General features: G+C 50.9%; 2 protein-coding genes across 3 annotated transcripts; both read right to left on the bottom strand.

Moving 5' to 3' along the window:
• Positions 1 to 37,425: 37,425 nt before the first annotated feature.
• On the bottom strand, positions 37,426 to 48,269 carry LOC116954243 (trypsin-like). 2 transcript variants are annotated; one of them, XM_076052123.1, is made up of 7 exons: positions 47,714 to 48,269; positions 47,337 to 47,429; positions 46,579 to 46,635; positions 44,136 to 44,298; positions 42,737 to 42,993; positions 41,353 to 41,492; positions 37,426 to 39,655 (listed from the first exon to the last, which is right to left on the bottom strand). In XM_076052123.1, exons 1-7 carry the CDS (start codon positions 47,724 to 47,726, stop codon positions 39,362 to 39,364), a joined length of 1,017 nt encoding a protein of 338 aa, XP_075908238.1. In that variant the 5' UTR covers positions 47,727 to 48,269; the 3' UTR covers positions 37,426 to 39,361. The 2 variants fall into 2 exon arrangements, with proteins under 2 accessions (XP_075908238.1, XP_032830711.2); XM_032974820.2 differs by lacking the exon at positions 47,337 to 47,429 and having other exon boundaries at positions 47,714 to 48,264.
• Positions 48,270 to 55,523: 7,254 nt separating this feature from the next.
• LOC116954252 (trypsin-like) lies at positions 55,524 to 68,454 on the bottom strand. Its single transcript, XM_076052122.1, has 6 exons — positions 68,265 to 68,454; positions 67,333 to 67,389; positions 60,823 to 60,985; positions 60,362 to 60,624; positions 58,514 to 58,653; positions 55,524 to 57,666 (listed from the first exon to the last, which is right to left on the bottom strand). Exons 1-6 carry the CDS (start codon positions 68,275 to 68,277, stop codon positions 57,430 to 57,432), a joined length of 873 nt encoding a protein of 290 aa, XP_075908237.1. The 5' UTR covers positions 68,278 to 68,454; the 3' UTR covers positions 55,524 to 57,429.
• Positions 68,455 to 72,089: the final 3,635 nt, after the last annotated feature.

Genomic DNA, 72,089 nt, shown 5'->3' with positions numbered 1-72,089 from the left:
CATTCACTCACACTCACACACTCACTCACACACTCACCCGCAACTCTCACTCATACACTCACACATTCACTCACTCACTCACACATTCACACATTCACTCACACATTCACTCACACACTCACACACTGACTCACACTCACTCACACACTCACTCACACTCACTCATACATTCACTCACACATTCACTCACACTCACTCACACACTCACTCACACATTCACTCACACTCACTAACACACTCACACACTCACTCACACACTCACACTCACTCACACACTCACTCATACATTCACTCACACATTCACTCACACATACACACTCACTCACACATTCACTCACACTCACACACACACTCACTCACACATTCACTCACACTCACCCACTCACTCAGACTCACTCACACACTCACTCACACATTCACTCACACACTCACTTACACACTCACTCACACATTCACTCACACACTCACTTACACACTCACTCACACATTCACTCACACATTCACTCACTCACACATTCACTCACACTCACTCACACACTCACTCACACACCCACACATTCACTCACACTCACTCACACATGCACACTCACTCACACATTCACTCACACTTACACACTCACACATTCATTTACACATTCACTCACACATTCACTCACACTCACACACACACTCACACACACTCACTCATACATTCACTCACACTCACACATTCACTCACACATTCACTCACACTCACTCACACATTCACTCACACACTCACACATTCACTCACACATTCACTCACACTTACTCACACATTCACTCACACTCACTCACACTCACTCACACATTCACTCACACACTCACTCACACATTCACTCACACTCACTCACACATTCACTCACACTCACTCACACACTCACTCACACTCACTCACACACTCACACATTCACTCACACTCACTCACACACTCACTCACACACACTCACTCACACACTCACTCACACATTCACTCACACATTCACTCACACACACTCACTCACACATACACACTCACTCACACATTCACTCACACATTCACTCACACTCACACATTCACTCACACTCACACACTCACTCACACACACACTCACACACTCACTCACACACTCACTCACACATTCACTCACACACACTCACTCACACATACACACTCACTCACACATTCACTCACACATTCACTCACACATTCACTCACACATTCACTCACACTCACACACTCACTCACACACTCACACACTCACTCACACACTCACTCACACATTCACTCACACACACTCACTCACACATACATACACACTCACTCACACATTCACTCACACATTCACTCACACATTCACTCACACTCACACACTCACTCACACACTCACTCACACACACACTCACTCACACACTCACTCACACATTCACTCACACATTCACTCACACACACTCACTCACACATACACACTCACTCACACATTCACTCACACTCACTCACACACTCACTCACACACACTCACTCACACACTCACTCACTCACCCGCAACCCTCACCCATTCTCTCACACACATCCCACTCGCGTGTAAGGAGTGAGAATTACACGAGGGCACACGTGCACCCAGTCTCCCCATGGGGAGGGAGGGGGTGGGGGCGTAGGGTGAAGGGGGGGGGAGAGTGCGGAGGGGGGTGGGGAGGGGGGATGTGGAGGGTGATGCAGATGAGTGAAGGGGGGGGTGTGGAGGGGGGTGCGGAGTGGGGGCGTGGAGGGGGGCGTGGAGGGGGTGGGGTGCAGTAGAGTGAGGGGGGGGGCGTCCTGTATAAAACTAAAAAAGCTCAACCAAAAAAATAAACATTACAGTGCAGTAATACCCTGAGTTACGTCTCCCCCTTTAACGTCGTTTCGCAAGTACGTCGCGACTGTATTATATCAACACCGCTACCGCTACCTTGACCTGCGTCGCCTCAACCCCCACACGCTCACGACGCTGACTGTAGCGTCGTCCGTTCCTCTCTCGCTGTCTGTCGCCTCTCAGCCTTCACCACCACCACCACCCACTACTACCACCACCACCCACCACTACCACCACCACCCACCACTACTACCACCACCACCTACCACTCACCACTACCACCACTACTACCACCACCCACCACTACTACCACCACCACCCACCACCACCCACCACTACTACCACCACCACCCACCACTACTACCACTACCACCACCACCAACCATTACTACCACCACCACCACTACTACCACCACCACTACCACCACTACTACCACCACCCACCACTACTACCACCTACCACTACCACCCACCACTACTACCACCATCACTACCACCACTACCACCACTACCACCACCACCCACCACTACTACCACCACCACCCACCACTACTACTACCACCACCACCCACCACTACTACCACCACCACCACTACTAGCACCACCACCCACCACTACTACCACCACCACCACCACCACCCACCACTACCACCCACCCACCACTACTACCACCACCACCCACCACCACCTACCACTACTACCACCACCACCCACCACTACTACCACCACCACCCACCACTATCACCCACCCACCACTACTACCACAACCACCCACCACTACTACCACCACCACCCACCACTACTACCACCACCACCCACCACTACTACCACCACCACCCACCACTACCACCCACCCACCACTAGTACCACCACCCACCACTACTACCACCACCCACCACTACCACCACCACCCACCACTACTACCACCACCCACCACGACTACCACCACCACCCGCCCACCACTACTACCACCACCCACCCACAACCACCACCCACTACTATCACCACCACCCACCACTACCATTACTACCACCACCACCCACCACTACTACCACCACCACCCACCACTACTACCCACCACCATTACCACCACTACTACCACCACCCACCACTGCTACCACCACCACCTACCACTACTACCACCACCACTCACCACTACCACCCACCACTACAACCACCGCCACCCACCCACTTCTGCCACCACCACCCACCACTACTACCACCACCCACCACTACTACCACCCACCCACTATTACTACCATCACCACCCACCACCCACCACTACCACCCACCACTACAACCACCGTCACCCACCCACTACTACCACCACCCACCACTACAACCACCACCACCTACCACTACTACCACCACCACCTACCACTACTACCACCACCACCCACCACCACTCACCACTACTACCACCGCCACCCACCCACTACTGCTACCACCACCCACCACTACTACCACCACCACCCACCACTACTACCACCCACCCACTATTACTACCATCACCACCCACCACTACAACCACCGCCACCCACCACTACTACCACCACCACCCACCACTACTACCACCATCACCACCCACCACTACTACCACCACCACTACCACCACCACCACCACCCACCCACTACTACCACCACCCACCCACCACCACCACCCACTACTACCACCACCTGTTAAATCGCTTCGAGGATTGACGTCGTTTCGATATTCGTCGTCGTAGCACCTTTCAGGAACGCATCCCCGACGTACACCGGGGTATTACTGTATAATACAAAAGAGCTAAAACAACAATATACAATGGTCGACGTTTCGTGACATTGCCCTTCCCCATAATACACGACTGGTCGACAGACGTGACGCAGCAGTGCGTGGACATGAGCTCGCACGCAGTCTTACACACATACAGTTCTATTGAGATGGTGGTTTGGATAAGGCCTAGACATGTTTTCTTTTCCATTCCACCGTGTGCTGTTAAATCGCCGTGAATATGAAGAGGCAGACTGAGATGGTGAGTCAATAAATGTATTAATGACCCTGGTGTGGTCATCAATGGCTTCATCATCATCATCAGAGGATCGTCAACAGGCCGATGGGAAAATCTGCATCCGTGAATGGAAAATGAAAGCCTCAAGCCACACCAGTGCGATTGTGGTCATGAAATCCGCTCTACGGGCCGTACAGGAAACCCACGGAGACGCATAGAGATACACAGCGACAAGTGGAGATACACAGAGACGCAAAGAGATGCATATAGACCCATAGAATTAGAATATTTATACTAGAGGAATCCGATGAGCTATAAAGCTCTTTTTGCACAGATGTCCATAGATATACATCGAGACCCATAGAGACACATAGAGAACCGTAGCGATGCAGTATACAGAGACACATAGAAATACAGAGACGCCCAGAGGCGAACAGAGGTATACACAGAGACCAAAATAAATCCCAAGATAATTTTTCAGACAATTTGTGATGCTAATTTTATTGTTTAATTTTTATTATTTTATTATTTCCCTTCTCCGTGACTTTACCGAAAAAATCAAGAATATAAATCCCTGCAGTCACGAAAACTTTAAATCGAAATATTAAATTCGTGATGAGTTATTATTATTGTTGCTATGCACGTGGGGAGGAGGAGGAGGAAACCGGAGCACCAAGGAAAAAACTCCAAGACTTGCGCGAGGGGGCAACGCTCTATCCCCCGTACAGGTGGAAACAGACGACGATTAGTCCGCACACTGCTCGACTGCTCTTCTCCTGGCGTGCCAGGCTACGTACCACCTCATCGACGCCCACCCACGCGTAGGAAGGGAATTTTTACAATCCCATCTGTGCGGTTATCCACCAACCCTCGCTGCTGCTGCTGCTGCTGTTGCTTCCACACACTGCTGGGTCACGGGCCACGCCACTCTTGTAGCAGCAGCAGCGATGTCTACAACAACAAGGGCCAAGCTATGGGCGCCACAGTGGTGAAATGTTAACTACCTCGCCTGGTATGCAGGAGGTCGTGGGTCCGATCCCGATCCTGACGCCTGCTGCTGTATATTTGGAGTTTGCGTGTCTCTTTCTTATCACGGTGGTGAGATGTTAACTACCTCGCCTGGAATGCATGAGGTCGTGGGTCCGATCCCGACCCTGACGCCTGCTGCTGTATATTTGGAGTTTGCGTGTTTCTCTCTAATCACGGTGGTGAGATGTTAACTACCTCGCCTGGTATGCAGGAGGTCGTGGGTCCGATCCCGACCCTGACGCCTGCTGCTGCTGTATATTTGGAGTTTGCGTGTCTCTCTTTCTCTTTGCCCGTGGTCGCGTGGATTTTTCTCCGTGTCCTGCAGTTTTTTTTCACCCTCTACGTTGAGAATCAACTTCAAGCGCTTAGTGTGCCGTATTTGGCTGCTATAAATGTCCACGTGATGATGATGATGATGACGACGACGACGAAGCCGCTTCGCTGAGCTGTCATTTGTGACAGCCTGGCCGCTTCTGAAACAGAGATACGTTTCGCTTAAACAAACAACAACACATTTAATGGGGACACTACCAACGGACGAGCGATCCCCACCGTGGAGATCCGTAATGAGGAATCCCTCCCCCTCGTTCCATTTCAATCCCGAATGAGTGCAAATGACAACAGGAAATGGGTATGTTAATTTCATGCAAATGAGGCGTCGCGTCATTAGCTCGTCCCCCCCCCACTTCACTCTCATTCCCTCCCCCCCGTCCTCCCCCTGCTGCTCCCCCTCTACATGGCTCTTCGCTCCAAGGTTCCCCGTTCTCCCTCCCCCCGTCTCCCCCTTTCCCCCTCCCTCTCCACTGGATCATCTAACCCAGGCCCCCATCTTTCCCTCCCCCATCTCCCCCTTCCCCCCCCCCCCCATGAATCCTCCATCCCAGGTCCCCCACCCCCCTTTCCCCTCCCCATGGATCCCTCCCACCCAGGTCCCCCACTCTCCCTCCCTCCTCTCCTCCTCCCCCTTTCTCTCCCCCTCCCCTGCGCCACGGGGGCCCACACCAGAGCCCCCCCCCCCCCCCCCCCAGTTCCTGATACCCCCTTTATCCTTGCAGGCTTGGGGTTCCCCGATCCCCTGGCTCCGTTGTTCGAGGGGGTGGAGGACCCCTGCTCGGATTTCGCGGGGCGATGACTGTGCCGGTGGTGGTGATGAGTGCAGGGAACAGGTTTACAGTGAGCACGTGACCACAGAACAAAGGCAAAGGTTCCTCCCCCCCCCCCCAGGTAGCCCGCACGGGATCCTGGGGCAAGTGCTGTTAACGAGTAGCGCCTACGAGGTGGCGGTGTGGCCAATCACCCAAGCCCGGCCGCCTTTGTCTTCCCCGGTGCTGATGTTTGCGCATCTCTTTACGTTTAAGGCCGAGCCGACCTAAGGGGGGGGGGGGGGGGGAGGTGTCCAGGGCCATTTCAATCGTTGGGATCAATACAGGCCATTGTCTCTCTCGCGCGAGATGCAGGGAGAGAGGAGAGAAAGGATGGAGGCGTGAGAGGGGAGACGGGGGCAGGGTTCAGATGAGCAGGCACAAGTGTGAATGGGTGGGGGGGGGCTGAAGGTCGCCCATTGACCCGCGGCGACCCGATAAAAACAAAAGTCCCCCCTATAGCCTTAACAGACGGTTGGGGCAAGTGCAAGAGTGAGCGAGCAGTAGCGCCTGCGAAGGCCGGAACGACACGCGGGGGGGGGGGGGACGGCGAGTTGGCTCGCACTCACGCCCGGCCGCCTTTGTCTCCCCGGTGAAGGCGCTTCCACATCGCTGGGGGCGCTCGTTTGACGTCGAGTCGCGACCCAGCGGAGGGCCAGGTTCTGTCCGGTTACTCGCCGCTGGTTCTTGGTCCGTGAGCGGGAGTCGAACTCGTGCCGCCCGGTTCGAACACGCAATTCGCATGCGTGTACTCACACGCGTATCCACATGTTCGCACACACGTACACGTGCACGGACATACAGGCACAATCACGTGTATATTATATGAAGACAAATATCCCCCATGCAGCCTTCAGCAGACGGTTGGGGCAAGTGCTGTTAGCGAGCACCTATTAAGGACGGCGCGGTAAGACTCACACGCACAGAGAAACTCAAACACTCTCACGCATAACAAAGGCAAAGCTCCCCCCCACACCAGATAGTCTCACGGACGGTTGGGGCAAGTGCTGAACACCTGGACGCTGACAAAGGAAATGGAACAAAAGCTGAGAAGTGCTCAAAGAGAGGTGTGGCGAGAGAGAGAGAGAAAAAAAATACATAGAAAACAGGGGGAACATAAACATAGAGATGGGAGAGAGGGGGTAGAGAGAGAGGGGGTTAGAGAGAATGGGTAGAGAGAGAGAGAGGGAAGGGGTAAGAAGGAAGAGAGCAGAGCGTGACATTTCGTGAAATATTTCATTTAAACAGGGGGCGGGGGGGGGGGGCACATAAAACAAAGCATTGAAAAAAAAGCAAAGGAAACGAAATGATGAACGAAGCAAAGTGCCGACTGCACCGAGCATCTTCTTGTTTCCTCTGATCGTACAAAAGAGAGAGAGAGTGAATGAACCGGGAGACATAAAGAGGAGCACACGGGCATCAGAGGAGCACACGCCGTCAGGTGAGACACTGAACACCTGGCGATTTAAGGACCTGTGGACACGGCACGTCATGACTTAGAAGGGTTGATGGGCACGTTCTTATTATTATTATTGTTTCACTCTCCACATATACTATATTTATTTTTTATTTGACCCGGTCAGGCCCCACTGAGCTATGTAGGTCGTTTTTTTTTTTCAGAAGCGACCTGGCGATCAGAAATGACAGCTCGAGCGAAGTGGATCATCATCATGATCGTGTGGAAATGTGTAGCAGTCAAATACTCCTCAACGCGTGGATGTTGCTTCTAAATGTGGAGTGGGGTGGGGGAACCGGAGGATCCGGATAAAAATCCACGTGACCACGAAGAAAGAGAGAGAGAGACACGCACATTCCGAATATACAGCAGCAGGCGTCAGGGTCGGGATCGAACCCACGCCCTCCTGTATACTAGGCGAGGTAGTTAACATCTCCTAGCCACCGTGATGATGATGAGAGAGAGACACGCAAACTCCAAATATACAGCAGACGTCAGTGTCGGGATCGAAACCCGCGACCTCCTGCATACCGGGCGGGGTAGTTAACATCTCACCACGGGGAGAGAGAGAGACACGCAAACTTCAAATACAGCAGACGTCAGTGTCGGGATCGAACCCGCGACCTCCTGCATACCGGGCGGGGTAGTTACTAAACCTATCCTAGCCACCGTGGCCCCATAAGAAAGTAAATAAAAGTTGTTTCGTTACGAATCCCATCGGCCACACGCGTGACCTTGTGGGGGGAACGCGTTAACAACAACATCAGCAGCAGCAGCAATGGTTCAGCACAGGCAACAATCTGGGACCGGTCTCCGACTCGCGGATGCCTCAGTCAGCATTGTCAGCCTCGCTTTGAATCAATGCTGGCGAACTGCCGCCGGATGTCATTGGCAAGGACCCTCTCGTGAATGTATGGCTCCTGGTTGTAAGATGCAGGGAAGTCAAATTTTAAAAAATGTGTTGGAAAGAAACCCCAAAAGAGCGAACGGTAGTTAACTTTTCACCACCGAGAGAGAGAGATACCTGCACACTCCAAATATACAGCAGCAGGCGTCAGGGTCGGTATCGAACCCACGACCTCCTGTATACCAAGCGAGGTAGTAAACATATCACAGAGTTGATGGCTTTAGAGATTGGTACCAGGAAGAATGCGGCCAAGAGGAGAGTGTAAATACATGACGACACGCGCAGTGGACACGGGGCTATCTTGCCCACATGGATCGCGATGAGTTGGCAGATATTGGCCCTGTTCTTCTGAGGGCACGGGTTCCCTTCCAATGCCCCCTCCCACCATGCGCCCGCTGTCAACGCCGAGTGGCTTCCTCCGCATTTTGAAAACACCTCGCTCCCCCCCCCATTGGCCGACGTCTCAGGCGGGTCCCCTCGTTTTTGATTAGCGCTCCGCGACGAACAGCCAATCAAAGACAGCGAAGGTCCCCACCGGTGTGAGGATGCAATACAAGGTTGCTGGGGGGCGAGGTGCTGTTTGCGGGCGCCTATTAGGGGCCGTCGATAAATGACGTCACGCACCTGGGGGGGGGGGGGGGGTCAGACATTTGTGACGATGTGTGACGAGGAGGGGGGGGGGTGAGAAATGTGACGTCACGTAAAAATGCGCAACTTTAAATAAATATAGACAACACGCTCTACTTAATCAAATAGACTTTTTAATACATGTTTTATCCTACAACATCAGAGTTAACATTAAATACGCACTACAGTGACAATAGTTTAAAGCGATTTGAAGCATGTTTTATTTGGGGGGGGGGGGAGGGGGCAGAGCTTTGTGACGTCATATTTGAGGTGGGGTCTGACTTTTTGTGACGTCGTGTGACGAAGGGGGAGGGTCAAAAATCGTCCAAAATCGCGTGAAGTGTCATTTATGGACGGCCCCTTAAACGTCGGCAGGGGGTGGGTTGCGAGCACCGAACCGGGTACACATTTTTGAGGCTGAGTCTACCTAGGCGAGGACCCATGAGCAGGTCACTTGCCACCGATTTTGTTAGCCCGTGGCTGCGAATTGAACGCAAAGTCGTCCAGTGCGCTAACCACTGCGCCACCTATCCGCCCACACACTCAACAGCCACGCATTCATCCATACACGCAGGGGAAGTATTAATAACTCCCACGCACTCCCCCATACATTCACACACACGTGTGTACACAACAACAACCGCCATTCGCCACTAAGTGGCGGTGACGTCACCACGACGCTTGTGCCAGGCCATGTGCACCTTGAGGCCACGTGAAGTGTCGAACGCTCGCTGGCAGGAGGTCACGGGGCAGACCCAAGTGCCACGGGTCGACTGACTAAGATGACTGAGATGACTGGCTGATGCACCACCTGTGCCCCCTACTGTGCCAACCTGTTGTGCTTTAGCCACCCGGCGCTCTGCTCGTTGTTGTGAGCGTCGCTCCTCCGCCTTCCGTTGTTGTTGGAGGGCGACTGCCTCCAACTGCCCAGTAGCATCCTTCACGAGCCTCCTCCACAGAGGCCGATCTTGACACCGCTGGTACCAGTCATCGGCAGGTCCACTCAGCTCCACGTCCTCCTGTACCACATCACTCCATCTCTTCTCTAGCTCGTGCCGCGCCCGTTTAGCCCCCTCGATCCGGCCGAACAAAAGCTGTTTCGGCATGTGGGCTACATGACCCAGCCAACGCAGCCTTGCCTGCCGGAGGAGCTCACCGATGGGACCTTGCCCAGATCTTTCAAGGATTTGTGAGCTCCTCACACAATCCAGCCTGGTTAAACCCAGGATGGATCGTAGGCAGACTAGCCTTAATGTTTCTAACCGGCGAAGATGTTCCATTAGGGGGGTCCACGTTTCGCAAGCGTAGAGAAGGGAGGGAATGACGTGGCTGAGAAGATCTGAAGCTTCGTGCGGAGCGACAGACCAGGTAGCTTCCACACAGCGTTACGCAAACAATGAAAAGATATTGCCGCTCGACTGATTCGGAGTGAGACCTCTGCTGTTAAACTGGAGCCGGTCATAAGCACACTGCCCAAGTATGGGAAACTCTCCACTCTCTCCACAACTGCCCCATCACCGAATGGGAGTTGTGGGGGTGGAGTGTCCCATGGTACAAAATACCCAGGCAGGTGCTTAGTTTTGGTGGGGCTGATGGTAAGGCCCCATCTCTTAGTGGCACGCTCCAGTCTCAGCAGCAGTGTCTCCAACCCCTCCTCTGAATGAGCAGCTATTACCAAATCATCGGCATACATAACGTGGTTGAGCAATAGGGAGCCATCCCTTGACCGCACCCGGGCATCGATCAGCCTCCCATTATATCTGTACCAAATGGAGATTCCCCCGGTACATCTATGGAAGGCTTCACAAACTACGTGGTCAAAATAGATGTTAAATAATGTGGGAGCCAGAGGACATCCCTGTCGCACCCCAAGGTGTACAGGGAATGGCTCTGACTCCCGGCCACGTAGTTTTACCCGGGCCCGCTCACCATCATGAAGGTCCTTAGTGATCGTGAGTAGAGGGTCAGGGACTCCAAAAGCACGAAGAACAACCCAGAGCCCAGGCCTACTGATGGTATCATAGGGCTTGACAAGGCCTTACTGGAATTTCCTACACCTCTGCTGTAGCAGACGGACAGAAAATATGGCATCTGTGCAGGACCGCCCTTTCCTGAAACCGCATTGGGGCTCCGCAAGCCTCTCCTCAGCGTGCCCGGCAAGGCGATGTTGAATAATCCTTGCAGGACCTTTTCCGGCACACTGAGGAGTGAGATGCCCCTGTAGTTGTTACAGTCTCTGCGGTCTCCCTTTTTAAAGAGAGGGACCACCAGGGCATCCTTCCAATCCTGCGGAACCCGTCCAGTGGTCCAGACTGTTGTTATGATGTCATATAGGGCAGTCTGTGCACAAACGCCACCTTCCCTCAGCATTTCACTTGGGAGATCATCTCTGCCCGGTGCCTTTCCTGGTCTCAGACTCTGGATCGCCTTCAGTACTTCCTCAACAGATGGCCCCTCAGCCAGCGCCTCACAGGTGGTGATTTCCTTCAATATTTGAGGCACCGCCGCCTCAGAAGGGCCATCCCCACTTTGTGCCACGATGTTTTCCTGACTGAGGGATCTTCCCTCCCGCAGGACCTCACAGAAATGCTCAGCAAATCTGGAAACCTGTTCCTGGGGATCGGAGATTGGATCACCGTTTTTTCCCCTAATGATGGTAATAGGTGTGGCGCTGCAGGTTACTTTTTTGATGGAGTTAAATAGAGATTTGTGATCGCGGGCCACTGAGGCAGACTCCATCTCCTCAGCAACTCACGACCACCACCCATCCTTGCAGCGCCTCACGGCTCTCTGAACCTCCGAGCGAAGGCTGCAGTAAGCCTCCTCATTCTCTGACGTGGGATTCTGTAGCCGATGACAGTGGGCCTGTCACTTTTTTTCAACTATCCTGAACACCTCCTCTGTCAGCCAGGGTCTCTGGGGAGGTCTGAACTGCGTACCCAAAGCGGCCATTGCAGCTGTATGAGTCACAGTCCTAAACCTCGCCCATTTACCCTCGACATCAGGAGGAGTGGGGGATGATGCCAACCCCAGCCACAAGCGATGATGAAATTCTCGCTTCCAACTTTCATCAGATAACTGAGACCAGGCCACTTTAGGTTGGAATGGGGTCCTGGGTGTACACCCACCACCGGAGTGGAAGAATGGTAGGCGCATCTTACAGATGACTAGTCGATGGTCAGAGGGCAGATCAGCTCCACGGTAGGTCCTGGTGTCAAGGACATGGGCTCGCATCCGCTGGTCCGTCACTATGTAGTCCAGCAGATGTTCTTGCTTGGACCCGGCATGCATCCATGATGTTGTGTGGATGCGCCGATGCCGGAACAGCGTGTTGGTAATTACAAGCCCATGGGCTGCACAAAAATCTAGCAGCCTCCTACCGTTATTATTGAGCTTATATGGCCCATGCCCTCTAATTACTCCAGACCAGGTGCCAGCATCGTGACCAACTCGGGCATTGAAGTCACCCAACAAGATGACTCTATCCCGAGGGTCCACTTTAGCCAGCACCTGTGACAGGAGGTCATAAAAGGCATCTGACTCATCGGCTTTGCCTGTATCTCTCCACGGATGTTCGTCTTTGGTGGGGGCATAAGTAACCACGACTACCACTCCTTGCCTCCGGTTGATGGGAAGGCGAGCCCAAAGTAGCCTGGGGCTTACAGCTTCCCACACCTCACCGCCACTCTCCCACGCCCCCTTCATTCTTTTGTTCAAAAGAAGAGCCACACCCTGTTGTTTGGCAGTCTGCTGCCCCGAGTAGAGGATTGTCCAACCCTCATGGTGGCAGGAGCCAGAACCGGTCCACCGGACCTCCTGAATGCCACAGAGATCCAGGCGGTACCGGTCCAGCTCCCGACAGAGGAGTGGCAGCCTCTCCTCCGCAGTGAGCATTTGAACATTCCACGTGACCACACGAAGTAGCTTTTCGTTGTTTCTGGAGGAGCCCCGAGGGTAGAGATTCAATCTCCTGGCTCTGCCAATTGGGGTTTGGCCAGGAGACGTCATAGACATCTGTCCCCCCGGGGCCTCCGGCACAAGCTTATTAGTTAAATTTTGTATTCGTGGTTTCGTGGTAAAAATGTTGAAGGTGGAGGGGTTACCAGCCCCTCGCACCCGTCCAGAGCCCCCGTTTAGCCACTGTGGTGGTCACAGACGCCATGAGAGGAGGGGCCAATCGGAATTGGCCCTCCCCCCACAGCACTGTCCACGACAGAGTTGTCCGTCCGGCACCGCGAGGAGATAGGGGGTTGTTTTCCAGGACCGTGTGTACACACACACACACTTATATACACACATGTACATACACACACACACGTACACACACACTCGTGTGTACATACACACACACTGGTGTGTACACACACACACACTGGTGTGCACACACACACACTGGTGTGTACACACACACACTGGTGTGTACACACACGCGCGGACACGTAACTGCCTTATATGGTCTCATTCACCCAGCCACACGGGCGCACAGGCAGACTCACATACCCACCCACCCGCACACTCATGCCTACACACGACATACACACACAAAGATCCCCCGTGTAGCCTTGACAGACTGTTGGGGCAAGTGCTGTTAGCGAGCACCAATGAAGGGCGGCACAGCACACGAGGGGGTGGTGGCCAACACCACGCCCAGTCGCCTTTGTCTCCCCAGTGGCGATGTTTTTACGCACCGCACCAGGTACTCATGTTGAGGCTGAGTCGACCTAGGGGAGGCCCAGAACTGGTTCAGAGAATCGTCACTGGTGTTCGCCGTGAACCCGGGTCGCCAGATTCGTATTGCAGCGCGCTACCCGCTACACCACCGCTCCCCACACACTCATACACACACACACACTCATACCTACACACACTCATACCTACACACAGCCTACACACACTCATACCTACACACACTCATACCTACACACACTCCATACCTACACACACTCATACCTACACACACACACAGCCTACACACACTCATTCCTACACACACTCATACCTACACACACCCCATACCTACACACACTCATACCTACACACACAGCCTACACACACACATACCTACACACACTCATACCTACACACACAGCCTACACACACACATACCTACACACACTCATACCTACACACACTCATACCTACACACACACATACCTACACACACTCATACCTACACACACAGCCTACACACACACATACCTACACACACTCATACCTACACACACTCATACCTACACACACAGCCGACGCACGCCAACATACACGCGGCCACTCTAACTCCCACAAGCACTCATTCACCATCGCGATAGTAACACACCCACGCCGGCTAACTCGACACCTCCAAAGACAAAGATCCCCCGCATAGCGAGCAGCACCTACGAAGGCCGGCACGGCACACGAGGGGGTGGGGTAGGCCAGCACCCACGCCCGGCCGCCTTTGTCTCCCCCCCCCAGTGGCGATGTTTACACAGCGCAACTGGGTTAAGCATTTCAGGCTGAGTCGACCTAGGGGAGGCCCGCGACCGGCTTAAATAATTGTCGATGGTGTTGGTGGCCGTGAGTGGGAATCGCTCTCCCTCTCACACTCACTCTCTCTCTTTGTTGTTTCGATCAGAGGAAACAAGAAGATGCTCGGTGTAGTCGGAACTTTGCTTCGTTCATCATTTCGTTTTTTTGTTTTTTTGCCAATGCTTTGCACACTCTCTCCATCTTACTCTCTCTCTCTCTCACACTCACTCTCACATACACACTCTCTCCCTCTCACACACTCTCTTTTTCGCTCTCCCTCTCACACACACTCTCGCTCTCCCTCTCTCACACTCTCACACACATACACACACTCTCTCTCACCCTCTTACACTCACTCTCTCTCACATACACACACTCTCTCCATCTTACTATCTCTCCCTCTCACACTCACTCTCACATACACACTCTCTCCCTCTCACACACTCTCTCTCTCCCTCGCACACACTCTCTCTTTCGCTCTCCCTCTCACACACACTCTCGCTCTCCCTCTCTCACACTCTCACACACATACACACACTCTCTCTCACATACACAAACTCTCTCTCTCCCTCTTACACTCACTCTCTCTCACATACACACACTCTCTCTCGCTCTCCATCTCACACTCTCTCGCTCTCCCTCTCTCACACACACACACTCTCTCACACTCTCACTCTCTCACACTCTCTCTCTCACACTCTCTCTCACACTCTCACACTCTCTCTCTCCCTCTATCGCACACAGATGCAATGCAAAGTCAAAGACACCCGTATACTCTCTCACATAATGCCGGGGCAAAGTGCCGTTCGTGAGCACCTGTTCGGACGAGTGTGTTACGGCCAGACCCCACGCCCTTGGCAAGCCCGTTGGCTTCTCCAGTGAGGATGTTCAGAGAAGGCTCTCCTGGTTCCGTACTCATTTTAGGTTGAGTCCACTTTATAGCCTTAACAGACTGTTGGGGCAAGTGCTGTTAGCGAGCACCTGTGAAGGCCGGAACGGCACACGAGGGGGTGGCTGGCCAGCACCGCGCCCAGCCGCCTTTGTCTTCCCAGTGGCGATGTTTACGCACCGCACCAGGTACTTATTTGAGGCTGAGTCGACCTAGGGGAGGCCAAGGACCGGTTTTGGCCGTGTTGGCCGTGAGCGGGAATTGAACCCGGGTCGCCGGGTTCGTAGCTAAGCGCCCAAACCGCTACACTACCGCTCCCCACACACACACTCACATTAACACACACACACACACACCCTACACACTTCAAATACACACAGACACTTAAGCACACAGACAGACGGAACCTATACACACCGCAAACCCTACACTCCTGCGGTAGCCATGGCGGGATTTAAAGAGAGCCAGCAGGGCAGGGAGGGAGGAGACGGAGGAGGAGAGGAGAGAGAGGGGGAGATGGAGGAGAGGAGATGAGGGAGGAGACCGGGAGGAGAGAGGAGGAGAGAGAGGGGAGGAGGGAGGGGGGCACATAAAGCAAAGCATTGAAAAAAACCGAAATGATGAACGAAGCAAAGTGCCGACTACCCCGAGCATCCTCTTGTTTCCTCTGACCGTAAAAAAAGAGAGAGAGGAGACGAGGGGGGGGGGATGGAGGAGATGGGGCAGAGGAGAAGGGATTGAGTTTGGGGAGGACGGAGGGAGGTAGGGAGGGAAGGAGGGAGACGGGAGGGAGTTGGACCCAAGGCGACTCTAATCCGGTATAAAAACCCAGCAGCTGCTCGACCAGACAGCGGCTCCAGACTAAACACAACGCCCATCACCCATCACTCCATTACCCATCGCTCCATCACCCATCACTACATCACCCATCACTCCATTACCCATCACTACATCAACCAACACCCATCTCACCGTCACCCATCACTACATCACCCATCACTACATCACCCATCACACCATCACCCATCACTCCATTACCCATCACCGATCGCTACATCACACCATCACCCATCACTACATCACCCATCACTACATCACCCATCACTACATCACCCATCACACCATCACCATCGCACCGTTTCACAATAATCACACCGTCGCCCCATCGGCACATCGCACGCAACTCCACGCTGACACCGAACCGCACGGATGGGTTCGACTCGGGGTCACAGGTGGACGCCCGCCACCGCAGTGGAGGAATTTTCCAGTCGCATCGCCTTACAGCTGACATTCCCGACGGTTCTTTGGGCAAATCAGCTCCACCGTGGCGATCCCTGGTGTCACGGACATGGGCCCCTTATCCGCTGTTCCGTCGCTACGTCGGAGTCCGACACGGATATAATCTTTGCTCGGATCCGGCGTGCGTCCACGATGCTTGTGCGAATGCGCCGATGCCGTGACGGCGCGTTGGTGATGACAAGCGCATGGGCTGCAAAGAAGACGCCTGGAAGCCTCCTGCCGTTGATGTTGTTGCTGTTATTGCTGCACGTGCGTTGAACTTCTTTCGCACCATAACGTAGCTAACCATGCTCATTGTAGGTGCGGGGCGGGGGGGGAAGGACAACAAACTAACACACACAAAGCAGCTATAAAGAAATACATTTTCGACCTAGACGATGATTTAAAAGTGCATCGCACCCAGTCGCTTCCTAATATCGGAAGAGAAGAGCGTTCCAGACGGGTGCAGAAGCGCATCTGAAAGGGCGATGATCCGGTGACCACCGTCTGTGTTCGATGATGACCGGAGTTCGTCCGATGAGTTGAGCTGATATGGCCCATCCCTTCCTATCACTCCTATACCCCGAGTAGCAGAGCTACGACCAGTGCCGGATGAAGCTGGTGCGGGGACTGTAGTATTTGTTAAAAAGGGGCCCTAAAAAAGAAAAAACACGTAAATATTAAAACACACTAATTTGTTACTTGCACAGTAAAGTAATTGTTTTTTTCATTTGCTATACAGCCTGATAATGCGAACAAATCGCTAACCTTAAACACCCAGTTGTTGGTAAAAGTTGAAGGCGGTATAATACTATAGTAATAGAGCAAGTGCAGAAGAATCATTGATGCCGGAATTGATAGCTTGAAAGTATTTAGCGCGGGGCCCTTGAAAGTGTGGGGCCCGTAGCTACTACACGTGTAGTAGCTACGGGCCCCATACTACTACACGTGTAGTAGCTACTACACGTGTAGTAGCTACTTGTTGGGTGGGGAGGAGAGGGTGGGGAGGGGCTGGGTGGGGGGTGGGAGGGGTGGGGCTGGGTGGGGAGGGGCTGGTCACCCCGTGGTGCCCTTATAAAACTCAACGTTTAACCTACTCACACCGGCTTGCGCCCGCCCTCACAGTCAGGCATATTTGTGGAATACACCACGTGGTGCCGCCGTTGACCCTGGCCCTTGACCGAGCAACCCAACGTTCCTACCAGCTCCCTCCGCAGGAGAATGTGTTCTTGTACATGGCAAGATGTTCGGAAGCTCGATGCCAATGTCGAGGTCTCCTCGCCAGGGCGAGAGGGCTTCAGCAGAGAGTGTGACTGTAGTTCTGCTGTAGATGCACGCGCAGACACAAAGACGAAGATCCCCCGTATAGCCCAAACAGACTGTTGGGGCAAGTGCTGTTAGCGAGTAGCATTGAGGAAGGCCGACACGGCACACGAGAGGGTGGGTGGCCAGGACCACGCCCGGCCGCCTTTGTCTCCCCAGGTGACGATGCTGGCACACCGCACCAGGTACTCATTGGTGGCCGTGACCGGGTAATCCAACTCGTGACTCGCCGGGTTCGTAGTGCAGCATGCTAACCGATACAGCCCCGCCGCTCTACACACGAACACACACAGACACAGAGACACACAGACACAGAGGCACAGAAACACACACAGAGACACAGAAACACACACACACAGACACAGAAACACACAGAGACACAGAAACACACACAGAGACAGAAACACACACAGAGACATAGAAACACACAGACACAGAGACACAGAAACACACACAGAGACACAGAAACACACAGACACAGAGACACAGAAACACACACAGACACAGAAACACACACAGAGACACAGAAACACACAGACACAGAGACACAGAAACGCACACACACAGAGACACGCACCACACTCGCAGACACGCGAGCCACCCGACCACACCATCACCGTCACCGCCACCCGAACCACACCATCACCGCCACCCGACCACACCATCACCGCCACCCGAACCACACCATCACCATCAATTCCGTCGCAGTTGCGTCACCTCTCGGGCAGCTGTGATTATCAGTTCACACACACCCCACACCACACCCGGCCCCGGGTTCCAGAGCCAAACTTCATATTAACATCTTGGTGGCACTGAGTCACTCCCGCCGACCGCGTGAGTGTGGCGGGGATGTGTTGACTGTACGGGGGGGGGGGGGGGGGGCCCAGGGGAGTGCTGTGGTCAGCGCTACGCTGCGCTACAAACCCGGCGAGCCGAGTTCGAGTCCCCGCTCAAGGCCAACACCAAACGCCGGTGACGAATATCTGAACGGGCACACGGGCCTCCCCTAGGTCGACTCAGCCTCAGATGAGTACCTGGTGTGCGGTGTGTAGTAGACATAGCCAACCGGGGGAGACAAAGGCGGCCGGGCGTGGTGCTGGCCACCCACCCCCTCGTGTGCCGTGCCGGCCTCTGTACGTGCTACTCGCTAGCAGCACTTGCCCCAGCTGTCTGTTAAAGGCTATACGGGGGATCTTTGCGTGGTTGTTGCATGTGATGGCTGGTGTCAAAGTCGGCATCTGTGGTGGAGGCTCGTGAAGGACACCACTGGGCAGCAGTGCCAGGCTAGGTGCACTTGGAGGCTGCTGTGCAGTTGGAGGCAGCCGCCTTCCAGCAACAGCTGACGACAGAGGAGCGACGCTCACAACAATGAGCGGAGGGCCGGACGGATAAAACCCAGCGAGGTGGCACAGTAGGGGGCACAGATGGTGCATCTGCCAGCCATCTCAGTCGGTAAACCCATGCCACCTGGGCTGTCCCGTGACCTCCTGCACTTAGCCTGGCACAGCAGTCAACTCAAAACACCCGGGTATGTCCCGTGACCTGCCAGCAGCGAGACTTCGATGTCATCGGCCTCAGGGTCCACCTAGCCTGGTACAAGAGCTGTTGTGACATCACCTTTATCTAGTGGCGAATGGCGGTTGTTGTCGATGTATTTGGTGTGTTGTGAGAGAGTGTGTTTTGGTGTGCCATGATCGTGTGTGTGTTCGTGTGTTTGTATGTTTGTGTGTTTGTGTGTGTGTGCGTGTGTGTGTGTACTGTGTGTGTTGTGTGTGTGTGCTTGTGTGTGCGTTTGTGTGTGTACTGTGTTTGGACCCCCCTAATGGAACATCTTCGCCGGTTAGAAACATTTAGGCTGGCCTGCCTACGATCCATCCTGGGTTTAACCAGACTGGATTGTGTGAGGAGCTCACAAATCTTTGAAAGATCTGGGCAAGGTCCCATCGGTGAGCTCCTTCGGCAGGCAAGGCTGCGTTGGCTGGGTCATGTAGCCCGCATGCCCAGCTACCGCATGCCGAAACAGCTTTTGTTCGGCCGGATCGAGGGGGCTAAACGGGCGCGGCACGGGCTAGAGAAGAGATGGAGTGATGTGGTACAGGGGGACGTGGAGCTGAGTGGACTTGCCGATGGCTGGTACCAGCGGTGTCAAGATCGGCCTCTGTGGAGGAGGCTCGTGAAGGACGCTACTGGGCAGTTGGAGGCAGTCGCCCTCCAACAACAACGGAGGGCGGAGGAGCGACGCTCAGAACAACGAGCGGAGCGCCGGGTGGCTGAAGCACAGCAGGTTGGCACAGTAGGGGGCACAGGTGGTGCATCAGCCAGTCATCTCAGTCGACCCGTGGCACCTGGGTCTGCCCCGTGACCTCCTGCCAGCGGGCGTTCGACACTTCACGTGGCCTCGGGGTGCACATAGCCTGGCACAAGTGTCGTGGTGACGTCACCGCCACTTAGTGGCGAATGGCGGTTGTTGTTGTACTGTGTTTGTGTGTGTGCGTGTACTGTGTGTGTGTACTGTGTGTGGGTGTTTGTGTGTGTGTGTACTGTGTGTGTGTACTGTGTTTGTGTGTATTTGTGTGTGCGTGTGTGTGTGATCGATAGCGTAGCGGTTAGCGGTTAGGCCAACACCAGTGACTATTATCTGAACCGGTCCCGGGCCTTCCCTAGGTCGACTCAGCCTCAAATGAGTACCTGGTGCGGTGTGTAAACATCGCCACCCACCTCCTCGTGTGCCGATGCGGGCCTTCATAGGTGCTCGCTAGCAGCACTTGCCCCAACAGTCTGTTACAGACTATATGGGGGATCTTTGTGCGTGAGCCGGGAGTAGTGGGGGCAGTGGTTAGCGCCACTGCGTTCACCACGGCCAACATCAGTGGCGAGTGAATAATCCGATTCCGGCCCCTCCCCAAGGTCGACTCTGCCTTAAATGAGTACCTCCGTCTGTGTCTCCGGGTGTGATTCCAAGCGTGATTTACCAGCTCCCCCCCCCACTCCATCCCACCCATCGGAGCATCTGGTTCGGATTGGAGTCATTTGAAGGCTCCCTTCCCACCCACCTCTCATTCCCCGAGTGCTGGCGAGCGACTTCAATCGGGAATGAAAGGGCAGGTTACACACACACACGTGTATATGTACACACATGTGTGTGTATATGTACACACACACACACACGTGTATATGTACACACACGTGTATATGTATATATGTACACACGTGTGTACATATATACATATGTATATGTACACACGTGTATATGTAAACACGTGTGTATATGTGGGGAGCGATAGTGTAGCAGTTAGGGCGCTGCGCTATGAACCTGGCGTCTCGGGTTCGATTCTCGCTCACGGCCAACACCAGTGACGATTATCTGAACCGGTCCCGGGCCTCCCCTAGATCGACTCAGCCTCAAATGAGTACCTGGTGCGGTGTGTAAACATCGCCACTGGGGAGACAAAGGCGGTCGGGCGTGGTGCTGGCCACCCACCCCCTCGTGTGCCGTTCCGGCCTTCATAGGTGCTCGCTAACAGCACATGCCCCTACAGTCTGTTAAAGGCTATACGGGGGATTTTTGTCTTTGTGTGTAGCACAGTTGGCTACGCTACGTACGGTGCAAAAGAAGTGCAACAGACACACCTATATATGAGTGTTTGGGAGTGTTTGGGAGTGTTTGGGAGTGGTTGAGTGTGGTTGAGTGTGGTTGAGTGTGGTTGAGTGTGGTTGAGTGTGGTTGAGTGTGGTTGAGTGTGGTTGAGTGTGGTTGAGTGTGGTTGAGTGTGGTTGAGTGTGGTTGAGTGTGGTTCAGTGTGGTTGAGTGTGGTTCAGTGTGGTTGATGGTGATGCGAGGAGTGGGTGGGTGAGGTTGGGGTGAGTGAGTGAGCTGTTGTTGGGTGAGCGTGGGATGTGGATGAGTGCGGGTGCGGGTGGTGGTGGTGGTGCGAGGAGTGGGTGGGTGGGTGAGTGGGACTGCTGAGTGAGGAATGTTTATGTGGGCCGGGTGATGGCGCTGATGGTGGAGGCAGGAGCGAGAGGTGGGGGGTGGATGTGGTGGTGGGGGTGGGTGGCCGGGTAGCTGTGGGAACGACTTCGCCTGGTTCTCTGCTCCCGTTACCCGCGTCCCACGACCTCAGGTACCCGAGGTTTGGTCCCCTAACCGGGCGATTCCTCGTGGGGGCCTTGACCTGATCTCTTACCCCCCCTCCTCCTCCTCCTCCCTCAACTCCCCTCTCTCTAGGGGGGCTGCGCGTTTTGACACCGAATCCTTGAGATCCGATTCACTCGAGGGAGGGGCTGCTGGGGGGGAGGGGCGGTGGGGGGACGTGGGGGGGGTCTTTGTTAAGCGGAGACATCACACGCGGGGTAGAGGTAGGGCTGGGGGGGGGGCTGAGAAGGTTAAGCTGAGAGTTTGGAGGAAACGCGGAGTGAAGAGGTGAGAGGAGGGATAGAGGAGGGGAGAGAGGAGGGGAGGGAGAGAGGAGGGGAGGGCGATTGTGAGGAGAGCGGAGAAGGGCGAGGGCGGCGGGGATGGAGGAGAGACGAAGGGGAGACGGGGGGACAGGGGGAGACAGGGGAGACAGGGGGAGACAGGGGAGACAGGGATAGATGAAGGGGATACGGGGAGACAGGGGGAGACAGGGGAGACAGGGGAGACAGGGGGAGACAGGGGAGAGACGAAGGGGATACGGGGAGACAGGGAGACAAGGGGAGACAGGGTAGAGATGAAGGGGAGACAGGAGGAGATATGCACGGGAGACAGGGGGAGACAGGGTAGAGATGAAGGGGAGACAAGGGGAGACAGGGAGACAAGGAGAGACAGGGTAAAGATGGGGGAGACAAGGGGAGACAGGGTAGAGATGAAGAGGAGACAGGGAGACAGGGAGACAAGGAGAGACAGGGTAAAGATGGGGGAGACAAGGGGAGACAGGGTAGAGATGAAGAGGAGACAGGGGGAGACAAGGAGAGACAGGGTAGAGATGGGGTAGACAAGGGGAGACAGCGGGCGAGTGGGGGAGGCGAGGAGAAGGGAGGCGGGGCGAGAGAATGACGAGAGAGTGAGGAAGGAGAAGAGAGGGGGCAGATCGAGGGGAGGGGCACGAGGCGCGGTTCTTTGTCGTGGGGAGTCGGGCTCCCCCTCCCTCCACTCCTGCCCCCCCCCAACTCCCATCAACATTCCAGGGTTACTGCAGTGAACACGAGCATGCGCGCAAGTGTTTGTGTGAGCGAGTGTGCGTGTGTGAGTTGTGGTGTATGTATGAGTGTATTATGAGTGTATGTATGTGTGTCTATATGAATGAGTGTATTATGAGTGTATGTATGTGTGTATATATGAATGTATTTATGTATGAGTGTATTAGGAGTGTATGTATTTGTGTATATATAAATGTATGTATGTGTGTATGTATGGGTGTATGTATGTGTGTATGTATGAGTGTATATATGAATGTATGTATGTGTGTATGTATGTGTGTATATATGAATGTATGTATGTATTTTGAGTGTATGTATGTGTGTATTTATGTGTGTATATATGAACGAGTGTATTATGAGTGTATGTATGTGTGTAAGTATGAATGTATGAGTGTATGTATGAGTGTATGTATGAGTGTATGTATGTATTATGAGTGTATGTATGTGTGCATGTATGAATGTATGTGTAATGAGACGACTTCAGAGACACGACTGTTGAGGGTTTCTTATTTCTTTCTTAATACTTTAACGACAGGGTCACAGAGTAACATAAGCGCTGACTGACTTATTGCATAGCCATCCATACAGCGAAAGCGGCTACGCACACCTATAAAGCGTGCTGACGATGTAGTGATGACGGCGATGAAGACCGTGTAGCTGGCTGGCTATGCAGCGACGACGACGAAGAGGTGGCAGCGATGACTGCGACGACAGCCAGGACCCGAACCCCCACGACAGCCCCGAACCCCCATTTGCCTCTCCTTTATATTCACTCAGCGTGGCCAAGCCCCGCCCTTGGCCACGCCCCTCTTCTGGAACTCTCCCACGGGTTCCAGGAGCTTCCAGTTCGATCCCCTCTTTGACCCTTGGCCCAGTTATGCATCCCTTGTGGTCGCTTGCAAATGTGTTGTTCTATGCTGCACCCATACCCGTAGTTAGCACCCATGGCCACTATCTGGCATACTGTCATTACATCAGCCCCCTCCCTATGTTTCAAAGATAGCCGTCCCGGTTTAATATTAATATCAACAATACAGTTAGCGCAGAACAACTCCGCAAGGCGAGAAGAAGGAAAAAAACATAAAAACAACCTGACAACAACAAATAACGGTACAATGGGGAAAGAAAGAAGAAATAAAAATAATCCGATGCGCATCGCTCGCACCGCGACCCCGACATGAGCCCACACACCCAGGGAGATCCCTATTATCGGAATATGGCACATTTCGACCGGGTCCTTGACATCGGTCCATCTTTGTGGGCGATCTTTGGCTTCTCTTCAGGCAATGGGGACTTGCACAAAAGCCTTAAAGGGGTTGGCTCCTCCCCTGTTTCTTTAGAAGAAGTGGACCGGGCTGCAGCCGGCGGTCCATCGCACGCAGCGGGATCCCGTGACTCCGCAGCCTTCAGAGGCTCGGAAACTGTGGGTGGCACAACACGATCCTTCTCGCGCACGCTCTCCGCGGCCGATTTCCCCCCGCTCGTCGGACACCTCAGACACCGGCCGTACAGTGCTTGGAGATGAGCTGTCTGTTTTGGGGAGGATCATACGGCTTCAGACGTGACGGATGGACAAACCAACGGCGACGCCCCACCTGTATACACACACACACTGTGGCCGTTTGATTTCCACCACGTCCACGGGACCCTGCCATGGCCGATGCAGCTTAGGAGATGTGCCCAGGGGCACCTGCAGGCAGTGTGACCAAGCCCTTGTCCCCGATGGCCCATGGAAGCACTGGCTCAGGCCGCCTCGCGTTCCTTTCATTGGCCGCCTGCGCTTTGGCGGTGTTTACCTCGGCCGCTTTGCTTTCTGCCGATATGCGACTCAGCATAACTTGCAGGGGCGTGGGCATGGCTGTTATTCCCTTACCTGCCGTCATGCCCAATTGGGCTTCCATGGGGGGTTCATTCTCCCTCCCGTACATAAGAAAAACCTGCAAAAATCCCGTGGAAGCGTGTGGGGCCATCCTGTACGCTGCCAAGACCCCCGGGACATGCAAATCCCAATCGGTTTGTACCATGCTAACCACCTGACAGAGCATAGGCGTCAAAGTCCTGTGCAGGCGATCCACCACACCATCCGTTTGAGGGTGGTATGGCGACGTTCTGACTTTCTTAATGCCGAGCGCGTCGCACACCTCACGCAGCTGCTTCGATGATAAATTCCGGCCCTGATCCATGAGAAGCTGCTCTGGGGATCCCTTGTCCATTATGCAGCCGTGCAAAAATGCATCGGCAATAGATGTGGCCGATTGGTCGGGCAATGGCCAAGCCATTGGCCACCGAGAGAAATATTCAACTCCTACCAATGCATATCCGACCAGGAACACATAGGCAGTGAACTCAAGCACGTACACCAAGCTCTTAAGGCTAATGGTTACTCCGACTATACAATCCACAAAGCTATCACTCAAACCATGAAGAAGGACCCTCTTGAGGAGCCTTTCAAAACCATCACTTTACCCTACATTGCGGGGATCACAAAAAAAGATCTCCAAAATCTTGAATAAACACAAGATCCAGGTACGTTTCAACACATTACATACAATTCGTGATCTGGTTCCGTCTGTAAAAGATGTGATTCCGGACATACAGTACCCTGGCATCTACAAACTAAGTTGCCTCTGTGGTAGTAGTTGCATTGGAGAAACAAAACGACATGTCTTGGACCGCATTCGTGAACACAAAGCAGACCTTAAACACGGTAGGACCAACACCTCGGCCGTGGCAGATCACTGTTATAATTCAGTAGGCTCACATGATATTGACTTCTCCAAGACAGAGGTTCTTTGCAAGCCATCAGGCTACCATGAGAGATTTGTTCATGAGGCTATCCACATATACAAACACAGAGCATTTCAACCGAGAAGATGGATTCTGGCTTAGCAATCATTGGAAGGATTTGATAAACCATTTCGGGTCTTAATTAATTGTTCACGCTTACGGTGGCTTTCAGACAGCATACATTATTTTTTCGTCCCCCCCTCCTCTTTTCCGAACATAGATGGACTCGTCCTTCTAAACAAACTGTCAAATCGCTATCCGTGGTGCTAACGTTTTAAAAATAAATAAATAAATAGATATATACAAACCGCCACTTCTTTCAAATGTTTCTTGCCGTTGGTTTTTCACACCTGATGATGACTGTTTGCGTTACAGTCGAAACGTCGTGAGAATTTTAGTGTTTTATATATATTATTATTTTATTGTTCCCTTCAACGTGACTTTACCGAAAGATTTCGATTTAAAGCTTTCGTGACTGCAATGATTCATCTTCTTTGGTTCTAAGTGTCTCGGTGAATGTGTATGCTCTGACTTCAACGTAACTATTTCTGTAGCAGTTACAAGCGAATGCCTTAATTTAGCTATTTCAATGCTAAATTCTATGCTAATTCCTTTTAACAATGGGTGCCTCTGCGGATGTGTATGCTTTAACTTTTAACATAGCTATTTCTGTGACCAGTCACAAGCTAATCATTCAGCCTTTTCAATGCTAAATTTTATGCTAATTCCTTCGTCAAGGCTCTTTGTTCCTCTCACACAGCTTAAAAGCCGTGATCTGAACGTGGCTCTCTCACTCCAGCGCTGTCCTACCAGACAGTCTCGCTCCCTTCACCTGATGAAGGCCGCTTGTGTTGTGGCCGAAACGTCGTGAGAATATTATTGTGTTATTTTATTTTATCAATTTATTATTTTATTCTCATTCTACGTGACTTTACCGAAAGAACCAAAGAAGATTTACCGAAAGAACCAAGAATATCCTACCAGGAGGTTCAATCTTGATTTGAAGCTTTCGTGACTGCAGGAATCCATACTCTTTCGTTCTTTCGGTAAAGTCACGTTGATAGAAAATTAATAGATCACGACGTTTCGATCGCAACACAAGTGACCGTCTTCACCTGAAGACGGTCACTGGTATTCTATCTACGGCCGCTCGTGTTCTATCTACGTGACTTTACTGAAAGAACCAAAGAGTATGAGTATCCTACCAGGAGAAATTTATTTTCCCTCTGCATGGTCGGGAAGGGTCCCAGGATGTCAAGTGCGACCAATGTGTGAATCCGAGACACCGTAATGGACTGCAATGGAGGCTGAGACCTCCTTAATGGTGGTTTCCGGCGCGCGCAATCAGTGCAACCCTTTACCAGATGGTACACGTCGCTCGACATTCCCGGCCAATAAAAGTCAAGCTGCAAGGTCAATAACGTCTTCCGCACCCCGAGGTGTAACAACGTCTCCTCATGCGCCACCCGCGTCAACCTACCCCGCAGGGCGATGGGAACTACAATGCAGTGACGGTGCAGCCCCTCGTCCCGCCTAATCAAGAGTCCTTCGTGAAGGACAACTTGCGAACCTCCCGTGGGAGCAGACTGTTTGTGATGTAACTCAGCGCGACGCCGCAAGGCCAGCAGGGACCCATCCTCCATCTGCAGTCGCCCCCATTCGGCGTGCGCGAGGTTCAAAGTGCTGTCCCCTGTGGCACGACCACCTTGGCGGGTTCTCCCTCACTCAACGCTGCCACGACGTTTGGTGACCCCGCCACCGTTGGGCGATGAACATGCATAACCTTCCGTCAGGGGCAAGTGGAATAATGCATTCGCATTATAGTGTCGCACACCTTTATGATAAATAACCCGGAATGAGTACTCTTGGAGTATTTACAGCCAGCGTAAGAGCTGGCCAGAAGGTTGGTCCACTCGCAGAGAGTACTGGAGGGCTGCATGATCGGTGCGAACAACAAAATCCCTACCATAAAGATAAGGCCTGTACTGTTGTAAAAAGTACACCATGGCCAAGAGTTCCCTGCGGGTGACACAGTACCGCTGTTTCGTGGTGGACAGGACGCAACTACCATACGAGACCATTTTCTCAACTCCATTATTTACCTGGGACAGGACAGCTCCTATGCCCCTGTCACTGGCATCTGTGTCCAGAATAAATGGCAGGAAGAAATCCGGATAGTCAAGGGGAGGCGAATTGGAAAGGTGATCACGAAGGGCCATGAACGCAGCCTCGTCCCCCCACCTAAACTTCTGGTTTTTAGCGGTCAGAGTGTTTAGAGGTTTTACAACCGTCGTGAACTGCGGTACGAATCGTTGGTGATAGGACGCAAACCCAAAAAAACTGTGCACTTCACCCACAGACTTCGGGGTTGGCCATTTTGTCAGGGTCCGAGTCTATACCAGTCGAACTCACGATGTGACCCAAGTATTGCACAGAGGTTTGCAACAAATTACATTTAGCAGGCTTCAGTTTGAGATAAGTAGACCGCATCCTGGAGAACACAGATCGCAACCGCTGCAAATGCTCCTCAAAAGTGTGACTAAACACACTCAGCGTGGCCAAGCCCTGCCCTTGGCCACGCCCCTCTTCTGGAAATCTCCCGCGGGTTCCAGGAGCTTCCAGTTCCATCCCCTCTTTGACCCTTGGCCCAGTTATGCCCCCCTTGTGGTCGCTTGCATATGTGTTGTTCTATGCTGCACCCATACCCGTAGTTAGCACCCATGGCCACTAGATGGCATACTGTCATTACATATGTATGTATGAGTATATGTATGTATGAGTCTATGTATGTGTGTGTATGTATGAGTGTATGTATGTCCGGCAAAAACACCCCCCTACCTCGTTGTGCCAGACAGCAAATGCTGTGGTGGGCAGTGCAATGGGGGGATGGCCAATTTAGATTGGCCTTTCCCTTCATGGCGTTTGTAACCACCACAGCGGCCAAATGGGGGCTCTAGATGGGTGTGAGGAGCTGGTAACCCCTCCACCTTCAAGTAACTACCACTAAGCTACGATGTAAAAAACGTATTAAGCTTGTGCCGGAGGCCCCGGGGGAATAGGCGTCTATGACGTCTCCTGGCCAAACCCCATTTGACGGAGCCAGGAGACTGAATCCTTACCCTCGGGGCTCCTCCAGAAACAAGAAAAAGCCACTTCGGATGGCCATGTGGAATGTTCGAACGCTCACTGCGGAGGAGAGGCTGCCACTCCTCTGTCGGGAGCTGGACCGGTACCGCCTGGATCTCTGTGGTATTCAGGAGGTTCGGTGGACCGGTTCTGGCTCCTGCCACTATGAGGGGTGGACAGTCCTCTTCTCGGGGAAAGAGACTGCCAAACAACAGGGAGTGGCTCTTCTTCTGAACAAAATAATTAAGGGGGCGTGGGAGCGTGGCGGTGAGGTGTGGGAAGCTGTAAGCCCCAGGCTACTTTTGGCTCGCCTTCCCATCAACCAGAGGCGAGGAGTGGTGGTCGTGGTTACTTATGCCCCCACCGAAGACGAACATCTGTGGAGGGATACAGGCAAGGCCAATTAGTCAGATGCCTTCTGAGACCTGTCACAGGTGCTGGCTAAAGTGACCCCTCTGGATAGAGTCATCTTGTTGGGTGACTTCAATGCCCGAGTTGGTCATGATGCTAGCACCTGCTCTGGAGTGATTGGAGGGCATGGGCCAGATCAGCTCAATAACAGCGATAGGATGCTGCTCGATTATTGTGCACCCCATAGTTTTGTAATTATCAACACGCTGTTCCGGCATCGGCGCATCCACACAACATCATGGATGCATGCCGGGTCCAAGCAAGAACATCTGCTGGACTACATAGTGACGGATCAGTAGGCCTGGGCTCTGGCTTGTTCTTCGTGCTTTCGGAGTCCCTGACCCGCTGCTCACGATCATTGAGGACCTTCATGATGGTGAGCGGGCCCGAGTAAAACCACGTGGCTGGGAGTCGGAGCCATTCCCTGTTCACTTTGGGGTGCGACAGGGATGTCCTCTGGCTCCCACATTATTTAACATCTATTTCGACCACGTAGTTCGTGAAGCCTTCAATAGCTGTACCGGAGGAATATTCATCTGGTACAGATACAATATGAGGCTATTCGATGCCCGGGTGCGGTCAAGCAATGGCTCCCTATTGCTCAACCATGTTATGTATGCTGATAATCTGGTAATAGCTGCTCATTCAGAGGAGGAGTTGGAGACGCTGCTGCTGAGACTGGAGCGTGCCACTAAGAGATGGGGCCTTACCATCAGCCCCACCAAAACTAAGCACCTGCCTGGGTATTTTGTACCATCGGACACTCCACCCCCACAACTCCCAATCGGTGTTGGGGCAGTTGTGGAGAGAGTGGAGAGTTTCCCATACCTGGGCAGTGTGCTCATGACCGGCTCCGGTTTGACAACTTAGAATCACTTAGAATCAGTCGAGCGGCAATATCTTTTCATCGATTGCGTAACGCTGTGTGGAAGCTACCTGGTCTGTCGCTCCGCACGAAGCTTCAGGTCTTCTCGGCCACAGCCATTCCCTTTCTTCTCTACGCTTGCGAAACGTGGACATCCTAAAGGAACATTTTGCCGGTTAGAAACATTTAGGTTGGCCTGCCTACGATTCATCTTGGGTTTAACCAGGCTGGATTGTCTGAGGAGCTCACAAATCCTTGAAAGATCTGGGCAAGGTCCCATCGGTGAGCTCCTCCGGCAGGCAAGGCTGCGTTGGCTGGGTCATGTAGCCCGCATGCCCAGCCACGGCATGTCTAAACAGCTTTTGTTTAGCCGGATCGAGGGGGATAAACGGGCGCGGCATGGGCTAGAGAAGAGATGGAGTGATGTGGTACAGGAGGACGTGGAGCTGAGTGGACTTGCCGATGACTGGTACCAGTGGTGTCAAGATCGGCCTCTGTGGAGGTGGCTCGTGAAGGACGCTACTGGGCAGTTGGAGGCAGTCACCCTCCAACAACAACGGAGGGCGGAGGAGCGACGCTCACAACAACGAACAGAGCGCCGGGTGGCTAAAGCACAGCAAGTTGGCACAGTAGAGGGCACAGGTGGTGCATCAGCCAGTCATCTCAGTCCGTCGACCCGTGGCACCTGGGTCTGCCCCATGACCCCCTGCCAGCGGGCGTTCGACACTTCACGTGGCCTCAACGTGCACATAGCCTGGCACAAGCGTCGTGGTGACGTCACCGCCACTTAGTGGCGAATGGCGGTTGTTGTATGTGTGAGTGTATGTATGTGTGTATGTATGTATGAGTGTATGAGTGTGTGTGTGTATATGTATGAGTGTGTGTGTGTATGTCTGTATGTATGAGTGTATGTGTGTATGTATGAGTGTATGTGTGAGTGGGGAGCGGTAGTGCAGCGGTTAGCGCACTGCGCCACGAACCTGACCACCCGCGTTCGATTCCCACTCACGGCCAACACCAGTGACAATTATCTTAAATCGTTCATGGGTCCTCCGCTAGGTCGACTCAGCCTCAAATGAGTATCTGGTGCGTTGTGTAAACATCGCCACTGGCGAGACAAAGGCGGCCGGGCGTGGTGCTGGCCACCCAACCCCTCGTGTGCCGTGCCGGCCTTCACAGGTGCTCGCTAACAGCACTTGCCCCTCCAGTCTGTTAAAGGCTATACTGGGGATCTTTGTGAGTGTGCCTTTATCTTTGTATATCTTGTGGTGCGCGCATTCGTTAGCTCACTGCGCTACGAACCCGGCGACGATCAATAAATACCAGTGGCGAATATTTTAACCGGTCATGGGCCTCCCCTAGGTCGACTCAGCCTCAAATCCCTCCCCTAGGTCGACTCAGTCGCCACCAGGGTGAGACAAAGGCGGCCGGGCGTGGCCACCCACCCCCATCGTCAGCCGTGCCACGGCACTTCATTGGTGCCCATTCGCCCCGCCGCCCTCTCTGACTTGTATACAAACCCTCTTGACTCCGGAATCTCTCCCACTTCAGTATACAAAAAGCATTGCTATGGTTGTCAAACCTGATGATGATGATTGCTTGTGTTGCAATCGAAACGTCGTGGCCCAATTTATTTATTTATTATATTTTATTTCATTTATTTTCACCTACGTATATAGTTTGATGGTGGTCCGTGCGGGACGCATTTGTTGCACGTGCGTGGACGTAGCGGCCCCTGGCGGTGGTGTCACGACGGCACCCAAACCCTTGACCCGTCAATGAGACCCACTGACAACCCTGCCTTCTTTGGTTCTTTCGGTAAAGTCACGTAGAATGAGAATAAAATAATAAATTGATAAAATAAAATAACACAATAATATTCTCACGACGTTTCGGCCACAACACAAGCGGCCTTCATCAGGTGAAGGGACGAGACTGTCTGGTAGGACAGCGCTGGAGTCACGAAAGCTTTAAATCGAAATTTAACCCCGCCTTGTTGATGAAGTCGAGTGGGAATCAAAATCGCGGTCTAACATCTCCGTAAATAAGTAATACTTTAAAAAAACCTGTTTTTTATAACACGCTTTAATGAAATGTACTGTAACAATGGAAGAACTCCACGACTCCAGGAAGTGGCCCCGAAGCTTGGTCACAACGTAAGGGGACCGTGGGCCAATTACAGCCAACGTCAGTTGAGCGTGGACAATTAGAGCCAAGCCGTAACATAACATATACAAAATAATGTTCTAAAATATGTTTTTATTATTTTTATATAATAGAATATAGTATTGTCATCAGTATGACATAAGTATACCAAGTTTGCAGTCGATACCACACTGGGAAGTGGGTTAAAATTGAGTCACAAGATTTGAGGATACAACAACAGGCAGAGTGAGTTAATAAAAAGCGTGTAAATAAATAATGATAAAAGATTCACCCCCGAATAGGACTCGACTGACCGTTCGCTGTTAGCGAGCGGGCACCTCTGACGGTCGATACACACGCCCCCCGGGCCGTCTTTGTCTTCCCCAGTGACGTTGTTACACGCCGGACCAGGTATCACTTAATTGAAGGCTGAGTTGACCTAGGGGAGGGAATCGGGTCGCGGGGTTCGTGACGCAGCGTAGCGCTAACCGCTACACCGCAGCTACCCGCACGCAAGTTGTAATCCCCATTTCAATTCACGTTGCAGTCTGATTTATGTCGCACGTTGGGGCAACGTTCGTCCAACGTTCCTACAACGTTCCTACAAGTTCCATGTAAACACTCCGCTTCATCCAACGTTCATCCAACATTTATCCAACGTGCATAGAACGTTCATCCAACGTTCATACAACATTCCATGTAAACACTCCACTTCACCCAACGTTCATCCAACGTTCATACAACGTTCACCCAACGTACATACAACGTTCATCCAACGTTCATACAACATTCCATGTAAACACTCCACTTCATCCAACGTTCATACAACGTTCATTCAAGGTTCCATTTACACACTCCACTTGATCCAACGTTCATACAACGTTCATTCAAGGTTTCATGTACACACTCCACTTGATCCAACGTTCATACAATGTTCATCCAACGTTCATACAACGTTCATCCAAGGTTCCATGTACACACTCCACTTCATCCAACGTTCATACAATGTTCATCCAACAATTATCAAAGGTTCCATGTACACACTCCACTTCATCCAACGTTCATCTAACGTTCATTCAACGTTGACCCAACGTACATACAACGTTCATCCAACATTCCTACAACGTTCCATGTAAACACTCCACTTCATCCAAAGATCATACAACGTTCATCCAACGTTCATCCAACGTACATAGAGCGTTCATTCAACGTTCATCCAACGTTGCATGTAAACACTCCAGTTCATCCAACGTTCATCCAACCTGCATACAACGTTCATACAACGTTCATCCAAGGTTCCATGTACACACTCCACTTCATCCAACGTTCATATAACTTTCATACAACGTTCATCCAACGTTTCATGTAAACACTCCATTTCATCCAACGTTCATCCAACATTTATCCAACATTTATCCAACGTACATATAACGTTCATCCAAAGTTCATACATTCCATGTAAACACTCCACTTCATCCAACGTTAATCCAAGGTTTCGTGTAAACACTCAACTTCATCCAACGTTCATACAACGTTCATCAAACGTTTATCAAACGTACATACAACGTTCATACAACGTTCATGAAACATTCGATGTAAATTCTCCACTTGATCAAACGTTCATCCAACGTTCCATATACACACTCCACTTCGTCCAACGTTCATCCAACGTTCATTCATACAACGTTCAACCAAGGTTCCATGTACACACTCCACTTCATCCAACGTACGTATAATGTTCATCCAACGTTCATGCAACATTCCATGTAAACACTCCACTTTATCCAACGTTAATTCAAGGTTTCGTGTAAACACTCAACTTCATCCAACGTTCATACAACGTTCATACGTTTATCAAAGGCACATACAACGTTCATACAACGTTCATGAAACATTCGATGTAAATACTCCACTTGATCAAACTTATATCCAACGTTCAATGTTAACGCTCCAACTTTGGCATATTTACTGGGACAGCATTAACACCGACTGTACATTTGATTAGTAATCCGCATGACTCGTGAAATGTAATCCACGTGATTATGCAATCCGCGTTATAATCCACGTTACTCATAAGAATGTTGGGTTTTTTAAAAATTCAATTAATTCACTATGCCAGCGCCGTAGTTGAAATTAATGGAAATGTTCCTTAAATATCCTTAAATCTCCCCCCCCCCCCACCGGATTATAAGACGCATCCAATAAAGTTATACAAATCTGGACACACATTCTGTATTATAAGACGCGTCCAATAAAGTTATACAAATTTTGACACATTCTGGATTATAAGACGCATCAAATGAATTTATTTAAATCTGGATAGACATTCTGGTTTATAAGACGCATCCGATAAAGTTGTTCAAATCTGGACACATTCTGGATTATAAGAAGCATCCAATAAAGTTTTTCAAATCTGGACACGCATTCCGGATTATAAGACGCACCCAATACAGTTATACAAATCTGAACACATTCTGTATTATAAGACGCGTCTAATAAAGTTATACAAATCTGGACACATTCTGGATTATAAGACGCATCCAATAAAGTTATTCAAATCTAGACACACGCACGTTCCGGATTATAAGACGCACCCAATAAAGTTGTATAACTGTGGCGGCGCACACACATTCCGGATTATAAGACGCACCCCAAATGTCACTTTAAATACAGGCGGGAAAGTGCGTCTTATAATCCGGATAAGTCGGAATGTGTGTGTGGTTATTGCACCACGTGGTCTGGGCGGTGACTTTCCTCGCCTCGGAGGTGATGGGGTGAGGAACTGGTGAGCATGTTGAGCGGTGAGTCGTGTGTGGTGTGTGCAGTGTGTGGTGTGTGCAGTGTGTGTGTAGTGTGTGTGGTGTGTGTGGTGTGTGTAGTGTGTGGTGTGTGCAGTGTGTGCAGTGTGTGTGGTGTGTGCAGTGTGTGGTGTGTGCAGTGTGTGTGGTGTGTGTGTGGTGTGTGTGGTGTGTGTGTGGTGTGTGTAGTGTGTGTGCAGTGTGTGCAGTGTGTGGTGTGTGCAGTGTGTGTGTGGTGTGTGTACTGTGTGGATTATGAGTGCAGTGTGTGTGCAGTGTGTGTGGTGTGTGTGGTGTGTGCAGTGTGTGTGGTGTTTGTGTAGTGTGTGTGGTGTGTGCAGTGTGTGTGTAGTGTGTGTACTGTGTGTGGTGTGTGTGCAGTGTGTGTGCAATGTGTGTGGTGTGTGTGGTGTGTGTAGTGTGTGTGGTGTGTGCAGTGTGTGTGCAGTGTGTGTGGTGTGTGTAGTGTGTGGTGTGTGTGGTGTGTGCAGTGTGTGTGGTGTTTGTGTAGTGTGTGTGGTGTGTGCAGTGTGTGTGGTGTGTGCAGTGTGTGTGGTGTGTGCAGTGCGTGTGGTGTTTGTGTAGTGTGTGTGGTGTGTGCAGTGTGTGTGGTGTTTGTGTAGTGTGTGTGGTGTGTGCAGTGCGTGTGGTGTTTGTGTAGTGTGTGTGGTGTGTGTGTGGTGTCTGTGTGTGCAGTGTGTGTGTGGTGTCTGTGTGGTGTGTATGCAGTGTTGTGTAGTGTGTGTGTGGTGTCTGTGTGCAGTGTGTGTGTGGTGTCTGTGTGTAGTGTGTGTGTGGTGTCTGTGTGTAGTGTGTGTGTAGTGTGTGGTGTGACTGTAGTATTTGTGTAGTGTATGTGGTGTCTGTGTGTGGTGTCTCTGTGGTGTGTGTAGTATGTGTGGTGCTTGTGTAGCGTGTGTGTGGTGTCTGTGTGTAATGTGTGTGGTGTCTGTGTGGTATGTGTGTAGTGTGTGTGCAGTGTTGTGTAGTGTGGGTGCAGTGTTTGTGTAGTGTATGTGCAGTGTGTGTAGTGTATTTGCAGTGTGTGTGGTGTCTGTGTGTGGTGTGTATAGAATATGTGCAGTCTGTGTGTGTCGTGTGTGTGGCTTCTGTGTGTGGTATGTGTGGAGTGTGTGCAGTGTGTGTGTGTGTCTTGTGTGTGGTGTCTGTGTGTGGTGTTTGTGGAGTGTGTGCAGTGTGTGTGTGTCGTGTGTGTGGAATGTGTAATGTGTGTATGGAGTGTGTCTGTATTGTGTGGAGTGTATGTGTAGTGTGTGTGTGCAGTGTGTGCCAGTGTTCGTGTAGTGTGTTCAGTGTGTGTATGTAGGGTGTGTGTGTGTGGAGTCTGCGGTGTGTGTAGCGCGTATGTGCAGCGTGTGTGGTTTGTGTGTGGAATGTGTGTGTGTTTACAACGTTATTATGATTCTTGTGAAAGTGTTGAGATTATTTTGGCTAACTTGCGAGTTCCAAGACACTCCAGGGGAAAGCCCTCGAATATAAACATCAACACGTGACCCACATCAACACCATCATCATCAATAACATCGCCATCAAGTTCATATTCTGTGGTTCTTTCGGTAAAGTCACGGAGATAGAAAATTTATAAGAAAAAAAAGTGAATAAAAAATACTAAAATTATAAAAAAACATGAAAAACACTAATGTTTTAAGTCGAAATCACCATCAGGCTCAACAACATCATCACCACCATGCTCCTCAAGAAGAACATCACCAGGATATAATATATTTTAAATAACATCATCACCATCATAACTACTTCAATCATTTTCATTCAATCAATATCCACCATCATAACACGATCATCACCACCATCATCAAAGACAAAGATCCCCCGTGTAGCCTGTAACAGACTGATGGGACAAGTGCTGTTAGCGAATAGCTCCTATGACGGCCGGTACGACACATCAAGGGGTTGGTGACCAGCACCACGCCCGGCCGCATTTGTCTCCCCAGTGGCGATGATATTAGACGCTGCACCATGTATTGATTTGAGGCCGAGTCGACTTAGGGGAGGCACTCCTGCTCCCCACAACACCACCACCACCTTCACCACCACCGCCACAATCACAATCATCATCATCATCACCACGTGCATGTTAAAAACATTTTATTTTTAGTACAAAGTTAAATAACAAAACGCGACACCTCTCAAATGTTGCACAACATTTGAGAGGTGTCGCGGGAGCGTTTAAAAAGTGAAGAAAGCATGGCTCTTGTGGACCCCTTGAAAGTTTCTGCGTTTCTTTTAAATGCAAAACACATAGCGGCGGAAGTCCGGAGTTGGCACGGGTCCCGAACCGTCTGAACGCCTCGACGATTATCTCCCGGCGCGGTAGTTAAACGAATACAGAACGTTTCTAAACACAGCTCTCTCTATATATACACAGGTAGTCCCCGACTTACGATGGAGACGCTGCTATATACAGCTAGTCCCCGACTTACGACGGAGATGCGTAACGACGACCCCATCGTAAGTCGAAAATATCGTAAGTCGAAAATGGCCTAGCCTACCCAGGAGTCTTAAAGAATGGTGACAATTTAGCAAAACAGAGCAATTTACAGTACCGTACTGTATAAACTATATACTGTATGTATTTATTAATTACAATACTGTATTGCACAGTAACATTTAAAGTAAAAAAACAAGGTAAATTCTTAGCCTACCTATATGAACTGCAATTTCATAGAAAGTTTTTTTCAGGAAACAATCCTATCTGCTATAAAAAAAAAACTTTTAACATGCATTGAACGTAAGCATCGTATCGTGGTAACCCTAAAATGAAATCGCTAAAGCTATGTTATCATACGTGCATTGAACGTATCGTAACGTATCATATTCTACTGTTACTCACCAAGGTTCTGTCCGTCGTCTGCATACTTGAACGATGTTAGGTTGTTGATGGCTACATTAACTTAGTTGTCGGAAGAGAAGGATGGCGATGATCAAGTTACAGTATCGTACTTTGTAGTACGCTGCTGCCTTTGCCTGCCGCGCGAAATTAAAAAAATATTTTACAATTTTGTCGTACCGCTATCGCCATCGTAAGATCGAAATATCGTAAGTCGGGGACCGGCGTAAGTCGGGGACTACCTGTAAATATTTCTGCCATATTTTGTGGTGGAAGTTTACATTGCAGCTACTCTCACGCTCGCTGCTCCGATGGTGGTGGATATCGCAGTCGTAACAAGTGCACCTGCACCCTGTTCAATGTTGACTTGAAGCTTTCGTGACTGCAGGAATTCATATTCTTTTGGGGGGGGGGGGGGGGGGGGGGTTTGTCGGTAAAGTCACGGAGAAATATTTTTATTTTTTTAAATAACAGCAGAGCTTTGTTTTCTCTTTTTCATTTGTACCCGATGATGATGATTGCTTGCTTGTGTGTAGCAATCGAAACGTCGTATGCTATTCTTTAATTTATGTTTTTCTTTCTACGCGACTTTACCGAAAGAACCAAGAGTAATAATTCCTGCAGTCGCGAAAGCTCCAAATCTAGAATCTGTACACTGTTGTTGTGGATAGAGCGCCCTCTAGCGGCTATGCGGGGGGGGGGTCACGTGACCACCGTCCACGTGTTGGAAATTGACCCAAGCCAGGGGGAAGGGGCGTCGTTGGACCGATCCCACTAAATTTAGTTAATGAACCAATCGACCGATTCACTCGTCAACACAATCCCGTTAACGACTTGCGCGGCTGTCTTATGAGCCAATCGACCGCTCTCAACCAAACCACTCGGTCATTAATTAATCAATGGAAGGATTAATTTGTTAATCAATCGGCTCACTCGCAGAGTGAGCCGATTGATTAACCAGTTAATCGGCTCACTTAGTTAAGTTAGTTAATCGGCTCACTCGCAGTTAATCTGCGAGTGAGCCGATTAACTGGTTAACCGTTTTCTGCGTTAATTAGCCGATCACAACACGGACACACTCAAAGCGATCTACTCGTGAACAAATCAGCTCACTAACCAATTATCTCTCGAAACCGATCGCTCAATTCATTCATTCAACCAATCGGCTCTCTCGACCAATCACGTGCGTGACCACCCCCTGCCCCCGGCAGACCAGCGGCGACTCCCCACTCTTCCCCCGGCCCCTGCCCCCGCTGCCCCCACTGCCCCCCCCCTTCCCCGCGTGAATCGGGACCTCTGCATGCGCTGTGGGGGCCCGGACCCCGGGAGGTCGCCGATCGTGGAGGTCAGCCAGGAGGAGAAGGAGCAGACGCGGGTGTACACTCCGGGGTAGTGTGCGCGCCCACAATCCTTCCCCCACGAGATGACCCCCTGGAGGGTCCCGTCGCACACCAGGGGGCCCCCAGAGTCTCCCTGCGTGTACGGTGGGGGGTGGGGGGTGGGTGCGGAGAAGGAGGAGACGGAGCGGAGATGAAAACGACTGTGAGATTGAGACGCACGCACAGTGACCTCCACCATCGGCTCTGCCACGAAAATTCCTAGAATTCTTAGCATCATCGTCGTCGTCGTCATCACCATAATAATCATGTGGACATCTGTCCCAAGGCAGAATCAGAATATTTTTTTTACTGGAGGAATTCGATGCACTATCCAGTTATTTTTCACAGATGTTCAAGTAAGCCACCCGTACTCAAATGTCAACAACGCAACCACCACCACCTCCTTCATCCCCCCGTTGTTGTCGTCGTTGATGTTGTTGGAGGGGCGATTGCCTCCAACTTGTCCTTCACGAGCTCCCTCCGTAGAGGCGCGGTGAACTGAATTCTGGCTCCAAAGGCATGGGGTTTGTTCTCTGCTGGGGGAAAGATGCCACCAGCCAACAGGGAGTAGTTGTGGCTTTCCTCGAAATTGGAGAATAAGCTAATTAATGGGGAGCATGGGAGGGTGGAGGCTAGATTTTAGGAAGCCGTGAGTCACATTTCCATTTATGGAAGGCGGGCGGTGGTGGCGGTGACTAACGTCCCCACCGCAGATGAACCGGGGCTGGTGAGTCAGTCGCATTCGGGGGCCTCCTGTTCCAGGTGCTGGCCAAAGCCGCCCCTCGGGATGGAGGCGTCTAATTGGGCGACTTTAATGCCCGAGTGCGTCATGGCAGAGTGCGCCTGGGAGCTGGGGTGACTGGAAGGCATGGGCCGGATCAGCTCAACAATAACAACAACAACAACAACGGTAGGAGGATGCTAGACTGTTCAACACCATGTGCTGTTAATCGCCAACACCGCCGCTTCGGCATCGGCGCATCCGCACAGCATCATGGATGCACCTCAGACACAAGCAAGAACATCTGCCGGAATACGTAGCGACAGAACGGCGAATGCGGGCTACGTGCCTGTGACACCAGGACTACCCGTTGAAATGGTCTGCCCACTGACCATCGCTTTGTCATCTGTAACATGCGCCTGCCCATTCTTCCACTGCGGCGGTGGGCGTCCAACTAAAGGACCCCGCAACAACAGCCTGGCCTTGAAATTTGCGAGCGAGAATTCGATCATCGCTGGTAGCTGTGGAGCGGTTGGCGTTGTCTCCCCATTCTCGCCCGATGCCGAGGGGAAATGAGTGAGGCTCAGGACTGTGGCTCATGCGGCTGCTGTGGGCCTCCCCAGAAACACTCCCGGGCTGTCAGAGGAGGCGTTCCAGCTGCTCACTTCCACCGTCTACAACGTCACGTGCCCGACAATGAGCAGACAGTGTAACAGAGACAAAGGCGAAGATTCCCCCGTATAGCCTTTAACAGACTGTAGGGGCAAGTGCTGTTGGCGAGCACCTACGAAGGCCGGCGCGGCACACGAAGCGGGTGGGTGGGCAGCGCCACGCCCGACCGCCTTTGTCTCCCCCATTGGCGATGTTTACTACACACCGCACTCTGTACTAATTTTAGGCTGAGTCAACCTAAGGGAAGCCCAGGGCCGGTTTATATAACGGCCACTACCGGTGTCGGCAGCCGTGAGCGGGAGCAAACTCTGGTCGCCGGGTTCGTGAGCGGTGCGCGCTGACCGCGGCACCGCCGCTCCACACACACACCCCCCCCTCACCCCCCTCATCCCCCTCACCTTGCACGCATCCCTCCCGCCGTCCATGAACCCGGCACAGAACATGGAGTTGGTGAGCGCGGGACCATAACTCTTGCGGCAGCGGCGTTCATCGATGACGGTCACGTTGAGGCACTCCGATGACTTGGGGAAGACACCAGCTGGGGGGGGGGGGGGTGGCAGGGGGGGGGGAGAGAGAGGGGGGGTTAGTCACGGCGTCTCTTCCATGGGCGTTCCTGTGCGTATCCACGTGTGTGTGTCTATATCCACGTGTGTGTGTGTGTGTCTATATCCACGTGTGTGTGTCTATATCCACGTGTGTGTGTCTATATCCACGTGTGTGTGTGTCTATATCCACGTGTGTGTGTGTGTCTATATCCACGTGTGTGTGTGTCTATATCCACCTGTGTGCGTGTGCCGATGTCCACGTGTGTATCTATATCCACGTGTGTGTGTCTATATCCACGTGTGTGTGTCTATATCCACGTGTGTGTGTGTCTATATCCACGTGTGTGTGTGTGTCTATATCCACGTGTGTGTGTGTCTATATCCACGTGTGTGCGTGTGCCGATGTCCACGTGTGTATCTATATCCACGTGTGTGTGTCTATATCCACGTGTGTGTGTCGATATCCACGTGTGTGTCTATATCCACGTGTGTGTGTCTATATCCAGGTGTGTGCGTGTGCCGATGTCCACGTGTGTATCTATATCCACGTGTGTGTGTCTATATCCACGTGTGTGTGTCGATATCCACGTGTGTGTCTATTTCCACGTGTGTGTGTGTCTATATCCACGTGTGTGTGTGTCTATATCCACGTGTGTGTGTGTGTGTCTTTAAGTGGGGAGTAGTAGCGTAGCGGTTCGCATGCTACGCTACGAATCTGGTGACCTGAGTTCGATTCCCGCTCACGGCTAACAACCAGTGACGATTATCTGAACCGGTCCAGGGCATCCCCCTAGGTCGACTCAGCCTCAAATGAGAACCTGGTGCGGTGTGTAAACATCAGCACTGGGGAGACAAAGGCGACCGGCCGTGGTGTTGGCCACCCACCCCCCTTCGTGTGCCACGGTGCCGGCCTTCATAGCTGCTGCTTGCTTAACAGCACTTGCCCCAACAGTCTGTTACACCCTATGCTTCACGCCTGACTGCTGACGAGACACTGAGCGGCGAAACCGATCCCAGACTAGTTGCTCGTGGTCGGACCAACGCCGCTCAAATGATGCGCTCCCAGAACGCCGTTGGGGCTGATGGGATGTGTGGACAAAAAAACAAATGTAACGTGAAAGAGGTGGAGGAGGAGGCCTATCATCTGCTTCATTTGTATGCCCGTTAAAGAAGGTCCACAGCCTGAAACGTCGCCCATTATTTATTTAAGGCGGGGTTCAAAGTCGGCCGAACTTACTCTCAGTCCGCCCCCACCCGGCGATGGAGCAGCGGTCCCCGGGAAGGGGGCACGAGGTCGCCAGGGGGATGATGGAGACGGCGGAGCCCAGGCGGGGTGCGGGAGACACCTGCAGCAGGGCCAGGTCCCCCTCGAACGACTCGGGGTTGTAGGAGGGGTGCGCCACGTGGCGAGTCACCCGCGGGTCCCTGTAGCCCACGGGACGCAGGGTCCGCTCGCCCAGCAGCACGCGGGCCCTGTGGCGAGCGAGGTTCAGGCTGCGGCGGGGGAGGGAGACGCGGGCAGACACAGGGTGTGTGAGGATGAGCGTGTGCGATGATAGTGTTGGCGATGACGATGGTGGTGCTGGTGATGATGATGTTGGTGATGATGGTGGCGGTGATTGCGGTGGCGGTGATGACCATGACCCCCCCCCAGGTGATTTCACAGGACCTCCACGTCCCAGTTAAACGTGCCCCCCTCGCCCCCCCCCGCCCCCCAGGTGCTTGCTTATGGCAGTCCATCGGCATGAATGATCGCGTTGCTCCCATTGTCTGCTGGTAAATGAATTTGCTAGTGGCCGTCGCCGCTGGCGTGGATGCCGCCGCACGCGGCCATGAAGCCCGATCCTGGAGCCGCGTATCCTGCCGCAGCTGCGAGATGTCTGTGCTGTCGATGCTCTCTCTGCCGCTGGGGTGCGTTGTTCTTCAAGGTGTTTGACCCCTGTGCCGCACAAGTTTCGCCCATAGTGGGCGGTCGGCTGCAGCTGCTTCAAGGTCGCTGGGTTTGATGTTGCACACCTTTGGTTGTCCCCTTCAGCTGATCCTCACACCTCAGTTGTTTGACCGTCCGGTCTTCTGCTGGCTGCCCGGAGTCGTCCATAGAGCACCGGATGAGGTAGACGACTTCCGGGCACGCGAATTGCGTGGCCCAACCCAGCGCAGTTGCCTCTTTGCTCGGGTTGCTTCCACGCCGATGGTCTCAGTAGCGGACCCTGAAGAGGGCGGCTCGGTCACGCGACAAGCTGCTGAAGGAGGATGCCGTTCCTGGTCCCTGCCTCGCAACGACGATCAAACACGTCTGACCTGACCCCCGTCACCCCATCCTGCTGCCAGAGGGCTTCTGTGTTGGCAGCAATAGCCTGCGCCGCGGATGGATTTAGTGTGGCGAAAGGGGCGCGCAGTTCCTTCCTGCACAAGCTTGACCGCACTCACCGGGTTCCGGTGGCAAGAGGGAAAACTTGAGACAACCTTCAGGTGAACAGGGCTGCAGGGGGCTGCCCGAATCTCCGTTTTAAGAGCCTGTCTAATGCGTGTCCTCAACACAAGTTTTGGATCGCACTCAGTCTGGGAACCTCCCCCTCGACCTTACCGCCATGGGTGACTCCCCCCCCACCCCGCCTCCCTCCGGGTGAGCTCACCTGGAGAGGCAGTGCGCCGCGGTGAGGATCCAGTCCGGAGCGACGAGAGCTCCGCCACACACGTGCTCCCCGCGGTGGTTCACGATCGAGGCGAGCCACGGGTGAGCCAGCGGGGGGCAGCGCTCACCGCCGTACATACGCAGCGCCACCTCCGGCTCACCACCTGCGTCTCACCGCCACCATCCCAGGCACCGGCGGTTAGCGCCGGTTCGCTACGTACGGTGGGAAAGAAGTTCAACGTGCGTCTGTACGTACATACAAGATACCGGCGTTGCAACACAGCACCAGCAACAGCAGCAATAGCAACGTCGCCGCGGCGCTTGCGCCAGGCTAGGTGCGCTTCTTTGAGGCCGTCACTTGAAGTTTCGAAGGCTCGCTGCTTGCAGGAGATGGTCACGGGACAGACCCAGGTGCCAGGGGTTAACTGCTGTGCCAGGCTAGGTGCAGGAGGAGGTCACGGGACAGAACCCTGAGCCATAGGTTGACTGAGATAACGAGCTGTACTCCCTACTCTGCGCCAACCTGCTGTGTCTCAGCCGCTCTTCGCTCCGCTCGTTGTTGTGAGCGTCGCTCCTCCGCCCTCCGTTGTTGTTGGAGGGCGACTGCCTCCAATTGCCCAGCAGCGTCCTTCACGAGCCTCCTCCACAGAGGCCGATCTGGACACCGCTGGTACCAGTCATCGGCAAGTCCACTCAGCTCCACATCTTCATGTAACTGCAACAGTCCATCTCTTCTCTAGCCCGTGCCGTGCCCGTTTAACCCCATCTATCCGGCATTAGATTATTTAGATTGTTTTGCTGCTATAAGTTTCCACGGCATGAACCACTTTGTTGAACTACCATTTGTGGCCAGTTTTCTTCTGAAAAATAAGCAAATCGCTCAACGGATTTTACCTGATAATAGTTTAGTTTTATTTGTATAACAGTGATTTGTTTACCTTTCCTATACTTTGCACTCCTATCGTGATTTGTATTCGATTCCTCCGGTATCAATTAATATTCTGATTCTGAAACGGAAGCTGCTTGGGCATGCAGTGGCTGCGCATGCGGCGGATGGGGCATGCGGCAGATATAGGGCATGCGGCGGATATGGGGCATGCGGCGGATATGGGGCATGCGGGGGATGGGGGGCATGCGGTGGCTGCGCATGCGGCGGATATGGGGCATGTGGCGGATATGGGGCATGCGGCGGATATGGGGCATGCGGCGGATATGGGGCATGCGGGCTACATGCCCCATCCACACAAAGATCCCCCATATAGCCTAAACAGACTGTTGGGACAAGTGCTGTTAGCGAGTAGCACATATGAATACTCTTTGGTTCTTTCGGTAAAGTCATCACGTAGGTAGAAAATAAAACAAAATGCAAAAAATAATATATCACGACGTTTCGATCGCAAACACAAGCGGTCGTCCTCGGGCTGAAAAAACAATCCAGTGGTGGAACTGCTGAACCAGCAGTTGAACCAGCAGTTGCGATCGAAACGTCGTGATTTATTATTATTATTTTGTTTTTATTTTCTATCCTACGTGATGACTTTACCGAAAGAACCAAAGAGTATGGATTCCTGCAGTCACGAAAGCTTCAAATCAAGAGAGCGCCTATTGAGGCTGGCACGGCACACGAAGTGGTGGGTGGCCAGCACGACCACCGCCCGTCTTCTCCTCCCCCAGTTGGCGATATTTACGCACTGCACCAGGTACTCATTTGAGGCCCAGTCGACCTAGGGGAGGCCCAGGACCAGCTCAAATAATCGTCACTGGTGTTGGTGGCCCTTGACCAGGAGTCCGGTGTCATCTGTCTCTTATGCCGTGTCCCGTCTCCCTCGTGTGAATGAATTAGGACCAGGGGCCATAGCGGTCCCTCGGAATGTCACCTTTCAGGGTCACAGTTCCCACACGGGTACGCGTGTATGTTGGTGATTATAAACGTTCAACTAAAACAATCTTTTATTTTACCAGGTGAGGCACCACCGAGTTATATCGCTCTTTTTCAGAAGCGACCTGGCTACAGATGATAGCTCAACGAAGTGGCTCGTGATTTGGACATTTATAGCAGCCAAATACTCTAAGCGCATTTTGGTTCGGAATGTGGAAGAGAAAAATTCACACGACCTCAGGAAGAGAGAGAGAGAGACGAAAACTCCAAGTATACAGCAGGCGTCAGGGTCAGGATCAACCCCACGACATCCTGTAGACCGGGCGAGGTAGTTAACATCCTCTCTCTCAATGCCAAAGCGGTACAGCCGTTCGTATCAACCGCGTTTCCAAGTCGCGTTACTAATTCGTCGCGTTAACCGAGTCGCCTAAGTTGCGCTTCTAAGTCGCGTTAATGAGTCGGCTTTACCAAGTCGTGTTACCACACGGCAACTGCACGTTACTCGTTACGTGACCCCCGAAACGTGACCCCCGCATACGAGTAGTCGGGGTGGGGTTTCCCTCACCTGCGATGGGAATGAGCAGCGCTGAGAGAGCGGCAAGAGAGACGAACAGCGACACACCTGCGTGGGTCATGGGAGCACGGGGTGATGGAGGCACGGGGTCAGATGAGACACGGGGTGATGGAGACACGGGGTCAGATGAGGCACGGGGTCAGATGAGACACGGGGTGATGGAGACACGGGGTCAGATGAGACACGGGGTGATGGAGACACGGGGTCAGATGAGGCACGGGGTCAGATGAGACACGGGGTGATGGAGACACGGGGTCAGATGAGACACGGGGTGATGGAGGCACGGGGTCAGATGAGACACGGGGTGATGGAGACACGGGGTCAGATGAGGCACGGGGTCAGATGAGACACGGGGTGATGGAGGCACGGGGTCAGATGAGACACGGGGTGATGGAGACACGGGGTCAGATGAGACACGGGGTGATGGAGACACGGGGTCAGATGAGACACGGGGTGATGGAGACACGGGGTCAGATGAAGCACGGGGTCACGGGGGACACAAGTTTCAGCAACGTGAACACGTGCGGTCAGGAACACGGGGGCCAGACACAGGTGAGTCTCGGGGCAATGTGTTTTTGTGTGTCTGTGTCTTTGAAGGTGGGAAGCGGCGGTGTGGTCGTGAGCGCGCTGCACTACGAACCCGCCCACCCGAGTTTGATTCCCCGCTCACGTGCCACCGACAGCGGTGACGATTCTCTGAAACCGATCCTGTGGCCTCCCCTTAGGTCGACTCAGCCTCAAATCAGTACCTGGTGTGGTGTGTAAACATCGCCGCTCGGGAGAAAAAGGCGGTCGGGCGTGGTGCTGACCACACAACCCCTCCGTTCCGGCCTCCATCGGTGCTGCTCGCTCACAGTTCATTCACCACAGCGATACGGATGAATCTTTGCTGTTCTTTGTGTAAGTTAACCAAACGGCCATGGGGGCAGGACCCTCCTAAGAACGACTGCCGAGACTCCCCACCCGCCACCCTTACACAGACTCGGAGCCAATGCCATTGATGAATTGTAATCAAAACTTCCGTTCCAGTCTTCCCGTTTCCTCTCCCCCCACGGAGCTAGAGGGATGCAGAGGAGATAGGTTAAGAAGGGAGGAGGGGGGGGGGTTCACCCAGGAGGACACTCACCTGTTGTCGACATGGTGCGTGAGTTGGTAGTCGCTGGAGGAGGCTGAAATGATCTGTCCTCAAACTCGGTCGGTTCGGACTTAAAAGAGCCGAGAGGATGTGTGGGTGGGGACGCAGCGGAGGTGAGGGTGGGGGCTGAGTGGCGTGGGGGGAGTCGGATGTGGGCTCGTTGCGAGTTTTGTTTTCAGTTCGGATGTGCGATTGCAGTGTGGGATGTGAATATATGTAATCTACTGGGGATACAAAAGCGGCCGGGCGTGGTACTGGTCACACAACCCCCCCACCCCTTCCGTGCCAGGCTTCATAAGTGCTGCTACTCGCTAACAGCACTTGCCCCAACAGTCTGTCAGAGGCTATACGGGGAGGGGGGGGGGAATCTCTGAGAGTGAGTGGAATGTGAGTGTGGGTGTGAGTGGTTTGGGTGTGAGTGTGAGTGGTTTGGGTGTGAGTGGTTTGGAGTGTGAGTGTGAGTGATTTTGGAGTGTGGGTGTGAGTGTGGGTGTGAGTGGTTTGGAGTGTGAGTGTGGGTGTGAGTGTGGGTGTGAGTGGTTTGGGTGTGAGTGATTTTGGAGTGTGGGTGGTTTGGGTGTGAGTGGTATGGAGTGTGGGTGTTTGTGAGTGTGGGGAGCGGTGGTGTAGCGGTTAGCGCGCTGCGCTACGAACCCTGGCCACCAGAGTTCGATTCCCGCTCATGGCCACCAACACCAGCAGTGACGATTATCTGAACCGGTCACGGGCCTCCCGGAGGTCGACTCAACCTCAAATGAGTGCGGCGTGTAAACATCGCCACTGGGGGAGACAAAGGCGACCAGGCGTGGTGCTGTGCCGGCCATCACAGGGGCTACTCGCTAACAGCACTTGCCCCAGCAGTCTGTTACAGGCTATACGGGGGATCTTTGTGTGTGCGTGATTGTGCGTGATTGTGCGTGAGTGCGAATCTTTTAGTCAGATGTGGTCACCGATTTCCAGAAAATTTCCCCACGCCTCCCCCGCCCCCCATTCCCCCGCTTTCCCCCTCCCCCCCATTCCCCTCCCCTCCATTCTCACGCCTCCCTCTCCCCCGTTTCCCCCGCCTCCCCCCTCCCCCCATTCCCCCGCCTCCCCCTCCCTCCATTCCCCCGCCGCCCCCTCCCTCCATTCCCCCGCCTCCCCCTCCCCCCCATTCCCCCGCCTTCCCCTCCCCCCCATTCCCCCGCCTCCCCCTCCTCCCATTCCCCCCCTCCCCCCATTCCCCCCCTCCCCCCACTTTTGAGAGCCGGAAGCGACGGAGTCCCGCAGCAACTCATCCTGTTTTAAACTTTCTATTCGACACATTTATGATGACACACTTTACATATCTTTATCATGCGCTTTTATTATTACACACTTATACCACCACACTTTTATTATTACACACTTATACCACCACACTTTTATTATTACACACTTATACCACCACACTTTTATTATTACACACTTATACCACCACACTTTTATTATTACACACTTATACCACCACACTTTTATTATTACACACTTATACCACCACACTTTTATTATTACACACTTATACCACCACACTTTTATTATTACACACTTATACCACCACACTTTTATTATTACACACTTATACCACCACACTTTTATTAGTACACACTTATACCACCACACTTTTATTATTACACACTTATACCACCACACTTTTATTATTACACACTTATACCACCACACTTTTATTATTACACACTTATACCACCACACTTTTATTATTACACACTTATACCACCACACTTTTATTAGTACACACTTATACCACCACACTTTTATTATTACACACTTATACCACCACACTTTTATTATTACACACTTATACCACCACACTTTTATTATTACACACTTATACCACCACACTTTTATTAGTACACACTTATACCACCACACTTTTATTATTACACACTTATACCACCACACTTTTATTATTACACACTTATACCACCACACTTTTATTATTACACACTTATACCACCACACTTTTTATTGAACTTGCCCCGGTGTCCGTTTATATTCTTTCAAACCTTTGACGCTTAATATCTTCGGATCTACGAATCCTCACGATCTGACATTTTCTACACACAGACTCGCCGCGTCGCGCGACAATTAAAGGGTTACACTTTTATTTTTTTAAAACCCGGTCCAGGTCCGGCCGATCCTGCGCCTCTTCGTGATTCTTTTTTAAATTTTTCTATTATTTGTGTAATCGATAACCTGACATTCCGAACTTCCTCCCACCCCCCCCCCCCCCTATTTTAAATCACGAATGGTTGCGTCCAACTGCGAGCGGAAGCGTCTGGTCCAATCACAGCGCCTGTTGCTGGGTATCCTCTGACCAATGAGAGGCGCGATTTTTTTTTATCGCCGGGCGTCATGGCGCCGGAGAGGGGCGCTGCAAGAGCAACGTTTACAAAGTTAATAATGACTCGTGTTGTTAAAATAATTACATAGCTATAAACGTAATGAATAGCATTATCATTTGCTTTGTGACCGCCCATTCCGACGCGCTGAATGTCGAGCGAGCAGGTAAGAGCCGCGTTCATGATTTTGAATTAAATGTCCTAATGTTTCGCTCTTCTTATTGGCAAAATGTTCTAATTATGATTGTTGATATAAATATTTAAATTAAAGCGCTAACTCTTGCGTACGTTTAATACGCTGCCGCGCGTACATGTGCACTGTTGGTTGTGCATATGCAAATACGACAATCGCGCTATGCATCTAGCCTTGTCCTCGATGTCATTTAACTCCATCGTCAAATATTGTGGGGTCATTGACGTAGACAAGCCATCAGTGGTTGTTAAAGATGGTCCGTGCCATGGGAATGTGGAATTTCCACCAGTGGAGATGAGCGCCGTACAATGCCTCCACACGCCGCGCGGGTTGCGTAGGCCGCTTGACCATACATCACCCCCAGGCTGGTCAGTGCGAATTGCTAAAGGCGGACAGCATAGACGCACAGTACAACTGCGTATAAACACAACGTGGCCACACGCAATCCCTATGAAAACCTGCTTAAGCATGGTGGGCACCCTTCCAGCCACTGTCCAGGCTCAGAATATGCTTGGATTTCGAGGTCCAAACAGATCGGCCACATTTCAAGTCTGGGTGATGTGTTCATCGGCGTGGAAGTGCTATAGTCGTGCTGTTATTAACAGTTAACATCTCGCGGTGGCGAGATGCCTGTACATCGTTTGCATGTTCTCCCCCTGCGAATTTGTTATAAAATTTGCATATTAATAAACAGAGATACTTCCATTTCTTTGCTGGACGTTAACATTACATAAGCTTACTGTATGCAAATGACCAGGATTTACGTTACAGTTTTCATCAAGTTAATGACAATGGAACTACAATATATAAGAGTTAATTACAATGTCTCCCCATTTATAAAACACGTATTTTAATCTTAATTCCACAACTAACTGCACTCCCCTACTAAATTGGCTATTTAAAATAATTCCAAATTATAAAGAGTTGGGCAAGGAGACAATACACCAAAACACACATAACGCAATATCGGGACTAATAAGATTACTCCAAAGTGATCTTTGTGTTTCAAAAAGGTGGTGCGTTTACTATTAGCTGATCGTGAAAAGCATTGCTGCCCATTGAGTTACGTGGATACGGTCGTTTAGAAGTATTTTAGTAATTCCTTTTGTGAATAGCCTAACTGTACCAATGAATTCATTGATGAAACTAAACATTTAGAAACATCTATGTTACGAATCTACACACTCACAGGGAGACTATTGTGTTAATTTATTGAAGCCTTAACCAATTTTGTAAGCATTTGCTAGACAAGCAGGCACACTTCCGTACACCATTGTTCCAAGACATTTCGTTAATTGCATAATCTTACCAATGGATTCATTGAGGTCTACTTTTGCTTTCGGGACATGTTTCTTTATTACCGTTCGAATGAATATTGTCTCATTAATTTGTAAGGACTTTTTTTCCTATCGCCGTATATGCTCGCGTTACTCTGAGTGAGGAATTAGCCAATTGTTCTGTTACCCAGTTTAACAAACGTGATCATTGAGGGTTTAAGGTACGGATCAATGAGGAGGACATCTCCAGGAGTACTGTGACATTCCTAGCATAAGAGTTTGCATATTAGAATGTTATGTGTTTTTTTTTAATTAAAGTTGCTTTACACTGAAGAGTCTGGAGTGGTGCCTTCCTAAGTTCATGCTTAATAAACTTAATTATAAGAACTGTTTCCTGCGGTGAGATCTGAATTTTGAGACCTGACATGAACACACTAAAACATAATTAGAAAAAAGTTAAAGCGAGAATCATTGTATTATCCTGATTGATAATACAACCCTAGACAACGAAGCCGAGCCTAATTAGCACAATTACATACACTTGCATATATTAATACAATTACACCTTCCTAATTAGCATAAATCCATAATTACATAATTGCGGATAATCGCGCATTATTTATTTATTTTATATAAAAAATCTAGACCGAATATATACAACACAAATATTCCAAACTTTTTATTGCAACTGAGTTTTGGCACCAGCATTATGCTCGCGTAAGCGTTTAAATAGCTGAAATAATATAGCTTAATTAATATTAAGGACAAATTTAAGCAAAATAACGTGAGAAATTCTGCTGTAAAAAGGTTTCAGTTTTGTTGCCAGAAAAAAGGGGAAAAACCCTATTATTACATTTTGGTACTGGCGAAGGAGGTCTAATGATGTAGATGCTCACCCCGAGCCCTCATTACTTTGATAGTGCATTGTCTTTGAGCTGTGTGACGCCTTCTGGCGTCATCTGGTCGAGCACCAATTGGGTCGAGGCTCAAAAGAAAGCCGTCCCTTGGTGTGGACCAATCAGTTTCAAGAACAATGCATAAATTATCATAGTATGAGTTTTTTGTTTGCATTTTGACTGCAGGTATTGTGGTTAATGCAGACATGAATCCTTGTAAAAAGGTTTCAGTTTTGTTGCCAGAAAAAAGGGGAAAAACCATATTATTACATTTTGGTACTGGCGAAGGAGGTCTAATGATGTAGATGCTCACCCCGAGCCCTCATTACTTTGATAGTGCATTGTCTTTGAGCTGTACGCCTTTTGGCGTCATCTGGTCGAGCACCAATTGGGTCGAGGCTCAAAAGGAAGCCGTCCCTTGGTGTGGACCAATCAGTTTCAAGGACAATGCATATATTATCATAGTATGTTTTTGTTTGCATTTTGACTGCAGGTATTGTGGTTAATGCAGTAACATGAATCCTTGTAAAAAGGTTTCAGTTTTGTTGCCAGAAAAAAGGGGAAAAACCCTATTATTACATTTTGGTACTGGCAAAGGAGGTCTAATGATACAAAAGATTGTTGAAAAATGTCTTTCCATCAACAGATCATAAGAGATTCAATTTTGTTATCAACAGAAAACTAAGTTTCAACACTGATGGTCATAAATTTATATTAGAGTCATATCGTACTGCAAATGCTATGCGGTGATCCAGAATTTTGACAAATTTCATTTTTGCATTTCCCACTCTTGTGGCGCAAAGGAAACACCATCAGCGAATGAGAACCCGCTTGTGTTGCCGAGTGTGATGCCATCAATTAACTCTTAAGGAGTTGGTGGAAGCAAGAATGCAGCGTACACTTTCGATTTAATTGAGGTCTAGCCCAGAAATTACATAATTCAAGCCCTATTCATGATCATGGACGAAATATCCATGGTGCCGTAGGAAATGCTCAGCATGATAGATCAGAGGCTGTAACAGATTAAGGATAACCCTAATCTCTTTGGAGGCCTCAATGTCCTCCTGTTTGGTGACCTCATGTAGCTTCCTGTAACTCATTTGTGGCAGGAGTTCTCATTTTGTGAGCTAATGCAGAACATGCGTCAACTAGGAAACACCACGTTTATCTAATTGCTGAATGACTTGAGAATCGGCCTCATCAAAAGTGAGAACATCAACCTTTTGGAAAAAATGGAGGACAACAGCGGCTTGGGAGAATTTAGCGTTGATAAAGGCTCTGTGAATCCATCCAACGGCCAACCGAGTCGATGATTAGAACAACAAAGTCCTTCAGCATTATCGAAATATTGAAATGTCTGTGATCAAAGCCTAGGATCGTTATTGTTGACTCATCACGAAGCACTGAAAATGTTGATCTTGAGAGATTGATTCCATCGGACGCCAACGAAACTGTAGGCCTTGCAAAACAGCTGACGCTGTTTCCAGGCGCAAGAGTGATACTGCGTTACAATGCCAATGTTGGAAAAGGACGAGTCAATTGAGCAATGGGACAAATAACTGACATCATCTGGCCTATGTTCCGTCGAGCTCAGTTGCATGCAGAGGACATTCCATCGGTAACGATAGATTTCGGAGAGATTGGAGTTCACCGGATTGAGCTAGTTCCCTGCCAAATATTCATTTGGAAGTGCAGAAAGACGCATGCTACCACTCATCCTTTGTTGGGCTTCAGCGGTGCACAACATTGAGGGATCCAGCGTGGACTATGCCATTGTCAATTTAGGTTCCAAGGTGTTTGCTGCTGGTCAGGCGTATGTTGCATCGAGCCAATGGCGGAGCCAGGATTTTCAGGTAGGGGGGGGGCAAACCCTCCAGCAATGAAAAATGATAGAGGAGTTGTTAGTAAGTAAGGACTTGTCCCTTGCTTGTTACTCGCCGCGTGTGCGGCGATGGCGCATCGATCGAGGGTCGAATTCGAACCGCGTAGTGTGATCGGCATCGCGCTCGCTGAAGGTGTTGATGCCTTCAGGGAAGTCGTGTACTGTATACGCAACTGCGCACAATTCTGTGAGTCACTTATAACCGCTTTGCCGGTACTTATTGCCAATTATGGACTCAGGCTATTGTCCTATCATCTCATAGAGTCCCTGGCACGTAACAATATGCTACAAAGTGGCAGTGGGGGTTGCAAAATGCCGATTTATTACTAATAAACCCCAATGATCCGATCGAAATTAAGGATTTCGATCGGATCATTGGGGGGGCACGTGCCACCTCCCCCACCCCCACTGGCTTTGCCACTGCATCGAGCAGAGTACGATCACTAATTGATTTGAAACCGGAATAATTGGAATGCACCAAGCTTACAGGAAGCAATTATTGCAGTAAAAAGGCACTCGATGAAATAAATCAACGAAGATAATTTTCCAACTACCATGCAGGATAGCAATCCTTTAAAAAAATATTTGAAACCGTTTTAATACTATGACTCTATCTGTATCACGAAATCTCACATTTACAGAAGTCATTAATAATATGTTTTATAACAATACATACTTATTTCATATATTTAGTTTCATAGTTAAAGCATTGAAAGCAAATATTAAAACAAAAGTATACAATAAATTAGGTTAAAAAAAGTTTTTCAATGCACACACTTTTATATGCACTCAAAAGTACATTATTTTGAACCCAAAAATAATCAAATTTGATGTGCTGAATAAAAGTGTGTGCTTTCCTTTCGACATATTGAATTTGCTTTATGCAATTCACAAATACTCAGAAATAATCATGTAATTAAAAATATTCTCCATATAACCTTTAACAGACTGATGAGACAAGTGCTGTTAGCGAATAGCTCCTATGACGGCCAGTACGGCACATCAGGGGGTTGGTGACCCGCACCATGCCCGGCCGCCTTTGTCTCCCCAGTGGCGATGATTTTACACACAGCACCAGGTACTGATTTGAAGCTGAGTCGACCTAGGGGAGGCACTATCGCTCCCCACAACACCATCACCACCTTTACCATGACCACCACATCATCATAACGTGAATGATTAAATACTTTATTTTTCGTACAAAGTTAAATAACAAAACACGAAGCATTCAAACATTGCACAGCAATCGGGAATGTTCATTGTTGAATAAGCACAGCCGCTGTTGAACATTCTAAATGTTGTTTAAATGCAAAACACAGAGGCAGAATTCCGAAGTTGGTATAAGTTCCGAACCGTCTTAACGCCTCGCTGATTACACTGTGTAGCAAAAAAATATTTTTGTGTTCCTGGTAGTAAGTGTTATTTTCTAATTGCTTGTGCCTCCAAAGTACAGAAAATGGCTTTTATTCCCCAGAAACTTTGCTTTTGTGACCAGGACAGTGATATTTTGAAATGTACCTATTTTCAATGAGAAAACGTGTGTAGAGGTGTTACGGGAGGGTGACACACGGTTGTATAACGGTGGCCACAAACACGTCCGCTACGGCCACCACCCTGGGGGGCTGTGGGGGATGCTGTGATCCCTCCAAGCCACACCCCTCAGTGAGACACAGTATAAAAGGTGGGACCCGGGGAGCTGAGAGTTAGTCCAACTCAGTCAAGATGAAGAGCCAGTGAAGAATGAAGATCGACTAGCCAGACCCTGGAACTCCTTTGACTCGCTGCCCTTTTGAGGGCCGGCCAAAGCAAGCCAGGATGCGACGCCAGAGCCGAGAGGGCCGATGTCCTTCTGAGGGCCGGACTCGTGTGGCTGGTGATTGGGACCTGCGCCGAGGCTGGGCCAGGTCAGATAGCCTCCTGAGAGAGGACCAGGATAGAGGGAACCAGGGAGCTAGCGTGGGCTAAAGCTCGGGGAACGTTCCCTCTGTAGAGTACAGGTGAAGAGGCCGTTAACTCTTCAAGTATCAGATTCGCCACTGTAATAGCGTCTGTAATAAATATGTGTTGCCTCAAGTGAACAGTCTCTGACGTCAATAAGGCCACTACATGTGCATTTGTCAGTTTAACCCAAAAACCTTTAATTAGTGTGTATTTGTGTCATTCCTTCACATAAAGTCCTGGTCACAAAAGCAAAGTTTGTGGGGAATAATAGCCATTTTCTATACTTTTGAGACATAAGCAATTAGAAAATAACACTTACTGCCCAGGAACAAAAATCGTGTTACATAGTGTTATCTCCCAACGCGGCAGTTAAATGAATACACCACGCTTCTAAATACCTATATATCTCTTTTTACCGTTTATTTTGTAGAGATAAACAGTCCAGTGCTCTCCACAACACGCTGGTTGTTGTGTGCACTGCAGTCGTAACATGTGCACCGTGTGTGTACCTGTTCAGTACTGATAATTGTTTTTTTTAATGAGAGCTCGGGGTAAGCATTTACACCATTGGAACCTCTTTTGCCAGTAGCAAAATATGATAATTGTTTTTTTACCCTTTTATCTGGCAACAAACTGACACCTTTTTTACAAGGAGTCATGTTTGCATTGACCACAATACCTGCGGTCGGAATGCAAACAAAAAACATAACTCTTATATAGTGCCCTCGAGTGTCTGCAGGGGGGTGGGGGTCAGGTGACCACCCTCCACGTATTTTGACCTATTTACTAAACTAGTTGATGAACTAATCAACCAATTAACTCAACTCAATCTGGTTAATGACTTGCGCGGTTATCTTCCGAGCCAATCGATCAATTAACCAATTAACTCGTTAACCAATCAGCTCACTCGCCAATTAACCAATTTAACCAATCACAACATGAATATATAAACCAATCAACTCATAAACCGATCAACTCACGAACTAAATATCTCATGAACCAATCGCTCGATGAACTCATGAACCAAACGGCTTCCTTTAAACATAATCGCTCAATTAATTCATTCAACCAATCGGCTCTCTAGGCCAATCACGTGCGTGACCACCCCCCCCAACCCCATAGAACAGCGGCGAATCCTCACTCATTCCCAAGCCTCTCCCTCCGCTGCCCCCCCCATCCCCGCATTAATCGGGACTTCAGCAGGTGCTGTGGGGTCCCGGACCCCGGGAGGTCGCCGATCGTGGAGGTCACCCAGGAGGAGAAGGAGCAGACGCGGGTGTACACTCCGGGGTAGTTTGCGCGCCCACAATCCTTCCCCCACGAGATGACACCCTGCACGGTCCCGTCGCACACCAAGGGGCCCCCAGAGTCTTTCTGCGTGTACGGGGGTGGGGGGGAGAGGGATGGGCGGTGAAGGAGGAGATGGAACGGAGATGAAAACGACTGTGAGATCGAGACGCACGCACAGTGACCTCCACCATCGGCCCTGGCATGAACATTCCTAGAATTCTTAGCATCATCGTCGTCATCACCATAATAATCCTGTGGACATCTGTCCCAAGGCAGAATCATAATATTGTTTTACTGGAGGAATTCGATGCGCTATCAAACTCTTTTTCACAGATGTCCAAGTAAGCCACCCGTACTCAAATGCCAACAACGCAACCACCACCACCACCACCTCCTTCATCCCCCCGTTGTTGTCATCGCTGATTTTGTTGGAGGGGCGATTGCCTCCAACTTGTCCTTCACGAGCTCCCTCCGTAGAGGTCCGGTGGACTGAATTCTGGCTCCAAAGGCATGGGGTTTGTTCTCTGCTGGGGGAAGGATGCCACCGGACAATAGCGAGTAGTTGTGGCTTTCCTCGAAATTGGAGAATAAGCTAATTAATGGGGAGCATGGGAGGGTGGAGGCTAGATTTGGGGAGCCGTAAGTTGCATTCTCATTATGGAAGGTGGGCGGTGGTGGTGGTGGTGACTAACGTCCCCACCGCAGATGAACGTCGGCAGAGGGATGCAAGGCACCGGGGCTGCTTAGTTAGATGCATTCGGTGACCTGTTGCAGGTGCTGGCCAAAGCAGCCCCTTGGGATAGAGTTGTCTAATTGGGCGAATTTAATGCCGCTCCACACTCATACATACACACTCTCATACACACCCTCACCACAACATTTACCCTCATCACCCACCCCTCACCCCCCTCACACCCCACACACCCCTCACCTTGCACGCATCTCTCCCGCCTTCCATGAACCCGGCACAGAACATGGAGTTGGTGAGCGCGGGACCATAACTCTTGCGGCAGTGGCGTTCATTGATGACGGTCACGTTGAGGCACTCCGAGGACTTGGGGAAGACACCAGCTGGAGAGGGGGGGCAGGGGGGGCAGGGGGGCGCACGGGGGGGGGGGGGGAGGAGAGAGCGGGGGGGGGGGGTTAGTCACGGCGTCTCTTCCATGGGCGTTCCTGTGCGTATCTACGTGTGTGTGTGTGTCTATATCCACGTGTGTGTGTCTATATCCACGTGTGTGTGTGTGTCTATATCCACGTGTGTGTCTATATCCACGTGTGTGTCTATATCCACGTGTGTGTGTCTATATCTACGTGTGTGTGTCTATATCTACGTGTGTCTATATCCACGTGTGTGTCTATATCCACGTGTGTGTGTGTCTATATCCACGTGTGTGTGTCTATATCCACGTGTGTGTGTCTATATCTACGTGTGTGTGTCTATATCCGTGTGTGTGTCTATATCCACGTGTGTCTATATCCACGTGTGTGTCTATATCCACGTGTGTGTGTGTCTATATCCACGTGTGTGTGTCTATATCCACGTGTGTGTGTCTATATCCACGTGTGTGTGTCTATATCCACGTGTGTGTGTGTCTATATCCACTTGTGTGTGTGTCTATATCCACGTGTGTGTGTGTCTATATCCACGTGTGTGTGTGTCTATATCCACGTGTGTGTGTGTCTATATCCACGTGTGTGTCTATATCCACGTGTGTGTCTATATCCACGTGTGTGTGTGTCTATATCCACGTGTGTGTGTCTATATCTACGTGTGTGTCTATATCCACGTGTGTGTGTCTATATCCACGTGTGTGTGTCTATATCCACGTGTGTGTCTATATCCACGTGTGTGTCTATATCCACATGTGTGTGTCTATATCTACGTGTGTGTGTCTATATCTACGTGTGTCTATATCCACGTGTGTGTGTCTTTATCCACATGTGTGTGTCTATTTCCACGTGTGTGTGTGTCTATATCCACGTGTGTGTGTGTCTATATCCACGTGTGTGTCTATATCCACGTGTGTGTCTGTATCTACGTGTGTGTCTATATCTATATCTACGTGTGTGTCTATATCCACATGTGTGTCTATATCTACGTGTGTGTCTATATCCACATGTGTGTGTGTCTATATCTACGTGTGTGTGTCTATATCTACGTGTGTGTCTATATCCACGTGTGTGTGTGTCTTTATCCACGTGTGTGTGTCTATATCAACCAAACCATGTCCTTCGGATTGCACCACTTTTCGTTCTTACATTAACACGCTAATCTCTTACATTAACATAGCCCCCTTCCGTGCCCTCGTCGTTCTTACAGCAACATGCTAATTTCTCACATTAACATAACTAGCCCCGCCCACTTCTTTATGACCCTTGGGCTACACCCATTTCAAACCTTTTAAAACAGTCTGCGTCAGCAGCAGGCCATCGCTTTCCCACCTGATGACGGACGCTTGTGTTGCGCACGAAACGTCGTGATTTATTTTATTTTATACCTACGTGACTTTACCGAAAGAACCAAAGACTGCTGACGAGACACTGAGCGGCGAAACCGGTCCCAGAGTAGTTGCTCGTGGTCGGACCAACGCCGCTCAAATGATGCGCTCCCAGAACGCCGTTGGGGCTGATGGGATGTGTGGACAAAAACTAAATCTTACGTGAAAGAGGAGGTGGAGGCCTTTAATCTGCTTCATTTCTGTTCCTGTTAAAGAAGGTCCACGGCCCGAAACGTCGCCCATTATTTATTGAAGGCGGGATGGAAATCGGCCGAACTTACTCTCAGTCTGCCCCCACCCGGCCATGAAGCAGCGGTCCCCGGGAAGGGGGCACGAGGCCGCCAGGGGGATGATGGAGACGGCGGGACCCAGGCGGGGTGCGGGGGACACCTGCAGCAGGGCCAGGTCCCCCTCGAACGACTCGGAGCGGGGGTCGTAGGAGGGGTGCACCACGTGGCGAGTCACCCGCGGGTCCCTGGAGCACACGGGACGCAGGGTCCGCTCGCCCAGCAGCACGCGGGCCCTGCGGCGAGCGAGGTTCAGGCTGCGGCGGGGGAGAGGGGGGGGGGGCGAAAGGAGAACGGGGGGGGGGGTGAGATTTGGGGGGTAGGGGGGGACAGGGGACGACTGTATAATAATAGTGGTGGTGATTGGGGTGCTGGTGATTACCATGACCCCAGGCGATTTCACAGGACCTCCACGTCCCCCACTCCCTCCCGTGCTTCCCCCCGGGTGAGCTCACCTGGAGAGGCAGTGCGCCGCGGTGAGGATCCAGTCCGGAGCGACGAGAGCTCCGCCACACACGTGCTCCCCGCGGTGGTTCACGATCGAGACGAGCCACGGGTGAGCCAGCGGGGGGCAGCGCTCACCGCCGTACATCTGCAGCGGCACCTTCGGCTCGCCACCTGCGTCTCAACGCGACAACCCCAGGCACCGGCGATTAGCGCCGGTTCGCTACGTACGGTGGGAAAGAAGTTCAACGTGCGTCTGTACGTACATACAAGACACCGGCGTTGCAACACAGCAACAGCAACAGCAGCAATAGCAACGTCGCCGCGGCGCTTGCGCCAGGCTAGGTGCGCTTCTTTGAGGCCGTCACTTGAAGTTTCGAAGGCTCGCTGCTTGCAGGAGGTGGTCACGGGACAGACCCAGGTGCCAGGGGTTAATTGGCAGATGCACCAGCTGTATCCCCTACTGTGCTAACTTGCTGTGTTTTAGCCGCCCTGGAGGGCGACTGCCTCCAACTGCCCAGCAGCGTCCTTCACGAGCCTCCTCCATCGAGGCTGCTCTTAACACTGCTGGTACCATTCATTGGCAAGTTCACTCAGCACCACATCTTCCTGTAAGCACATCAGTCAATCTCTTCTCTAGCCTGGGCTGTGCCCGTTTAGCCCCATCTATCCGACATTTAGATTATTTATATGATGTATCTGCTTTCATTTGTTGAGCTATCATATTTGGCCAGGTCATGTCTGAAAAAGACGCTAATAGCTCAGTTGACTTTACCTGATCAAATAAAAACGTAGAGTTTGGTTTTATTTGTATATTTATTTGTCTACTTTTCCTATACTTTGCACTCCTATCGTGTTTTGGTATTGTTTGTTGTAACATTCTGACTGACCCCTCCTGGACATCTGTGAAAAACAGTTTTATAGCTCATCGGATTCCTCCAGTGTAAATAAAGATTCAAATTACGAACCAGAAGTTCATCGGGCATGCGGTAGCTGGGGCATGCGGTGGCTGGGGCATGCGGTGGCTGGGGCATGCGGTGGCTGGGGCGTGCGGTGGCTGGGGCGTGCGGTGACTGGGGCGTGCGGTGACTGGGGCGTGCGGTGGCTGGGGCGTGCGGTGGCTGGGGCATGCGGGCTACATGCCCTAGCCACACACAAAGACAAAGATCCTCTGTATAGCCTTAACAGACTGTTGGGGCTAGTGCCGTTAGCGAGTAGCACCTATTAAGGCTGGCTCGGCACACCAGGGGGTGAATGGCGAGCACCATGCACGGCCGTCTTTGTCTACCCCAGTTGGCGCTGTTTACATACCGCACCAGGTACTCATTTGAGGCCGAGTCGACCTAGAGAAGGCCGATGACCGGTACAAATAATCGTCACTGATGTTTGGGGTCGTGAGTGGGAATCAAACTCGGGATGCCGGGTTTATCATGCAGCATGCTAACCACTACGCCACCACTCCGCCCAGCCACACACAAAACAAAGACAAAGATCCCCCATATAGCCTTAACAGACACCACACGTACAAAGATAAAGATCCCCCGTATAGCCTTAACAGACTGTAGGGGCAAGTGCTGTTAGCGAGCACCTTACGTACACACACATGTACACACACATCCACACAATAGCGTACACGCGCTGCCGTCCATGGCACGCGTGCCGTGTCCTGTCTCTCGTGTCCCGTGTCCCATGCCCTGTGTCTCGTGAGCCGTGTCCCTCATGTGAATTAATTTGGAGCCAGGGGTCATAGCTTTCCCCTGGAATGTCACCTGTCATGTGCACAGTTCGCACACGAATACGCATGTTTCTTTATGATTATAAACTTTTTTTTATTTTACCAGGTAAGGCCCACTGAGCTATATAGCTCTTTTTCAGAAGCGAACTGGCCATAGATGACAGCTCAACGAAGTGGCTTATCATTTAGACATTTATAGCAGTCAAATACCCTGAAAGCATCCTGATTGTAAATGTGGAGGGGAAAATCAGTTGACCCAGAGAAAAATCCACGCGACCTCTGGGAGAGAAAGACGCGCAAACTCCAAATATACAGCAGACATCAACGTCAGGATCAAACCCACGACCTCCTGTATACCTGGCAAGATAGTTAACATCTCTTAGCCACCTCGACACCGCCGACCTCTCAGTGCCACCCGCGCTCACGCACTGTCCGTTTGTTGTTGATAAGCGTTGGGTAACTCAGTGCAGCGGTTGGCACCAGCCGCGTTTACCATGTCGCATTACTAAATCGTCACGTTACTAAATTGTCGCATTACTAAATCGTCACGTTACTAAATCGTCGCGTTACTAAATCGTCACGTTACTAAATCGTCGCGTTACTAATTCGTCGCATTACTAAATCGTCACGTTACTAAATCGTCGCGTTACTAAATCGTCACGTTACTAAATCGTCACGTTACTAAATCATCGCGTTACTAAATCGTCACGTTACTAAATCGTCGCGTTACTAATTCGTCGCATTACTAAATCGTCGCGTTACTAAATCGTCACGTTACTAAATCGTCGCGTTACTAAATCGTCGCGTTACTAAATCGTCGTGTTACTAAATCGTCACGTTACTAAATCGTCACGTTACTAAATCGTCACGTTACTAATTCGTCGCGTTACTAAATCGTTGCGTTACTAAATCGTCGCGTTACTAAATCGTCACGTTACTAATTCGTCACGTTACTAAATCGTCGCGTTACTAAATCGTCGCGTTACTAATTCGTCGCGTTACTAAATCGTCACGTTACTAAATCGTCGCGTTACTAAATCGTCGCGTTACTAAATCGTCGCGTTACTAAATCGTCACGTTACTAAATCGTCGCGTTACTAAATCGTCGCGTTACTAAATCGTCGCGTTACTAAATCGTCGCGTTACTAAATCGTCGCGTTACTAAATCGTCGCGTTACTAAATCGTCGCGTTACTAATTCGTCGCGTTACTAAATCGTCACGTTACTAAATCGTCACGTTACTAAATCGTCGCGTTACTAAATCGTCGCGTTACTAAATCGTCGCGTTACTAAATCGTCACGTTACTAAATCGTCGCGTTACTAAATCGTCACGTTACTAAATCGTCGCGTTACTAAATCATCGCGTTACTAAATCGTCACGTTACTAAATCGTCACGTTACTAAATCATCGCGTTACTAAATCGTCACGTTACTAAATCGTCGCGTTACTAACTCGTCGCGTTACTAAATCGTTACGTTACTAAATCGTCGCGTTACTAAATCGTCGCGTTACTAAATCGTCGCGTTACTAATTCGTCGCGTTACTAAATCGTCGCGTTACTAAATCGTCGCGTTACTAAATCGTCGCGTTACTAAATCGTTGCGTTACTAAATCGTCGCGTTACTAAATCGTCGCGTTACTAAATCGTCACGTTACTAAATCGTCTCGTTACTAAATCGTCGCGTTACTAATTCGTCGCGTTACTAAATCGTCGCGTTACTAAATCGTGGCGTTACTAAATCGTCGCGTTACTAAATCGTCGCGTTACTAAATCGTCACGTTACTAAATCGTCGCGTTACTAAATCGTCGCGTTACTAAATCGTCACGTTACTAAATCGTCACGTTACTAAATCATCGCGTTACTAAATCGTCACGTTACTAAATTGTCGCGTTACTAACTCGTCGCATTACTAAATCGTTACGTTACTAAATCGTCGCGTTACTAAATCGTCGCGTTACTAAATCGTCGCGTTACTAATTCGTCGCGTTACTAAATCGTCGCGTTACTAAATCGTCGCGTTACTAAATCGTCGCGTTACTAAATCGTCGCGTTACTAAATCGTTGCGTTACTAAATCGTCGCGTTACTAAATCGTCGCGTTACTAAATCGTCGCGTTACTAATTCGTCGCGTTACTAAATCGTCACGTTACTAAATCGTCGCGTTACTAAATCGTCGCGTTACTAAATCGTCGCGTTACTAAATCGTCACGTTACTAAATCGTCGCGTTACTAAATCGTCGCGTTACTAAATCGTCGCGTTACTAAATCGTCGCGTTACTAAATCGTCGCGTTACTAAATCGTCGCGTTACTAATTCGTCGCGTTACTAAATCGTCACGTTACTAAATCGTCACGTTACTAAATCGTCGCGTTACTAAATCGTCGCGTTACTAAATCGTCGCGTTACTAAATCGTCACGTTACTAAATCGTCGCGTTACTAAATCGTCGCGTTACTAAATCGTCACGTTACTAAATCGTCGCGTTACTAAATCGTCGTGTTACTAAATCGTCACGTTACTAAATCGTCACGTTACTAAATCATCGCGTTACTAAATCGTCACGTTACTAAATCGTCGCGTTACTAACTCGTCGCATTACTAAATCGTTACGTTACTAAATCGTCGCGTTACTAAATCGTCGCGTTACTAAATCGTCGCGTTACTAATTCGTCGCGTTACTAAATCATCGCGTTACTAAATCGTCGCGTTACTAAATCGTCGCGTTACTAAATCGTCGCGTTACTAAATCGTCACGTTACTAAATCGTCGCGTTACTAAATCGTCGCGTTACTAAATCGTCACGTTACTAAATCGTCTCGTTACTAAATCGTCGCGTTACTAATTCGTCGCGTTACTAAATCGTCGCGTTACTAAATCGTGGCGTTACTAAATCGTCGCGTTACTAAATCGTCGCGTTACTAAATCGTCACGTTACTAAATCGTCGCGTTACTAAATCGTCGCGTTACTAAATCGTCACGTTACTAAATCGTCACGTTACTAAATCATCGCGTTACTAAATCGTCGCGTTACTAACTCGTCGCATTACTAAATCGTTACGTTACTAAATCGTCGCGTTACTAAATCGTCGCGTTACTAAATCGTCGCGTTACTAATTCGTCGCGTTACTAAATCGTCGCGTTACTAAATCGTCGCGTTACTAAATCGTCGCGTTACTAAATCGTCGCGTTACTAAATCGTCGCGTTACTAAATCGTCGCGTTACTAAATCGTCGCGTTACTAAATCGTCACGTTACTAAATCGTCTCGTTACTAAATCGTCGCGTTACTAATTCGTCGCGTTACTAAATCGTCGCGTTACTAAATCGTGGCGTTACTAAATCGTCGCGTTACTAAATCGTCGCGTTACTAAATCGTCGCGTTACTAAATCGTCGCGTTACTAAATCGTCACGTTACTAAATCGTCACGTTACTAAATCATCGCGTTACTAAATCGTCACGTTACTAAATTGTCGCGTTACTAACTCGTCGCGTTACTAAATCGTTACGTTACTAAATCGTCGCGTTACTAAATCGTCGCGTTACTAAATCGTCGCGTTACTAATTCGTCTCGTTACTAATTCGTCGCGTTACTAAATCGTCGCGTTACTAAATCGTCGCGTTACTAAATCGTCGCGTTACTAAATCGTCACGTTACTAAATCGTCACGTTACTAATTCGTCTCGTTACTAAATCGTCGCGTTACTAAATCGTCGCGTTACTAAATCGTCGCGTTACTAAATCGTCGCGTTACTAAATCGTCGCGTTACTAAATCGTCGCGTTACTAAATCGTCGCGTTACTAAATCGTCACGTTACTAATTCGTCGCGTTACTAAATCGTCGCGTTACTAAATCGTCGCGTTACTAAATCGTCGCGTTACTAAATCGCATTACGGAGTTGCGTAACCGAGTCGCGTTCTTTAAGTCGTCTGCAATGGACCGCACCTGCCGCTCCAGGAGGACTTCTTCAACCCACTAGAAGGGGACGCCTCCTCTCAAGAAAACCGATTTGGAAATACCCACCCGTTCACTTGAACAAAAATCTCACCTGGACACACGATTGGGAGTCACTGGAGCTGGCAAATGACAGAATCTCATTACTACCCCCACCCAACAGCTCCCTGGTTTCAACGTCCCCAGGAAGGAGTGGTCCACCCTCAACAGGTTCAGGGCTGGACACGACCCATGCCTCGCCAACCTCCACCGATGGGACGTAAGAGAAAGTCCCGCTATGTGCCTGCCGGGTGGAGCAAATCGTGCACCACATCCTCGAGGTCTGCCCAATCTACAAACTCGACGGAGGCTGACTCGACCTCAACACAGCAGGACCGGAAGCAACCGCTTTGCTTGGGGACTTTTGATTTGAAGCTTTCGTGACTGCAGGAATCCACGCTCATTGGTTCTTTCGGTAAAGTCACGTGGGTAGAAAATAAAATAAATCACGACGTTTCGATCGCAACAACAAGTGACCCCCCCTCTCTCGGGTAAATACAATGCCTCGTCCACAGCAGTCTGATTCTCTCACCTGCTGAAGACGGTCCCTTGTTGTTGCGATCGAAACCTCGTGATCTGTTGTTATTTTTTTTTACCTGCGTGACTTTACTGAAAGGACCAAAGAGTAATAACTAATAAGTTGTATGATTAAGTCACGTGACTAGGTCGCAACACTAAGTCGCCTTTGCTAAGTCGCGTTACCACACGGCACTGCACCTTACGTTACCCCCGCACTGTGACCCCCGTAACGCGACCCTGGTATACGACGAGTCGGGGTGGAGTTGCTCTCACCTGCATTGGGAATGAGCAGCACGGAGAGAATGGTGAGAGAGACGAACAGCGACACACCTGCGTGGGTCATGGAGACACGGGGTCAGATGAGGCATGGGGTCACGGGGTCAGATGAGGCATGGGGTCACGGGGTCGGAGGCATGGAGTACATGGGTTCAGAAGCCATGGACACGTGCGGTCAAAGACAAAGACGATGTGACAGAGGCACGGGGACAGGACGAGAGACACGGAGACACTCGCGGACACACGGAGACTCTCACGGACAGCTGTACACGGGGACAGCAATAAGGAAACGGGGACAAAGAACACGGAGGAGGGGGGGTGGGCAGACACAGGTGAGTCTCGGGGCAATGTGTTTTTGTGTGTCTGTGTGTCTGCCTTTGTATGTGGGAAGCGGCGGTGTGGTCGTGAGCGCGCTGCACTACGAACCTGCCCACCCGAGTTTGATTCCCCGCTCACGTGCCACCGACAGCGGTGACGAGTCTCTGAACCGATCCTGGGGCCTCCCGCTAGATCGACTCGGCCTCAAATGAGTACCTGGTGCGGTGTGTAAACATCGCCACTGGGGAGACAAAGGCGGCCGGGCGTGGTTCTGGCCACACAACCCATCCGTGTGCCGTTTCGGCTTTCATCGGTGCTGTTCACTAACAGGACTTGCCCCAGCAGTTTAGTAACAGCGATACGGAGGAATCTTTGCTGTCCTTTGTGTAAGCTAACCAAACGGCCATGGGGGCAGGACCCTCCTCAGAACGACTGCCGAGACTCCCCACCCGCCACCCTTACACAGAGACTAGGAGCCAATGCCATTGATGAATTGTAATCAAAAGTTCCGTTCAAGTCTTCCCGTTTCCTCTCCCCCCACGGAGCTAGAGGGATGCAGAGGGGATAGGTTAAGAAGGGGGGGGGGGGTGTTCACCCAGGAGGACACTCACCTGTTGTCGACATGGTGTGTGAGTCGATAGTCGCTGGAGGAGGCTGAGATGATCTGTCCTCAAACTCGGTCGGTTCGGTCTTTATAAAGCCGAGAGGATGTGTGGGTGGGGACGCAGCGGAGGTGAGGGTGGGGGGGAGTCTTTGTATTTTAGTGTGAGTGGAATGTGAGTGTGGGTCTGAGTGTGGGTGTGAGTGGGTGAGGTGTGAATTTGGTGAGTGGAATCTGAGTGTGGGTCTGAGTGTGAGTGGGTGAGGTGTGTATTTGGTGAGTGGAATCTGAGTGTGGGTCTGAGTGTGGGTGTGAGTGGGTGAGGTGTGTATTTGGTGAGTGGAATCTGAGTGTGGGTCTGAGTGTGGGTGTGAGTGGGTGAGGTGTGTATTTGGTGAGTGGAATGTGAGTGTGGGTCTGAGTGTGCGTGTGAGTGGGTGAGGTGTGAATTTGGTGAGTGTGGGTCTGAGTGTGGGTGTGAGTGGGTGAGGTGTGTATTTGGTGAGTGGAATGTGAGTGTGGGTCTGAGTGTGGGTGTGAGTGGCTGAGGTGTGAATTTGGTGAGTGTGGGTCTGAGTGTGGGTGTGAGTGGGTGAGGTGTGTATTTGGTGAGTGGAATGTGAGTGTGGGTCTGAGTGTGGGTGTGAGTGGGTGAGGTGTGTATTTGGTGAGTGGAATGTGAGTGTGGGTCTGAGTGTGGGTGTGAGTGGGTGAGGTGTGAATTTGGTGAGTGGAATGTGAGTGTTGGGAGCGGTAGTGTAGCGATTAGCGCGCTCCGCGATTACGAACCCGGCGACCCGCGTTCAATTTCCGCTCGCGGCCACCACCAGTGACGATTGTCTGTACCAGTCATAGGTCTCGCCTAGGTCGACTCGGCCTCAAATGAGTGCATTGTGTGAACATCGCCACTGGGGAGACAAAGGCGGTCGGGTGTGGTGCTGGCCACTCACCCCCTCGTGTGCCGTAACGGCCTTCATAGGTGCTACTCGCTAACAGCACTTGCCCCCAACAGTTTGTTAAGGCTATACAGGCGTTCTTTTTTTTGTGTGTGTATCTGATGTTGCGTGAGTGCGAATATTTAAGTTGGATGAGGTCACCGATTCCCAGGAAATTTTCCCCCATTCCCCTCCTCCCCCCATGTCCCCCTCCCCTCATTCCCCGCTGCCCCCCCCCCCAATTCTCCCCTCCAGTTTCTCACAACAAATTCCCACTTTTGTGACTCAGAGGCGACAGAGCTCACAACAGCAGCTGCTGTCGCACGCGAAGGCCTCCTCGTCAAACTGTCGTCTGATTCCGGCGAGCCTCTGCCGAAATCTTGCTGATGAGACCCTCGAATGTGGAGCCAGTGCTTGCACTGACACTCACAGGAGGAGACGGTCGTGTTTCAGAATTAAAAAAAAAACATTAATTTTCAAATTTTCTTGCTGTGGTTTTCACACCTGATGATGATTGCTTGTGTTGCAGTCGAAACGTTGTGGGAATTGTACTGGTTAATATTTTATTATTTTATTATTTCCCTTCTACGTGACTTTACCGAAAGAACCAAGAATTTGAATCCCTGCAGTCACGAAAGCTTTAAATCAAAACATTAATTTTCTTACTGATACTGGAGGACTCCGACGAAATATAACGATTTTTTTCCTATTTCACCAGTGTGTGGACAGCTTATGGGATGTTTAACAAATTACGTTGAGATATACAAGAAGGAAGACGCATATTGCCCAATAAACATTGAACGTCGGGGGCCAACGTTGCGCCAACGTTGGCCCAACGTTGCACCTACGTTCCAACAGCATGCCAACGTCATCAATCACATTTATCGTGTTCACTGGGTGCCCGCCAATTTGAACGGACCGTCTGAGTTGAGTCTTCAACACGCGTGTCGTTGTATGAAAGTCGACAAAACGTCGATTGAGATGGCCCGTAATGCTGGCTCATCACACACCGCTCCCCCCTCTCTGTATAAGCGTCGCCCTGCTCAGAGCGACTTGCTCTGGACGCTAGAAGCCGCTAGAAATGCGTAACCAATACCATCTCTGGTGAGACAATCGCAATTATGTTCACTTATTCACAAATACTTCAAGTATATCATCACATAATCCTACACTTAAAAATATTCCCCGTAAAGCCCTTAACAGACTGTTGGGGCAAGTGCTGTTAGCGAGCGCCTATGAAGGCTGGCACGGCACACGAGGGGTTGGGTGGCCAGCACCACGCCTGGTCGCCTTTGTCTCCCCAGTGGCGATGCTTACAAACCGCACCAGCTACTCATTTGAAGCTGAGTCGACCTAGGGGAGGCCCAGGACTGGTTCGGATAATCATCACTGGTGTTGGCCGTGAGCGGGAATTGAACTCGGGTCGCCGGTTTCGATCAGCGCGATTCGCTTAACGCTCCACCAACACTCCCACACACAACCACCACCATTCGCGACTAAGTGGCGGTAACGTCACCACGCTGCTTGTGCCATCCTGGGTACACTTTAAGGCCATGTGGAGTGTCGAAGGCTCGCTGGCAGGAGATCGCGGGACAGATCCAGGTGCCATGGATTGACTGAGATGACTGGCAGATACGCCACCTGTGCCCCCTACTATGCCAACGTTCTGCTTTTTAGCCGCCCGGTGCTCCGCTCGTTGTTGTGAGCGTCGCTTCTCTGCCCTCCGTTGTTGCTGGAGGGCGACTGCCTCCAACTGCCCAGCAGCAGCAGCAGCGGCGGCGTCCTTCACGAGCCTCCTCCACACAAGCCGATCTTGACACCGCTGGTGCCGGTCTTCGGCAAGTCCACTCAGCTCCACGTCCTCCTGTACCGTATCAACTCCATCTCTTCTCTCGTCTGTGCTGTACCTGGTTTGCCCCCTACATCCGGCCAAACAGAAGCTGTTTGGTTATGTGGTGTCTGGGTATGCGGGCTACATCACCCAGCTGTGCCCGCCGGAGGAACTCACTGATGGGACTATGGACTATATCTTTTAAAAATGTGTAAGCTCCTCGCAGCATCATACAAAGATAAAGATGTCTCGTATGGTCTTTTCGGACTCGTGGGAAGTGATGTTAGCGAGTCGCATCTATGAAGGCCGGAAACAATTCACGGGTAGTGGGTGGCCAGCACCACGTCCAGCCGCCTTTGCCTCATTAGTGGCGATGTTTACACATCGCACCACGTATTCATTTGAGGCTGAGTCGACCTAGGCGAGGCCCAAAATCGATTCAGATGATTGTCACTGCTGGTGTTGGTGGCCGTAAACGGGAATCAAAGTTTGGGTAGCCGGGTTCGTGGCGCATAGCGCTAAGTGCTACACCACCGCTCCCCACACACACAGATAGTACACAACAACAACCGCCATTCGCCACTAAGTGGCGGTGACGTCACCACGACGCTTGTGCCAGGCCATGTGCACCTTGAGGCCACGTGAAGTGTCGAACGCCCGCTGGCAGGAGGTCACGGGGCAGACCCAGGTGCCACGGGTCGACTGACTAAGTTGACTGAGATGACTGGCTGATGCACCACCTGTGCCCCCTACTGTGCCAACCTGCTGTGCTTTAGCCACCCGGCGCTCCGCTCGTTGTGAGTGTCGCTCTTCCGCCCTCCGTTGTTGTTTGAGGGCGACTGCCTCCAACTGCCCAGTAGCGTCCTTCACGAGCCTCCTCCACAGAGGCCGATCTTGATATCGCCGGTACCAGTCATCGGCAAGTCCACTCAGCTCCACGTCCTCCTGTACTACATCACTCCATCTCTTCTCTAGCCCGTGCCGCGCCCGTTTAACCCCCTTCGATCCGGCCGAACAAAAGCTGTTTCGGCATGCGGTGGCTGGGCATGCGGTGGCTGGGCATGCGGGC

Source organism: Petromyzon marinus, chromosome 54 (genome assembly GCF_048934315.1).
Source record: "Petromyzon marinus isolate PM22_M1 ecotype Great Lakes invasive population chromosome 54, UKy_Petmar_22M1.pri1.0, whole genome shotgun sequence".
In the NCBI taxonomy this organism is placed as follows: Eukaryota; Metazoa; Chordata; class Hyperoartia; order Petromyzontiformes; family Petromyzontidae; genus Petromyzon; species Petromyzon marinus.
This window is presented reverse-complemented; position numbering and strand designations above follow the sequence as displayed.

Excerpts from the sequence above, each read along its gene's own strand:
- LOC116954243 (XM_076052123.1), bottom strand. Across the intron at positions 46,636-47,336 it reads ATGTTTACACACCACACCAG|GTGTGTCGCTGTTCGTCTCT; the intron begins GTACTGATTTGA and ends TGACCCACGCAG. Across the intron at positions 39,656-41,352 it reads GCGGGAGGGATGCGTGCAAG|GGAGACTCTGGGGGCCCCCT; the intron begins GTGAGGGGGATG and ends CCGTACACGCAG.
- LOC116954252 (XM_076052122.1), bottom strand. Across the intron at positions 60,986-67,332 it reads GCTGCTCATTCCCAATGCAG|GTGGCGAGCCGAAGGTGCCG; the intron begins GTGAGAGCAACT and ends GTTGAGACGCAG. Across the intron at positions 60,625-60,822 it reads GCGGCGCACTGCCTCTCCAG|CCTGAACCTCGCTCGCCGCA; the intron begins GTGAGCTCACCC and ends CCCCCGCCGCAG.